At 54.4% G+C, this 53,832-nt stretch overlaps 1 protein-coding gene across 6 annotated transcripts; it reads left to right on the forward strand.

Annotated features, from left to right (window-relative positions):
- PCGF3 (polycomb group ring finger 3) lies at positions 4,162 to 53,523 on the forward strand. 6 transcript variants are annotated; one of them, XM_021100824.1, is made up of 11 exons: positions 4,164 to 4,359; positions 16,450 to 16,597; positions 17,524 to 17,672; positions 19,471 to 19,588; positions 20,435 to 20,531; positions 22,191 to 22,246; positions 31,424 to 31,534; positions 32,355 to 32,443; positions 35,283 to 35,420; positions 44,784 to 44,864; positions 45,233 to 49,111. In XM_021100824.1, the coding sequence occupies exons 4-11, from the start codon at positions 19,480 to 19,482 to the stop codon at positions 45,278 to 45,280; spliced, it is 729 nt and encodes a 242-aa protein (XP_020956483.1). In that variant the 5' UTR covers positions 4,164 to 4,359; positions 16,450 to 16,597; positions 17,524 to 17,672; positions 19,471 to 19,479; the 3' UTR covers positions 45,281 to 49,111. The 6 variants fall into 6 exon arrangements, with proteins under 6 accessions (XP_020956485.1, XP_020956487.1, XP_020956486.1 ...); XM_021100825.1 differs by having other exon boundaries at positions 16,453 to 16,597; positions 17,393 to 17,672; XM_021100823.1 differs by having other exon boundaries at positions 16,453 to 16,597.

Below are 53,832 nucleotides of genomic sequence, written 5' to 3' on the forward strand. Positions count from 1 at the left end.
AGCAGGCTGACTATCCTTTTTTGTCCTGCTTGTCTCAGTGACAGGCCCTGGCCACCATCCTGGAGGTGACCCCTGATGGCACATACAGGTGTCTGAAGCTCTTATACAGCTGCAAGAACCCCTGTGTGGAGATTCAGTGGTTTGTTAATTACTCGCACTTGATGCCACGTGGACTGTTCCAGTTTTTTCTAGTATAAATTCCATTTCCGTTATTAGCCCTGTTCCTGCCTTTGCATTCTTGCCAGTGTATCTTTGGCCTAAATTCTTCCTTGGGGATTGCGGGGTCAGAGGATAAATACCCATGTAATCTCGCTGGATACTCTCAACCTCCCTTCTGTCCCCACCAACAATACATGTGACTAGAGTCTCGACAGGAGGGTAGGTTGTCAAGTGCTGGGGTTTTGTTGCCAGGTTGGTCAGGAGAGGCCTTGGGAGACATCTGAGCACCCGGCAGAGGGTGGGGGGAGCCACATGGGCGGTCAGGAAAGCCTGAGAGTAGCTCAGCCATGGCCCTGAGGCGCGAGGGCCCAGCAAGTCCAGGAGTGTTGAGGGGCCATGTGGCTGGAGGAAGTGACAGGAGAGCAACAGAGGCCAGGCCAGAGGTGGGGCAGGATGCAGGCTCGAGGCAGCCCTGGGGGACTCGGAGCAGCTGCCGGCTGCTAAGCAAAGGCCTGGCGCACTCTGACCCAGGTGTCGAGGGGCTGGCTCCTCGGCTGCTCTGTTCAGGAGAGGCTGTGGCTGGGGCAGCAGCTGCAGAGGCGGAGAGCCTGGGCTGCACCTCGGCGCGTCTGAAGATAGAGCCGACAGCATTTGCCCATAAACTGGGTGTGGGAAAACGGAGAGAGGGGGCATCAGGAAGGAGTGCTGATGTGTGCCCCCAGTAGCGGAGAAGACGGCGCTGCCCCTGGCTGGGATGGGAAGATGAGGAAGCGGTCTGCCCCGGGCCTGGGGGAGCAATGTCTGCAGTTCCCTGAGGGACACCTCGGTGCACACACGCTGGCGGTCACCAGCACCTGGACGGAGCTCAAAACCATGCGGCCAAAGAGCTCGCTGGCCAGGAGTGACCGTAGGGGCAGGAGAGGAGGATGGCTGAGGGGCTGAGAAGGTGCCAGTCAGAGGGCAGAACACGGGAATGGGCTGAGGGGAAAGCGTTCCCAGGAGAGAGCAGTGCAGGGGGTCATGGAGGTGACGGTGGCTGTGGACGCAGCCCACGACATCCGGGGTGACCTGGGCCAGAGTGTTTTACCGGGGGAGGCTGAGCCGTTAAGAGATAGCCCGGGAAGGGGAATTGGGGCGGGGGCGAGTGTAGACAGCTCTTCTGAGGAGTCGGGCTAAAAGGATGAGCAGAGACGCACGTGGCCGAGAGAGCCCGTTTTATTCCATTTGGTTATTCAGGGGGGCAGCCTGGAATGGCCCACCAGAGAGGATGGCCCTGGGGGAGGCAGAGAAGACGGGCACTCTGGGGGGGTGCTTGAGTGGCAGAGAAGGGAGGACAACGCCTCTGGGGAAGGAGGGGGTGTGGGCAGGTGGGTGGGGGGTCTCCTCTCACTGCTTATATCTGGTTTTTGGTTCCCTCTTTCTGTTCTGCCCTATTGAGGTGTAATCACACAATGTAACCTGTATGCTTCAGTGAGTTCTGACCCAGATGTACACCCAGGAGCTTATCACCACCATCCACCCAACACGCATTTCCATCATCGCAGGTGTCCCTGGGCCCCCTGTGACCCCCGACTCTTGTGCTTTTGCTCTGAGTGAAGCCCTGGAGGGTTCTGGGCAGAGCAGGGACATTCCTCCGCTAACGTGTTGTGAGACTTACTATTTCATGGTGAGGATAGATTTGGGGCCCGAGGAAGGAAGCAGGAGGCCAGCCTGGAGGTGATGCACCAACTGGGGGAATCCAGGGCCTTGGACCAGTTTGGGAGTGGGGTGGAGGAGCCGTGGTGGATTCTGAGGAGTCTACTGACAGCAAGTGTGGGCGTGGGAGGGAGGATTGCCGCTCAGCAGGTGGGAAGGAGTCCACTTTCTCTGCAGCGAGGGCCATGGGAAGGTCAGGAGTTGACATTCTGACATTAGAGATGTGGCCACACAGCTGGACACAGGAGCCAGAGAATCAGGGTCAAGGTCCGGGATGCAGTAATCGATGAGGTCCCCCAGGGAGAATGGGTGGGTAGCCCAGATGTCTGGTCTGCACCCTCAGCAAGAGACCCTGGGCCTGGGACGAATTTGGAACTGTTGCCATGCCTCATCTACTTGCTCCTGGCTCTCCCCCATTTGCAGACAGGTGGCCACAGTGTCAGACAGCTGTCAGGTGACTGCCTGGTGTTACCTTACCCTCAGCCCAGGGCTGCTCCTGGTCTGCTGTCCCCTGGGCATCCACTTCCAATCCGGGTCATCTGAATGCCCAGGAAACAGAAGCAGCTAGAAGAGACCATGCATCAGGGTCTGCCCCCCTCCCCCCCCAGTGTGAAGTCCTGCCAGCTGCCCCCCTGGATCTGGGAGCCTGGGCTCACACGGCATGGTCATTGTCCCAGTGTACCCAGTCAAAGCCACTGACGTTGCCAGGGCTCCAGCCCAGATAGAAAACAGCCTTCTTCTCTGGCATGCCTCGTTCCCTTTGTGGCTTCCATCTACTGCCTTGAAAAGTTGTCTGTATTTCTCCTCCTCCTTTGAACAATCTGTTTTCACTCCAACGATGCATCCACACTCCACTGGCCATGGCCCCAGAGGGGCCTCACTGCCCTCATCCTTCCTGCAGCCGAAAGGACATCACTCACCCCTGGGAGGAGGCTCCTCCTCCCCAGGCTGTTTTATCTGGGTCTTTCTCCCCTGCGCCTCCTGAACTCCTGCATTTCTCCACTAGGAGGATCAACTGGGGTGGCCCCCCATCCCTCACTCCCTCCCTTGACCGTCCCATCATCTGTAGACACTGCAAGCTCACGCTGCACACCTACAGCCCCCAGCCTCCCGATGGCCCCAGCTTGGGGCCTAGCAACATCACCCTCCTCAGATGGTCAGCAGCTGCCCATTCCTCCACCTTGCCTGCCCTCCACGGCACCACGTGGTGCAGGCCCCTGGCTCTCCCCAGCACTGCCTTCTGATGCAGCCCTGCCCCCACTGACACAGTTCAGCCTTCCACGGAGACCCTGCCATCTGACTTCATCTCCAGCCTCCCTGTGCCCTCTGGTTTTCAGGCTGGTCTCTGGAAAGTACCCTTCACACACACACCCACCTCAGGGCCTGAGGCTGTCTGGACCCGCTGTGAACCTCTGCCAACTCCTATACTTGCAGGGCTTGCTCCCTGCATCCCTTCCGTGCCCGCTCATTCTACTGTAACCAACTCTGCAGTCAAATGCCCTACCACTGAGCTATACCCTCTATCGTAACCAACTCTGGACACCCACAGCCTCCCCCACCTGGCTTGTTTCCCACAGGACACCTCATTTACTTTCCTCTGTTATTCCCGCGCTGCGCCCCCTACGCAGTGTGGACCCCAGCGGGGCGGGACCGTCACCTTCACTGCTTACAGCTCCAGGGCGGGGCCTGCAGAAAGGTGGACTAGGGATGGGTTGTGGAGTCGGCCATGCTGCTGGCTGACCGGGAGTCCAGGAGGGAGGACGATCTCTGTCCGCGGCGACCCTACTCCTTCCAGGAGCTAGTTCCCAGGAAGAATAGGAATGCAAGAACGAGACCGCCTCCCTCGGAGGAAAGTCCTGGTCCTAGAGCCCTGCTCGAGCCCAGCTGACTGCAGGGTTCTGCGTTCCGTCAGCCCCGCCCCCGCCTAGCGCCGCGGCCACCGACCCCGCCCTCCGACCACGCCCCTCCCCGCCCCCGGACCGGGGATCGCGCCACGCCTCCGCCAGGCCCGGCACAATCTCCGGCCCCGCCTTCCCGACCCCTCACAAGTCTCTAGCGCCCTGCCCCCTGCAGGGTCTCTGAGCAGTGCCCGTCCTCCAATCTCTCTCTGACCACGCCCCCCGCCTGCACCCACATTCTCTGCCACGCCCCAGCCCTAGATCCCGCCCCCGCGCCCTTGCCTCCCCCAAGTCCCTGGGCGGAGCCCAGCCCGGACGCGCCCGCGCCCTTGGACCACGCCCTTTCCCCCGCCTCTGGCCCCGCCCCTCCAGGCCCCGCCCCGGTCCTGGTTGCCGGGTGGGAGCCGGGATGGGCACTGCGCATGCTCCAAGCACGGCGCCCCCGACTCTGCGTTCGGCTCCACTCGGGCATTTCCGCCTCTTTGTTTTAAACTCCGGACGGGTTTTTTTCTCCTGCTCTTGGGGGGGACCCAGAGGGAGCGGCGCCCCCTCCCCCTCCCGGCGCGGCCCCCGCGTGCGCCCCGCTCGCCCGCAGCCGAGACGGCAGGTCAGTGAGTCCGCGCCCCGCCCGGCCTGGTCCGCGGCGCCCGCTCCACAGGCCGCGGCCTCTGCCTGTGTCCGGGCCCGGAAGGCTCCGAACCCCTGCCCGCGCCCCTGTGCCCTCGTCGGCCCGGTCTGCGGAGCCCCGACTCGGCTTGGCAGGCCCAGGCCCGGGCCGGACCCACCGGGGACTGGGACCCCAGGGAGGGCCCGATCCCGGGACGAGTCTTCGGGGAGGGACCAGGGAGGACCGGACCCCAGAACGGGTACCGAGAAGGTCTGGACTTCGGGATCCCCCAGAAAAGGACTAGGAATCTCTGGACCCTGAGACAGATCACCTAGGAGATCCCAACCGTGCTATGGGTCATGGAGTTGGGTCCAACCCCACTCTAGGTCACGGTGGTGGGTTGGAACCCTAGGACCCAGCAGGAATTGGAGAGAGCTGGACCCTGAGGAAGGTCACCGAGCAGGGCCAGACCTCAGGACCCGGCAGGACCCAGGAACTGCTGGGACACTGAAACAAGTCACTGAGGAGGGCCTGGACCTTAGGATGGGTCACTGGGGCAGTCTGGACCCCAGGACGGGTTCGTGGAAAGATCAGGACTTGAGGCTAAACCCACTAGGGAGGACTGGGACACCAACATTGGCCTTGGTACGGCCAGGATTCTGGAAGCACCGCGAGCACCTCTGGGACCCTGGGACAGCCCTCCCTTCCCAGGAGGCCGGGACCCTGGGACCGTGCCATGTGGCGGGCTCCAAGGGTGACCCAGGTAGGTCACGTAGGAAGCTGGATGCTGGGGCAGGACTGAAGAAGGCCGGCTCTGAGGGAGGGCTAGGACCGTGATAAGAGCCAGAACTTGGACAGGTCCCTAGGGAGGTCACGACTCTTGAATGAGTCCCTGAGAGGTACCCAGACCTCAAAGGTGGTCTGTGAGGAGTGAAGGGCCCCCAGGCTGGGTCCCCAGGGGGGTTGGGTCCAGAAGCGGGATCCAGAGGTGCCCTGAAACTGCCCGGCCCCCTCAGCTGGACCTGCCTGCTCCAAAGGCTCTGGAGCATCAGGGTCCTGGTCGCCTGAGCCCCACAGGTGCAGACCAGTCTCCTCCTGAGGCCCCTGAGCACCTGGGCCCCACAGACCTGACCTTTAGCACATGCTGCCTGGGCAGGGCCCCGGGGCTGGTCATGGAGCACGTTGGGGCCCATCCTCCAGTGCCTGGTCCACACTGGCTTTGTGTCTCTGAAACCTTGGAATCAGACTTTCATCAGGATCTTGCCCACATTGTCCTTTAATTTGGAAGTGGGGATGCGACAGTGCTGCTCTTTGACTGGGGAAGGGCTCCAGAGGGTGTTGTGTAGAATAGTGTTGGAGGAGTTTGAGAGGACAGAAGGCCCAGGCGGGCACTGGCTGCCTGGCACGGGGTCGGCATGCGGCACACAGTCACCGAATGAATGAGGGAGTGTGTGAACGAACGCATGAAAAGCAGGAATGCTTTCAGAAAGATGTGCGTGCGACAGGCTTGCGACTCATCCAGAGATTGGACAGTAGAATGAGGCGTAAATCTCAAACTCTCAAGGGAGATGCTTGAACTGGTCAGTTCAGTATTTCATTTTGTGCCGTAGTTTCACTTCTTGGTTACTTAGGAGAAAACCACTTTGGATTTTCAGTGTAACATTTCATGGGACCTAATCTTAAGCAAATGGAGTCCCCAAATAGTCCAGTCTAGAAACTTTTCTTTGCCAAATGTCCAAATGTAACCACAGTCGGGACCCTCATACTTAATGCTTACTTTTTTTTTTTTTAACATACTTTCTTTTTTTCTTTTTCTTTTATTTATTAACACTTTATTCTTTAAACACTTAATTTGCTTTGTGAAGTTTTGGAAAAGACCTGTAAAACTGGGCGTTCAGTTTTGGTTAGGCTCTTTCCTTTCCCATTTTTGGATTTTTGAAAGTGTGATAATGCTGGGCAGTTGCACTATTTCTATTAGTTCCTATCGTACAATGTCTGCGGGTCAGGAATCCAGGCACAGCTGAGCTGGGTGCTCAGGCTCAGCATCTCACGAGGGGTGCTGGCCGGGGCTCTGGCTGCTGGCCGGAGACGTCCATGAGGGCAGCTCAGGGAGCCAGCGGCAGAGTAAGAGAGCAAGCGGGAGGCCACGGTCTTCGTGACCTGATCTGGGCCGTGACTCCCGTCCCTTTTGCCACATTCTGTTTGTTGGGATCTCGGCACCAGGCCCAGCCCACACTTGAGAGGGAGGAAGGCACACTGGGATAAGGCCTGGCACTGGTCAGATTTTAGCTCCTGCAGGGAGAAGCACCCTGTGGGTGGATTAGCACGGTTGTGTGTAGTGGCCAGTCTGAGGTGGCCTCTTTGGTTACATGGCTTCCGATGTCACCACTGTGACTGGAACCACTGTTTCTGAAGCGCACACATGACGGGAGATAAGTTTCAAGTCGGAAGGGTTTTAGGAATTAACCTAGAACACAGTAGCAAACCATAAGCCCTCTCCGCCCACACAACTTAAACCGTAGGTATGTGTGTCAGTGATGTGGAGTTATTTGAAACTTCAGGTGTAGTGATTTTGGATGTTTCCAGAGCTTTGTTTTATTCCTGCCAGGTATTTTGCTCCAGAAAGTATAAACTGGTGTTTTTAAGACCTTTTTTAGATGTGAGATCCCCAAATGTTTTGAGTAGTTGACCCATGTGGGGAAGTGATGCTCTGGGAAACTGTACAGGGGCCTCGGTGCCCAGCCCTCGGTGCCCCTCCCAGTACCCAGACCCACCAGTGCCTGCCTCCCTCTGGGCTGGGCTGAGGCTGTAGCACAGGGCTCTGAAGGCCCACATGGGAGGCCTCCCTGGAGGACTGGTCGCCACGCGGAGGGAGGGTCCCCTCCTGCAGGGCCCTTTGCCAGTGATTGGAATTATTTGTTTGGGTGGTTTGATTCGCATTATAAAGCAAGCCTTGTTTCAGTCTATACTGTTACTCTTTAATCTGCTAGATGGCAGGATTTGTTATTTCATTTGGAGCTTTATTTGGCTAATGTTCAGAATTGAAGTTGAAGTTGAAAATGTAATTTTTTCGCTGTTGGAATGAGTTGGGGTTTGGGGACAGTTTCTTCCTACCCTTCTGATATTTGCTGTTACTGTTGCAGAAATTCTGCACAATTCACTGTGCTTCAGAAAATGGAACTCTCCTTCGGTTCTACAAGTTGGTAGTATTTCGTTGAACTTTAACAAGTGAGGCTTTTAAAAATAACAAGACGACCCTTTCTAATCTGCGTGTTTCCCCCCGCAGCACTGAGTTATGCGAAGCCCCACAGGACAGTAGTGAAACACCTAACAGGAGGAGAGCGTTAGGGGCCGAGCACTGCTACACACTCCTTCAGAATTGTCCGTCGAACTCAGCAGAACCCTTCATTGAAAAGAACTAAAACGTACTTGCAAATGTAGTTCTTAGAGTTGCATTGTGGTGCCATGGGATTGGCGGCCCGCACGGTGGGTTAAGGATCCAGCACTGCTGAGGCTGCAGCTAAGGTCGCTAGGTCGCACCTTCAGCTTGGATCTGATCCCTGTCCTGGGAACTGCATATGCCCAGGGGCGGCCAAAAAGAAAAAAAGAGAGAGAAAATATAGTCCTTAAAAAACCAGTTGTTAGCTTGATTGTTTTCTAATATTTAGGTGGATTCAGAGAGTGGCGGTTAACTGGATTTTTTTTTTTTTTTTTGGAAATGCATCAGTATTTGCGAGACTCTGCTACCTTAGCAGCACGTCCCAGGCGTTTAACAAGACATCAGCAAATAGTGGAAAGCCATCCGCAGACCTCCTTGGGAACTCCCTGCTAACTTGTGGGTGCTGTGGGGGTCTCGCCAGCATCTGTGTTTCCTGACTCTCAGCAGGGCCTGGCCCGTGATAGGTACTGAACAGAGAATAACTAAAAGCTGACCTTCGTAAAGCCCTCGTAAAGCCCTCTAAGGAGGCGAGTGTCCTGAGGGCTTTGATTGGTCACCCGTGTTTGCCTGGCGAGGAAGTGCAGACACAGGGCCCGGTCACGGCGGAGAACAAGCAGAGAACGGTTATTTCAAGTGATTTGTTATTTTTTTAACCAAAGTTTTTATTCGAGAAAAAAAAAAAACCACAATGGAGAAAAACTGAAAGAATTATACAGTGAGCTTACCCTTCCCCTAGATCCAGCAATTGTTTGCATGATGCCATATTTGAGTCTCTTTTTCTAAATAAGTGTTTATTGTCAAATCATCTGAAAGTGGCTGCAGACAGCCTGCTGTGTCCCTTAGGTAACTGAGAGCTTGCGGGTCCTAGTAGTAGGATGGTCCCCACACAGCTGCCGTGTCATTACTACACCTGAGAAGTGGACACTTTCTGCACAGACTAGCTCATTTCTTCCGTTTTCAAATCACCCCAGTTATCTCAAGAACACCTTCCAGGGCGGTTTTCTGAACCAGACGCAGGCGGGTTCCCCCTTTGGTGGCTCCCCTCTTCCCCCCGTAGCGTCAGCTTTTCCTTGCCACCCATCGCACCTGGTTTTCTCGTTCTTCACTCTGTTCCATCCAGCTTTGTCTGTCGTCTCCTCTTTGCTCTTTAGACTAAAGGAGGTGAGGGAGGGGCTGGGTCCGGCTGTGGGTCTGAGAGGTGGCCTCACGCGATCTGTGCTGCTGGTCACCTCCTGTGCTCTGGCCCCAGGCCCCTTGGGAGCAGAGAGTGTCAGGAGAGGCCTGGCATCCCAGCACCGTTTCTGAGCCGTTTCTGAGATTGGGGGTGTTCTGGGGCCATGTCACCACAGTTCACAGTGGCACTGTGGCTTTGCTGCTTAGCAGCCTTTATAAAAGGTTTAGAAAGTGTGTAGAAAGTTTTTGAAATTGTTAGGGAAATACGACTTCTGCTGTCCAACAGCGATTCCTCTGCACAGGGTAACTGCGCTTTGCTCCTGAAGGTGGACCTGCCAGAAGCAGAGGGCTGTCCCCAGCCTTTGACTAGATGCAGCCTGGTGTCTCCACTGTCGGGAGAGGTGTCTTAGCGCAGCTTTTGAAATGCACTGTCACAGGCAGGGCAGTTTAAGCAGCAGGCCTTTCTTTCTCACCGTCCTGGGGGCTGGGGTCCCAGCTCCAGGTTCTGGTGGGCCTGGTCTGTGGCGAGCACCCACTCCCTGGCCTGCAGATGCCCTTCTTGCTGTGTGCTCACGGGCAGAGAGGGAGCATGCTGGCCTCTTCCTGTCGGGGCACTGTTCCCATCATGCACCCCCCGCCACCATGAATCCCAACCTCCCAAAGACCACATATATGGGCATGGGGGTTAGGGTTTTAGCACATGAATTTGGGAGGCACGGTTGGGTCCAGACAAAGGGGATTCTGCTGCTTGTGTATTAACCTGCTTCTTTCTCTAGAATTGGGAGAACAGATGCTCAGGTTTAAGTCAGTGGTCACTGTGTACTTCGCGTACCTGGGAGGCCAGCCCTGTCCTTCGCCAGTGATTTGCTAAACACCACTGTATCGTTTCCTACTGCTGAGAAGCAAATTGTCACAAACTTGGTGGCTTAAAAGGACACTCACTTATCAGTCACAGTTCCATGGGTCTGAAGTCCAGCAGGGTGTGGCTGACTCCTCTGCTCAGGTCCTCAGAGGCTGAAATCAATCTGTGGTCCACACAACAGCTTTTGTCTGGGCTGGGGACTGCCCTCAGCTGTTAGGGGCCCCGCAGGCCTCGCCTGGGGCCATGGGCAGTTGGCAGCGTGTGGCTTTCTGCCAGGCCAGCAAGACTCATCCCTCTGACCTACTCTTCTGCCACCAGCTGGAGAAAGCTCTGCTTTGAAAGCCCATGCAGTTGGTCAGGCCACTGGGTACTCACCCTGATTTAAGATCAGCTGCTTTGAGGCCTTAACTGCATCTTCAGAAGCCCCTTGGCAGCAGCACCTAGGATAGCACAGAGGGAGGCGTGGCACACCAGCCCCTGGAATCTCGGGGCCATCTCGGCATTCTGCCTGCCGTAGTCTCCTGTCAGCCCCCCTGGCCCGTTTCCCCCGAGTCCTGTCCCTGGATCATCTGTTGCATGTGACCATCCAGGTACAGCCCCGGGCACCTGTGAACCTGGGAAGGCCACTCTCCCAGCCCCAGGATGGGCATGACAGCAGATGGAGCTGTTTTAGGCCAAAAATGGGAAGTGGGGGCAGTTCTGAGACCCCATGGAAATCCCAGCTGGGCTCCTTGGTTAGGTTTCAAGCTTAGGGTGACCCCGATGGCTCAGCTTCGCCCTCTGCATGCTTGGTTCCACCTGAGTCAGCCCTTTCATGGAGGGGCCGTGGGTCTGCAGTGGAATCTTGGGGTCCGACAGCCCCTTTGGCTGTGTGTTTCACACTTCTCCAAAGCTTGAGTGCTAGTGGGGCGTGGACGCGGTCATGGAAACAGTTCTGACACCTCTGCCTGACGTGGCTGTCAGGGTGCACGTTCTCAAGGATGGGGTCTGAGGCCCGTGCCCTCCTTGCCCTCTGTCCTCAGCCCCTGCCCCGTCTGGATGCCTCGCTCTCCAGGCCGCTGGCCGGCCCCACAGTGGTCATGCTGCCCTTGTGGGGTCCCTCGCCCCGACTGCAGGATGCCTCCCCTTCCAGATCAAAGTTCACACGTCCCTCTGCCCGGCCTCCCCTGGTCGTGGTCAGCAGCCTGTCCACCGTCCTCCTGGGCGTGAGGCGCTCATCACTTCTGCTGAGCTCGCTGGGTCCGGCACACGTGGTAACATGTGGGTACATAGCCCATGTGCCCTGAGCGCTGTTCCTGAGACTCCTGAAAGGCCCTACTTGGGCAGTAGCTTGGCTGGATGCAGAATTCCGCATTAAAGTTGTCTTCCGGCAGAACCTGGGAAGAACGACAACGTTGCCTGGTGGAGCTCTGTGTGGCACCCCTCTCCCTGGAGCCCTAGGACCCTGCCTCGTGCTCCTGACGTCCTGTGGTCCGGAATGTGGTTGGATGTGGGTTGGGCCCTTGCGGTCGGATCCTTCCTGGGGAATACACGGTCGTGACATACCCCCTAAAACTGCCTATGGAAAGGACTGCGTGAGACACCTGCATTCTCGCCCCCCAGCTTGGGAAGTCAAATGGGGACGTGTGTTTCAAAGCTCCTCTCTTTTCTTTTTCTGTTAGTCGGATGGCGCATCTTCTGTATTTCCTTTGGGAATGTATTTCTTTCTACCCTCTGGGAAGGTTTTCTCAATTTTATCATGTAGTCCTTCTGCTGAGTTGATAGGGCTGCCAATCACGTGGGGAGGTGGGTGATGACAGAGTGAACGCCTCAGTTCAGGGGTGGGGGCTCTCAGGTGTGGGCGATCTCCAAAGGCTGGCCGAGGAGGTGACATTTGAGAAGAGGCTTGAGGCGGGAGAGGGAGGGGCTCGGGCCATCTGAGCAAGAAGGTTCCTCCACACTGATTGAGGACCCAAGGCAGGACTGCACTTGGAATGTTCTAGAACCAGTGGAGGGTCCGCCACGGCATGCCCAGTGGAGGACGGTGGCTCGGGGCCTCCTCCGCCACCAGGATGCGTGCTCTCCTGGAGCCGCTGTTTTGGGTGAGTTGGCGTGGAGGGGGCATGCGGTAGGTGGGGGCACACGTGACGCATCCATTCCTGGTAGCAAGGGAAGCGTCCTGGTTAAACGCTGGATGCTGACACCCACATGGAAATGCCTGGTCATCCCAGCGGAGCACAGGAGGAGACGTCTGAGCTTGGCTTGGGGGTGTTGAGCTGGAGAGTGTGGGGGTGCACATGGAGGCAGGCCTGGTGGGAGGAGCTGGGGCCAATTGTGGGTGTGGCTGGGCATTTGTTGCCGGACAGGTGCCTGGAGACACCTCTGCGACTGAGCCTCAGGTCACTAAGTCACACCCTCGTGTTTGCAGACATCAGATTTTTTTTTTTTTCTTTTTTGGCCACCCAGCAGCACGTGAACCTCCTAGACCAGGGAATCAGATCTGAGCCACGTCTGTGGCAACTCGGGGTCCTTAAACCCTCTGTGCTGGCTGGGGATGTTCCATGTTCCAGAGACACTGCTGATCAGAACGCCTGGGTTTAAGAAATAAACGCTGAGGCCAAACTCCGGCAGGGAGGGCGGGTCAGCGCAGAATCAGCCTGAGTGGTATTGCCTCATTCACCTTGTCAGTGTCAGGCCCCGGAGCCGCCGGTGCCCGGAGGAGGAGCAGGGGCTGGGGCAGGCAGTGGTCAGCAGCAGAGCTGGTGGGGCTGAGACCAGAGTGCCTGGGGGGCAAGCAGGGGGGCGAAGGAGGCCGTAGGCTCGCTGTCCCGGGGAACATAGAGGGGCCGGGGGCCCTAGGCCCAGCCTTGGGGCAGATGGGCTGTGGAGGAGAGGTCTCGGGGACCAGATGGAGTGTCCACGCCGCAGTGGGTGTCGGGGCACAGAGCAGCCTGGCCAGCTCCCCCGGGGGAGGGGGGGAGGTGAGTGGGGACCTGAGAGTCCAAGATCTCACCAGCCGGTCCTGAGAAGAGGCCGTTGGCGGGGAGCAGGGGTCAGCAGTCGGGCGATGTCTGAGCGGAAATGAGTAGGAAGAGGTTCTCCAGGGGCAGAAGTGTCTCTGGCTGAGCCAACAGTGTTTACTCTGAAGTGCTTGGGTTCCGGCTCCAGAGTGGGCGCCCTGCTGGGGGTGACGTCCGTGACGAGGACACGGCCTTGACCCTGCAGGGGACAGGCTGGGCTGACACCGAAGATGGTGGCAGCGTGGGGACAGGATAGCGACTGGGTTTGGGTAGCCTCTTCGGGAGTCACAGGGTCGCTGGTGGCTACTGTAAAGACGGAGCACCAGGCCACCAGGTACACAGCTGTGAGGTGGGCACGGGGAGCGGAGCTGCCATGGACGAGAGCTGATGGGGACAGGCCCTGCCGCGGATGGGCAGAGCTGGAGCGCGGGCAAAGCTCGTAGGAGTCTGGCCCCTTTGTGTGGCTTACTCTGGAGGGAAGAGTCTGGTGAGCTTAAATGTTGAGGAGAAAGTCGGGATGCGGGCGGGGGCCGTTCCGATGGATCCGTGTCCTGGTCCTGGGAACGGCCATGGGCACAGCCGACCTGCGGAGGGTGCGGTTGGGGTGAGGACAGGGAGGCGCCTGGGAGAATGGCCCCCGGGCATGGCTGAGCTCTCTCCAGCTCGCTGCAGGCGCAGGGGCTCAGCCAGGCCAGCAGGGCGGGCACCGGCCTTGGAGACTGGAGGTGCTGGTAGTGCTGTTGTCACCAGGATCTCATGGGGCAGGGGATGGAAGATGGGAGGAAGGTGTGGAAGGTTCTGAAGCAAGAAGGGCTTGCCCTTGAGGATCCGGAGGACAGTGTCCAGAGTGGGGTCTGGATCGGCCTGGAGACCAGAGAAGGGGGTGTGGAGGCTGCTGACCCCCTGGAGGAGGGACAGGGTCCCCTTGGAAAACAGGTGCTGCAGGGGTGCATCAGGAGTGGGAGGCCAGGCCTTGGTCACCATCTGTGGCCACAGTGGGCTTGTCAGGGCAGATCCCCCAGAGGTCCAGCAGGCCTGGGACATCGAGAGGCCAAAGGGCACATGTCTCGCGGCCACTGATCAGTTCAGTGAAGGAAAAGGCATGTGGGGTGAGGCTGGGGGACCTGGCACAGGGTCCACAGTCATCTCCCCATGGAGTCGGGACAGACGCCTGGGCAGGGTTGGGGGCTGTTGCCCAGAGACCTGGGGCCCGTGGGGCTGCTCACAGAGGCACCTGCCACGCTTGCGCTGCAGACATGGTCTCAGCATAGACCATGCTTTGCATTCGTGGGAAGTTTCAGATTGGTGACAGGCACTGTCACCAGCCGGGTTCCCAAGCACCGGTTGGGGGCCAACCTCGTCGACCTCTCCCAGCTCAAGCCTGGTTATAGGCCCGGGGTGGGGCAGGACTCAGTCCTCCAGCCACACCGGCCTTAGTGCAGGGGCTTCGGCCACACTGGCCGCCGCACCCGGCTGCCCAGATGGACGGTGCTGGCTGGAGGACTGTGGGGCCAGAGTGGAGCCCCCACGCCTTTGGTTCAAGAAGGGGGAGCGGATTGTCTAAAATGTTCCATATTGTTTGGTTTTATGTTTTATATCAGAAACCATTCTTTCATTGATGATGACACTAAGATTTTGTTTGTAACTCTCCATAACTCCGTGCTGTAAAAAATTACCCCAGGCCATTGGCAGCCACGCGCAGCCTGTCTGTGTTTAACGTCTTCAGTCAGCTTTGGACCTTGGTGGACAGTGTCAGGACAGCCCAGGGTCTGCCTGAGGCACGGGACCTGTGCTGGGGACAGGGCCCACCACAGGTGGCCTGGGCATGATCGTCCCCGCTCCTGAGGCTGATGACGCGGGCTCTTCACACTAGGCTTGTGCTTCAGTTTCAGTTTCCCTTAGATTTCTGCCACTGAGGAGATCATGACACATCAGACTCGGGGGATTGGGGTGTGTCCCCTGGGGACAGGGAGCGGGGGACAGCCTGGGGGCTCTCCCAGCTGCATCTGTGCCCTCCCTGGGCCTGCGGCAGCTGGACGTCCACACCGGAGACCCCCCGGCGGTGCCCTGTGGCCTCTGAGGCTTAGATCTTGCCTTCACTTCTGGTCTCCCTCCACCTGAATTGGTTATTTGGGGGTAAAGGGCAGGGAGACGCCTGGCTTAAGGTAGGAGTGATGTTTGTTGTAGGTTGGGTTTTGTTCTGTTTGTTTTTTTGTTTGTTTGTTTGTTTTGTAAATACGCTTTTCAGGGGGCATCGTTTACTTAAAGCGAAGCTCCCCAGTCTCGTGGTGCACTTGGTGTCTCTTGGACAGTCTGTCCAGTCACAGGACTGCCGCCAGCACCACCTCTGGGAGGCACTACGGCTGCTTTCCATGCGCGGCGTGGGAAGAATGCTTGGAACGTCAGGTCTGAACCTTTGAGTGGGTCTGTGTGGGTATCTCTTAAATGCAGAACTTCGATCAGGTTGGACACTGCCTTCTGAATTCGTGGAGAGTTTTTTGGAAAACCGTGGATGATGAATCTCGTCAAATGACTTTGGCGTGTCTCTGGCAAGACCTTACAGTCTCTCTCCTTGTAGGTTTTGTCGTAAGTTAGATTTTTTTTTTTTTCTGTCTTTTTGCTATTTCTTTGGGCCGCTCCTGCGGCATATGGAAGTTCCCAGGCTAGGGGTCAAATCAGAGCCATAGCCACTGGCCTACGCCAGAGCCACAGCAACGCAGGATCCAAGCCGCATCTGCAACCTACACCACAGCTCAAGGCAACGCCGGATCCTTAACCCACTGAGCAAGGCCAGGGATTGAATTCGCACCTTCATGGTTCCCAGTCGGATTGGTTAACCACTGCGCCACGACGGGAACGAGGATCATATGAACTTTTATGTGAACACTTATCAGCACGTCGTCCCCAGGGCGAGCGAGTTTAACCACTGTTGTTGAACCTTGGTGGCGCGCCGGGTCCGGTGCTTCCCACTCCTGCTTGGAAGGGAGCCTCCCTGGGCCCCGGCCCCGCCCCGCGGGCTTCCATGAGGAGGGGGGCCAGGTGGACCAGGAGCGCAGTCCCTTGAGGCTCTGGGGGGCCCAGCCTGAGCCCCGGGGCTCAGGGTCCGCAGCGCAGCCACTGCTCCCCCAGGAGCTCTGAGAGCGTCGCCCTGGACGGAGGCCACGTTTCCCAGGGTTCTTGTGCCCCCGGTTCCCTGCTGCCTCTCGCAACCCCCGCCTGTGCTCACGCGCGCTCACCTGGCGGAGGCCCTACTCAAGCCTGCATGGGCCCTCCCTGTCCCCACACAAACCCTGCATGTTGTGTGTCTGTCCTCTGTCGTGGCTCAGGACACAGCTGGGAGCCTGTGGGCACCCTCTTTCACGGGTTCACCGAGTGAGTGGCCCAGGGGACACCTTCACAGGCCTCATAGGAATGAAGTAACGCAGTTTTCTGCTCCCCAGCTCTCCCTGAGGCCCAGCCTCTCACCAGGTCACCCCTGAAGCCCGTTGCCTCCCTGCCTCCCACCAGCCCCTGGTCCTCAGTGCCACCAAGCTGCCATCAAGACCGGGCTGTGTCTCCATGGCTCGTGCTAGTGCTTTGCCATCGCTCAGACCTCCTTTTCTCTTGGTTGTTTTAAGCAGGTAAAGGAGCAGATCCGTTTCGCTGAGCAGCCAAAGCCGCTGGTCCGGTGGGGCTGCTCCGTGGGGGCAGCACGTGTGGGTAACGCCACCGTCCCGTGTGTCTCTGCAGCTTCAGAATGTAGCAGGGTCCCGGCTGCGTGTGCAGGTAAATGCGGTTTGAACTTTGAGCTTTTTCTTTTCAGTGTGTGTGCATTGATTAAATTTACCTTCAGTGACACTTTGTGAGCATGTCGCAGCCATAGAAAAAGTCAGTGCCAGAGTTCCCGTCATGGCTCAGCTGTTAACGAACCTGACTGTCATCCATGAGGATGCAGGTTTGATCCCTGGCCTTGCTCAGTGGGTTAAGGACCCAGCGTTGCCGCAAACTGTGGTGTAGGTCACAGATGCAGCCCGGATCTGGCGTTGCCATGGCTGTGGTGTAGGCCGGCAGCAACAGCTCCGATTTGACCCCTAGCCCAGGAACTTCCATGCGTCATGGGTGCAACCCTAAAAAGACAAAAAAAAAAAAAAAAAAAAAAAGAAAGAAAGAAAGAAAAAAGAAAAAGTCAGTGCCCGTAAAAAAGATTTATTTATTTTTAATTTTTTTTTTGTCTTTTTAGGGCCGCACCTGTAGCACGTGGAGATTCCTAGACAAGGGGTCTAATTGGAGCTGTAGCCGCCGGCCTACACCACAGCCACAGCAACAAGGGATCCAAGCTGCGTTTGCAACCTACACCACAGCTCACAGCAGTGCCGGATCCTTAACCCACTGAGCAAGGCCAGGGATCAAACCCACATCCTCATGGATACTAGTCATGATTCGTTTCCACTGAGCCGCGATGGGAACTCCTGTAACTCCTTTAAAATTTAACCTCTATGGCTCAAGAGCAGATAGGGCACAGTTGTTTTATATACGTGTATATATATATACACACACGCATTCAAGTTTTCTCTTGGTTAGTATTTCCGATCGACTGCTCTGCGGTTCACTGCGTGGGACTCACTAAAAACCCTAGCAAGAGCGTGATTACAGGGCTGTGTGCGTCAGCATGAGTGACGTGAAATTGAATGGCAGACCCCGTTTTGTGCTAGAAAATGGAAAGACAGCGAGAGACAGGAGGAAGGTGCAGACGTGACGAGCCAGAGTGCGGGGGGAGCAGCGGACGAGGACCCGAATCCCTCCCGTAACCCGGAGCATCCGATGCGGAGGCAGCGGAGGGGACAGACGGCATCTTGAGGAGGTGGGGGCGCGTCCGAGGTCGCGAGGCATCCAAGGTCCGGACGTGGTGGTGGGGCTGGCTTTCCTCTCCGGCCTGAGGCTCCTGGTGCTCTGCCGGGTCCTGGGAGGCGTCCACGCTGCTGGCCTGGGCTCTGCAGCCTGTGGAGGGCGCAAGACTGAGTCTCGGGGAGCCACTGCCTGTCCCTCGCCCCGGTGGGCCCCTGGCTGGTGTCCGGTGTCGAGCGCGGGGTGCTGTTCAGGGATGCTGAGTGCGGAGGCCTGGGTCGGGACTGGGCCGTCGTGATGGTGACTGGGGTGTCAGCACCCACTGGGTGCCTGAGCACTGTGTGGCCGCCATGGGGGCCAAGTGCGGAGGCCCCGTGTGCACTGAGCTGGTGCTCCGGGCCAGCCCTCACCGGGCACTGCACCTACACAGCCTGGCCCTCGGCTTGCCCTGTCTGACGACCCTGGGGGTGATGCAGAGTGACCTCCCCACTGGGGGCTCCTCTGGTGTGTCCTGCGCGTCGGGCACGAGCCTTTGGCAGGAATCCTCCGAGGGGCGCTGTTTCCTCCTCAGCTGGATTCTGGTGGGTTTCAGCGTAGATGACAGTTGAGTCTACAGCTGGCCTGTCCCTCCAGGTCCTGCGCTGGCGTGTCTGCCCAGTGTTCCCTTCCTTGTGCCTTTGCTCAAAAGCACTTGAGCCGCATGCTCTGAGGCTGCTCGAGAGGCCGCCTCCGAGATGCCCTGGCTCCTGGGCCTGCCTCCGTCTCCCAGGTCGTGTTTCTGTCCGTGTGCAGAGTTCTGTCTGAGATGCCTGTCTTGAGAGCTCCTCGGACCCTGTCTGGGTGTCCCGTTGGGATGCTTCTCCACCAGGCCTCTGGGGGCTAAAGCCAGACAGATGTCCACAGCCAGGGCTGCAGGCCAGAGTCCACAGTGGGTCTTAGGCTGAAGCCCAGGTGTGGCAGGGCCACCCCTCCTGGAGGCTGGAGGAGGCCCTCCCTGTGCACAGCCCCCAGGCAGCTTCTCCCGTCCGTCCTCCCTGCCTCCTGCTCCCGCCTAGGACTGTGATGACAGGAGGGCCACCTCCCATCTCAAGGGCCTTTTGCCACGTGAGGTGACGTAGGTTTGGGGTAGGACACAGCATACCCTGCAGGCACAGCACTGTACCAGGTCAGTGATGACAGGGTCCCACACGTGGGCCTGTGCTCTGGCAGCAGAGCTGGCTGGAGGGCACCCCACCCAGTGAGGTGCACAGGTGTTTGCACCTGACGATGCTATGTTTTGTCCTGTGCTTCCTGGAGTGGACGATGGACCTCCCTTGCGCCCCTTGGTTGGCTTGACAGAGGAGCCAGAGCTCCAGCGGAGACCACCCCCCACCCCCGTGGCTCTGCGTGACCCTCCTGCCCCTCACCTTTCCCCCTGCAGCTCCACAGACCCCCTCTTGCCTCACACCCGCCTCACTGGCTGACCCTGCTGGGTTCCGAGCAGGAAGAGAGGGTGGGAGTAGGGTGCGGTGCCACAGGTGCCTGTGGAGAAGCAGCAGTCAGCACATGTGCAGAGCTGTCTCGTGCCCCGTGGTGGCCCTGGTGGCAGGAAGGTCCATTCAGAGGGAGCAGGGGAGCTGATGGGTTGTTGCCTGTCTTACGGGTGCAGGCGGGGCCACAGGGCATGGACCTAGCCAGGGTGGAGTGCCTGCCTCTGCGCAGAGCTGCTCCCAGATGGACAGACTGTGGCTTGATTTACATTGAACCTGAGCCCTTGTGAAACTCTCACGTTGGAGCATCTAGGATGTTAGTTAATGTGTGTTTTTCTCTTGCAGAAGCCAAAGATGTTGACCAGAAAGATTAAACTCTGGGACATAAACGCCCACATCACCTGCCGCCTGTGCAGTGGGTATCTCATCGATGCCACCACGGTGACGGAGTGTCTGCACACATGTGCGTGCAGAATATTCTAGAACATAGCCTTAGACCAGGAGGGAAGAGGGGGTGCTGACCAATTGTCTAATGGGAAGAAATGCTTATTTTTACAGTTTCCAAATGAATTCCTTAAACTTGGTTGTCAGAGGAGTCAGGTCATCTGCTCCTCGGGGCTCGTGGCCCGTGGCCTGTGTTGGACGGGGGCGTTGCCCTCCTCGAAGCCCTGCCTCCCTGACGAGGGGAGTCCGTCCTTGCCCACGAGGCTCGGTCGGGGTGTGTGTGGAGGCCTGGGACGCTGAGGGGCACTTCCTTAGATGGGACTGTTGAAGGAAAACCAATCCTTTAACACTAGTGAGTTTTGAGCTTCTATTTTTCACTTCGGAAAACAAAATACTTGCCAGTTTTGATAGCATTTTTATTTTAAAGTTAACTGCATTTGTAGATACTGGCTGGCAATATTTTATGTTTGAGTCACCGAATTGTATCTAATATTTTTATACGAAGAAAATCTGGTGCTCTTTTAGGCTAACTTGCAGAGCTTAACTCTGCTCCCGTGGTGGGAGCATCTAGAAAAGACACTGAAGGGCGTCTGCTGGGCCCTTTGCTCCCCCGGGTCTCTGTCCTCTCATTTCTGAGCCTCAGCTCTTGTCAAGGAGGCAGCTGAAACTTCTCCACTGTTGGTGAACCTGAAAGGCAGACCTGTCACCCAAATGTCTGCTGTGGCCTCGGCGTGAGCCTGGAGCAGGAGGTGCACCGTCTCCTCTGACCCACATGCCCCGTCCCTCTGACCTTGGTCCCCTCTGACCCATGCGCCACCCCCTCTGACCTCCGCCCCCTCTGGGCCCTGCCCCCGTCCCCCCGCAGTCTGCCGGAGCTGCCTGGTGAAGTACCTGGAGGAGAACAACACGTGTCCCACCTGCAGGATTGTCATCCACCAGAGCCACCCTCTGCAGTACATCGGGTAAGCGCCTGTGGGCCGCGCGTCCTCCCACGGCCAGGGCAGAGCCCCGGGCTGTCCCCGCGTCCCGCAGCATTTGCTTGGATCGGATGTTTGGGAAACCTCCGGATGCACTGAGCTGGCTGGGCGGGCGAGTGGCCGCTTGCTGGGGTCTCGTAGACACCGGGTCCCTTGAGTCTCCCTGCTGTTGGCAAGGGAGCCACCACGGAGTCAGCAGGACCCAGCTGGGGTCAGGCCGTGGAGGCAGGAGGCACGAGGCACTGGCCTGTGGCCTGCAGACCATGGACCGTGGGGACCGCGTGACAGGTCTGAAGGGGGCGGGGCGGTGTATGCGTTTCCACCCCCGGAGCTGAGGAGTCGAGGTGTGTCCTGTGCACGGGAGGGAGGCTGCTCCTGGTCAAGGCATCAAAACCACAGGCTAGAGCCCCTGGCCTGTGTCCCCTGAGCCTCGCCCTGACCTGGCCCTCCCCAGGAGGACGCCCGCCCTGGCGGGGAGGTCAGGCGCGTCCCCCGTGGGCTCTCGGGGTGCAGGGCTGCTCCTGGGCTGCTGGCAGTGGGCCCTGGCCGTCAGGGCGCCTCTCTCCTGGTGACCTTGCCCCTCCGTCCTTGTCCTGGGCCTGCACCAGCCCCGGTGGGCATCTGGTTTTACCTGTCCAGACGTTCACGCTGCAATTTGCCTGCCGCACCTGTCCCGTCCCCAGACCATGAGGTTGCCCCAGGGAAGGGCGGTTACAAGGGGCAGGGTGGCCGGGCCTGGCGGAGCACACAGAGACCCATCCCGGCAGTGGTTCAGGACTCCGGAGGTGGGTGACGCCTGAGCTCACAGGGTCTGCAGGCCCCGTTTTTGCAGCCGAGGGCTTTTGTCTCGGGGGCCTAGTGGAGACCTTGGAGCCAGTGAGGAAGTGAGGGAGGGTCCGTAGCCTGTAGTCCGGGGTGTAGGTGTGAGCCCTCTCTTCCAGGGTGGCCACATCAGGGGCCTGAGTGTGGCCGGACACCTGGAGGATGTCCCATCCCGCCCGGTCACACCCTCCCTCCCAGAGGAGCCCTCCCCAGACCCTCCACTCTGCTCCGGGGGCCCTGGGCCAGCCGCTGGGGCCTGGCACCGTCACTCAGGGGACCCAGGTGTCAAGCTGTGTGGCAGTGGTTCTCCCAGCCCCCTGTCCTTGTGGGTCGGATGAGCTTTCCAAAAGCTGGCGGGGTTTGGCAGGAAGGTGTCATGTGTCTGGAGGTCTGCTGTGTTTTGTGCTTCTGTGAACGCATGTGAGAGCCACGCATTCACACAAACATGAGTGTCAGGACGTGAAATGTATTCCTTGGCGTGGATCGTGGTCGGGAAGGTCTGAGAAACCCTCTGGGCTGGCACCCTCACAGGGGACCCTCCAAGCCAGTATCTGCCAGAACTGGAGAAGCCAGCAGGCAAAGGGCGCGGGTCGCTGAATCGGAAATGTTCACAGCTGTCTAGAGCCCGGCTTAAGTGATGGGTTAATTCGGGGCATGTGCAACTCCCGCAAGCACAGACTGTTTCCTAAGAGCGAGCTGGAAGCAGAATTCAGCCTCAGCTCCAAATTTGCGACTGTGGTGGTTGACGTTGTTACATGAAAATTGTGCGAATGACCGCGTTGACATTTCTGGCTGACTCAGCTGTTCTGTTCCTCTTGCCAGTCATGACAGGACCATGCAGGATATTGTTTACAAACTGGTCCCAGGCCTCCAGGAAGGTAAGTGTCAGAACGCCCAGCTGGACCCCTGTGTCCGCAGCCCGGCCCCTGAGTGGCTTTTCCCGCAGGGTCCTGCCCCTGACAGGAGGCTGCCTCTGGCGGCACCTCTGTCCCTGCCTGTCGTCCCAGCTTCAACGTCACTGCGTGCTGGTCTCCGTCCCTCACACGTCTGACACCTCCGCCCCTTCCTTCAAAAGGCGCTGCCCGCCGGTAAAACCGAGGTGCCGTTTTCCTTCAAAGATGGGATACGTTAGGAACTCACTTGGGCAGTGTTTTCTCATTGTCATGTTTCAGAAGAGGGTTGTCATTGCAAATATAGCTTACCCCATTAGGCCAGTGGATTACACCCGACCTTTGATACCCAACTTGGGGTTACACTGTTAAAGTCTTCTTTCACCGTTTTCTCTTTAGAGAATTTTAATTTTAATTTCCGGAGTAAATTAGTTAGAAACAATCATCTTTTGATATTTGAAGGGTTTTTCAGTGCTGAGAAAAGGCAAAGAATGCATGAAAATAAAATACTGATACCTCTGGAGTTCCCGTCGTGGCACAGTGGTTAACAAATCTGACTAGGAACCATGAGGTTGCGGGTTCAATCCTTGGCCTCGCTCAGCGGGTTAAGTATCCAGCGTTGCCGTGAGCTGTGGTGTAGGTTGCAGATGTGGCTCGGATCCCGAGTTGCTGTGGCTCTGGCGTAGGCCGGCGGCTACAGCTCCGATTCGACCCCTAGCCTGGGAACCTCCATATGCTGTGGGAGCGGCCCTAGAAAAGGCAAAAAAGACAAACAATAATAATGATGATAAAATGCTGATACCGTTAAAAATTATTATAGAAAAAGCAGCACAGGTGCAAGAGTTTTTCCTTTATTTCTTTTCGAAATAGTAGCTGGTTCACCAGCCCCTCAGCCACCATCAGATGGATCGGAACAGTGCATGCTCGCGGTTTATGGCAGTTCCTGCCCCTTTTGAAACTCAGAGCCTCTCCCACCTATGGCCAGCAGGCGCCGTCACCTGGGCTCCATGGAGCCGGTGGGCAGGGTCCTGGGCTCACGTCTGCTGCGACCGTGTCTGAGGCCAGCAGTTGGCACATAGGGTACACGGTTTTGAGCAGAGCCTTTGCTTGAAAGGCAGCACCGCAGGAACAGAGACCCTGCCGACGCCGTGAACAGTCTGTCCCTGCGCGCGCGTCCCCTCGCCCTCTGCACAGCCCAGCGCAGTGGCTGGAGGCCCCGCGACGTAGAACTGGAGGGACCCCAGAATCCCCGACTCACACTCCGCGGCCAGGGGCAGCCCAGCTTGGCCCTCACGCCAGCTCTTCTGAGGAGGCAGAGATCAGCTTGGCTGCTCTGGACGGGATCCTCGTGACTGAAGTCTGGGACGGTGGCTGTCTTCTGGATGCGGGCTGTTCGCAGTTTCTCAGCCTTGTGCTAAGAAAGTCGCTTTCTCTGGCGGGCCTCCTCCTGGTCCTCCGGGTGACCACGAGGGCGTCTCTGGGACGGGTGGTGCCGAGACAGAGCTGCGTCTGGAGGAGGCGCCCCTGCTCCCCCGCAGCCCCTGCGCAGCCGCTGCCCACGGCCGGGGCCCCCACCGCTGGCCTTGCCACTGCACATGTTTGGGGAATGAAAAGGAGCAGCTTTCTGGGTCCAGCCGGTTGCTAGTTGACTGTTTTTCTCTTCCCTTGCAGATGAGACCTTTTTGGTGGACAATTAGTTTTAGTTGTTTCTTCTTATTTTTTTTTTCAGTCTTTTTAGGGCCACACCTGTGGCATATGGAGGTTCCCAGGCTAGGGGTCGAATCAGAGCTGCAGCTGCCCACCTACACCACAGCCACAGCAACACCAGATCCAAGCCGCATCTGTGACCTACACCACAGCTCACGGCCATGCCAGATCCTTAACCCACTGAGTGAGGCCAGGGATCGAACCTGTGTCCTCATGGATACTAGTCAGGTTCATTGCTGCTGAGCCACAATGGAAACGCTTCTTTTGTTTTTGTGATTAAAAAACCCCATGTTCCCAGAGCAGCATCTTTATCTGTAACTTCGTCCAATTATCTCCTGTGTGTCACCCCCGGACTGCCCCTCCAGTATCCCCAAGCTGGTTACTGGGACTTCCGTCCATTCAGGGCCTCTCCTGGCGCTCAGCACGTGTCTCACCTTCTGCCTTAATGGTGGGGGGCGGGTGGGCGGGGGCAGTGCATTTTCTCCTGCACACTTGTGTGGATGTGGATGGGCGTGTCCGTTGCTTTCTTCTGGAAGGAGGAACACTCAGCCAAAGTTTTACTTGTATTTGTTTCGCTGCCTCTTCGCGCTGGCTGGAGCAGGAGTTGGCAAGCCCTCGCCACCAACTAGATCTGGCTCCTGCCTGTTGAATGTGGCTCCTGAGCCAAGAGTGTTTTTTACATTTTTAAAATAGTTGGGAAAGAAAATCAAAAGAAGGGTAATATTTTGTGATGTCACCCTGGGCCGTGGGTTCAGCGTTTGCAGCGGACAGGCCGGCCCCGTTGGCATAGACGCCATGTGGGGACTTTATTACCAGTGCCCGTCGTGTTAAAATAAGGAGAGAAGCCTCAGGCTTTTCAGCCATGGGGACGCATGGGGGTTTTGTCCTTGGACTGCCATTGTCAGCCAGGCAAGCATCCTGTTTATCTAGCAGTGACCCCACATCCCTTTACAATAAAGGGTTATGATAGGTGTAGGCATCCACAGAAAGCAACTTATAGAAAAAATTGAAAGTTTAAAATGGAATATGTCATCACAGCAGAATTTCTTCTCAAAAATAAATAATCTATAAGGCTGCAGTCAAAGTACGTTTCTGATTGGCTCATTTGTTAGTCCAACAAGAAAATATTTAGCAATGGTGGTTAATTAGATCTTGTGGGGTGGCAGCCACTGAAGTCCGCCTGGAGACAGCAAGCACATTTGAGGGCAGGAGCGCTGGGGCGCCGCAGCTCGGGGGCCGAGTGTTCGGGGCGCCCCGAAGCCTTTTGCTGGGGGCCTGGAGGCTGAGCCTGCGCTGTGTTTGTTCCGTGCATTTGACGTGTCGCGGGCGGGCCTCTGCAGAGGCTGTGGGGCAGGATGTGGGTGAGAGGGTCTTGGGGAGGCTGAGAAGAGGCCCGTCCTGTGCAGGCGGGGGTGAGCTCTGCTGAGCCGGCGCAGACTGGGGGGCGGGGGGGGGCAGTGCACAGCCCGACTGAGTAACTGGGCCTGTGAAAAGGCGAGGTCTCCCATGGATGCGCATCGTTCCTTGTAAGCAGGAATTTGCAGAAAAAGCTCGGCTCTTTTGTTACGTTCTGAACCAGGGGTGTCCGTGGTGGAATTCATTTGCCCTTTTGGATGTAATTCATCTTCAAGAACATTGTCAGGACTAAAAGCTGAATATCCCAACCAGCCTCCGCAGTAGTCCGATGACTTGGCAGTGGAACCTTGTTGGTGTGACTGAATTTTTTTTTTGGTCGCACCCATGGCATGTGGAAGTTCCAGGCCAGGGATCGAACCCATGTCACAGCAGTGACAACACTAGATCTTTAACCCACTGAGCCACCAGGGAGCCCCTGATAGAACTTTTTCTGAATGAGAAAAGCACTTCGAAGACTGTCACGCACTGTGGCTTGGACATTAGGCTTTGCTGAAGACCCAGTAGTGTCTCTTGGGGAGCCCAGCCTGGGAGCATCAGGCAAAGCGGTGCTTTAATGCAGAACGTGCCGCAGGGGGCCTCGCTTCCACAGCTGGTGTTGCTTGACACGCGCGTCCCATTCAGCTGCTGTGAGGACGGTCCATGCCGGCGGAAATTAAAGGGGAGCCAAGGCCTCCGGCCCTCAGACTCACAGCAGATCTGTTTTCTGAGCTCCAGCAGCAGGCCCAGCTGTTTGGAGCCCCCGAGCAGGTGAAAGGCAGCTTCCATTTCAGGCCTTCACCTGTGCAGTCAGGGCATCCGTCTGACCTCCAGTGGGAAGTGACCGATCTTCAGCATAAAGGAGGGGCCGAGCGAATCCCATAGAATTCCCGCGGTGCCTTCCAATTCCCGCTCCTCGTGGACTGGGGTCAGTATTTCCGTGTGAAAAGACGTCTTTGGGGGGAGACGCGCGAGATCTCGATTTGGAGGATGAGCGTCACTCCCTTCAGTCCCCACTAAACAAATATTCTCCCCAAAAGGAGTCCATTCTTCTCATTAGCAGCCTGTGTTGGAAACCTTACGCTCTGCAGTTCCTTCGTGGCTCAGTGGTAGCAAACCTGACCTAGTATCCATGAGGATGCGGGTTTGATCCCTGGCCTCACTCAGTGGGTTGGGGATCCAGCGCTGCCGTGAGAGCTGTGGTGTAGGTTGCAGACTCAGCTTGGATCTGCATTGCTGTGGCTGTGGTGTAGGCTGACTGCTGCAGCTCTGTTCAACCCCTGGCCTGGGACAAGAAAGAAACTTTATGCTCAGTTAATACTGCTGCGTTTTTTATTTCCTGGCTCCAGGTTTCTGGTGCCTCATATAATGGGCTTAGGAGTGTCTGCTTGTCCTAACAGCAGACTGAACAATCAGCAGTTCTTAGACTAAGAGGGGAAGATGCAAAGCAGACCTCTGCCGCCAAGTTCAGGGTGCTGAGGGCAGACGCAGGAGCACTGCTGCCCGGAGCAGACGCCGGGCTGGGGAACCTGAGCTGGCTCCTGGTGAGCAAGGCAGAGGGCTGCCCCCAGGTCTTCCTGATACTGTGAGGTTTACTTTACGTCCAGGAACTTGACCAGGTTCCAGATGCAGGGGGTGGTGAAGAAGTGCCCCGAGCCCTGTCCTGCTGAAGAAGGCCTGACCTTGGTCCCGGTTAGCCCTGGCCTTGCCTGCTGGGTTATTCCCAGTGCGAGACTGACCTGGGGGTGGGGAAGTCCTGTCCTACCTGAGGGGGAGGAAATCCTGAGATGCACTTGGAATTCACAGTCCGGAGGTGCACGCTCACCAGGGACAACCCAGATCATAGGCTGTAGGACGTCCCCTCCCGGCACCTCACCACCACCGCAGTAGGGCCTGTTTACACCAGTACCTCTTGACCATAAGTGTCATGTCCAGTTGACAAGAAAAAAAACGACAAGGCAAAAAAAAAAAAAAAAAAAAACACAATCTGAAGAGACAGAACAGGCATCAGAACCAGCCACGGCAGGGACGCTGGAATTAGCGGGCCAGGAGTTTAAAACAACTGCGGTTCATGTTCTCGGGGCCCCGTGGATAAAGCGGACGGCCTGTAGGACGTACGGGAGATGCGAGCAGAGGTGGGAATCCTAGAAAGAAGCAGAAAGAAGCGCTAGGGATCAAAGCCCTGCGGCGGAAATGAAGGTTGCCTCTGATGGGCTGGCTGGCTGGACGCGGCAAGGAGGGAGTCGCTGAGCCCAAGGTCCCTTGGGAACCAGAAAGGGAAGAAGACGAAGGCCGAAGGACAGAACAGAGAGAACACCCAAGGGCTGTGGGCAGGCTTCAAACAGAACCGTACACGTGACAGGGGTTCCGGAAGGAGACGAGACAGGACCACACAGAAGAAAAACGAAAATGTTGCCACACAGCTTCCCCAAGTTAAGGTCCGACACCAAACCGCAGATCCAGAAGCCCAGAGACCATCAGCCGGGGGACAAATGCCAGAAAAGCTATGCCCGGGTGTATCAGCTTCAACTCACAGTCAAAGATCAAGAAAAAAGCCTGAAAGAAGCCGGTGGGGTGGGAGGTGGGGGCACTTTACCTGCAGAGCATCGGAGACAGCCCTGCCCCCGACCTCTCCGCAGAACCCGTGCCAGCCGGGCGCAAAGTGAGACGTTCACGGTGTGGAGAGAAAAGCCAGCTGCTCAGGGTTCTGCACCCCGGGAGGTTCTCCTCTAAGAGTGAAGGAGAAACAGGAATTGAGGGAACTTGTTGCCAGCAGATCCGCCTTCTCGCAATGTTGTTCAAGGAAATGCTTTACAAAGAAGGAAAGGGGTTCAGGTCAGCAACTCAGATCTACATGAAGAAGGAAGAGCCTCAGAGAGGAATAAATAAAGGGAAAACAAGAGGGTAGTTTTTGTTATTCTTAGCTGATCTTACAGGTAACAGTTTGTTCCAAGCAGTGATAGCAACAGTGTATCCATTGTACATCTCTTGTGTGTATCTGTTCCAGTTTCCTCAGAAAATATTTTCTCTGCTGTTATGTATCCATAGAACCTCTCCGCTTTGGCATTTAGCTCACAGAGCCCCAAATATTTACTCACTTTTTCCTTGTTGGAAATGGCTGTCAGCCCCTGGCCAGAACTCTGGGTTGGGAGCCCTCCCTGTTTCTCTCCCGGAGGCAGTTGCCTCCAACCCCAAGCTGGAGGTCCCTGAGGCCCCTGCAGTGCCCTTGGTCAGGCACGGGTGCTGCCTCTCGGGGCAGATGCTGGATTCCCTGCTTCCGCAGCTGTGGTGATGATCAGGTGATTTGGGGTGCAGTGAGCTGCGAGGGTGGATCTGGTGCCCAGGGCAGCATTATTTTTTATAAGCCTTTCCTCCCTCCCCTGAACTCTTAGCATCCTAGTCATACTAGTATCGTAACTTTAGTTTTTATAAAAAGTGAGATCGTAGTCCGTCCATGTCACAAAGCCTGTCTTTATCATTTGTCCACGAATATGGTCAGTATCTTGAATGCAAGGTATTCCACTGAATAAATGGCCCACTCATATCCCAGCACAGCAGGTACGTTAGACATATCTTGCATGTCAGCCGTCAGTGGTGTCTCCAGTGTGGTTTTGAGAAGGGTTCTGAGGCTCTGTGGCCTCATCTGGAGGCGTCTGCTAGGACAGAGTGGCTGGTGGGGAGTCGGCTCTGGTTGGCCTGGCCCAGGTTGTCAAATGCTTGGCACTTAGGTTGTTTCTGATACTTCAGTGCTACAGATAAGACTTTAACTCCTAATGCACCTGCCTGGTTATTTCCTTAGGATAGATTACTAGCAGTAGAAATTTTTGGCCAGCAGTTTTTGTTTTTGTTCTTTGTCTTTTTGCCTTTTCTTGAGCCGCTCCCACGGCATATGGAGGTTCCCAGGCTAAGGGTCTAATCGGAGCTGTAGCCACCAGCCTACGTCAGAGCCACAGCAACGCAGGATCCGAGCCACGTCTGCGACCTACACCCCAGCTCATGGCAACGCTGGATCCTTAACCCACTGAGCAAGGCCAGGGATCGAACCCGCAACCTTATGGTTCCTAGTCGGATTCGTTAACCACTGCGCCATGACAGGAACTCCAAGCAGTTAAATTTTTAAATATTTTGTATGAATATTGCCCAGGTACCTTCTTGAAAAGTTACCCCAGGTGACATTTCTGTACATGTATATGCCTGACACTGAGTGTTATATTTTCAGTCCTTTTTCATTCTGGTAGGTGAAAATGAAAGAAGCGGGAATTAAAACTTGATACAGTTGGACCTTGGAGATACTGCGGTTTGGTTCTCGACTGTCACAGTAAAGGGCGTGTGGCAGTAAGGGAGTCACAGAAATGCCGGATTTCCTTGCGCGGGGAAGGTTCTGTTTACACTCTGCTGTGGTCTGTCAGGCGTGCAGTAGCATTATGCTCAGAAGAAGTGTAGGAGTTCCTTTATGGTGCAGTAGGTTAAGGAGCTGGCATTGTCACATAGTGGCTCGGGTTGCTGCTGTGGCATGGGTTCAGTCCCTGGCCTAGGAACTTCCACGTGCTGCAAGTCTATACACAAACGGGAAGAGAATAAAAAAAACAGTGTACATCCTTTAGTTAAAAATATAAAACTAAAAAACAGTTGGAATAGTTACATCAAAGAGCACTGGTCACAGGTACTGTAACAAATTAAATAAAAAAGTTTGAAATAGTGTGAGAATTACCAAAACTTGACACAGAGGTGCAAAGTGAGCAGATGCTATTGGAGAAAAAGGTGCCCACAGGCTCGCCCGATGTGGGGCAGCCCCAGACCTTCAGTGTGTGGGAAGCGAGGCCTCAGGAAGCCCTGGATGGCGAGGCGGCCTGAGGGCACAGCCGCACCCTTTACCCTGAAGGTCCCTACTTCTCTGAGGACAGATGGGAGCAGCTCACTTTCAGGGCCTTTCAGGCCCTCATTCCCGTGCCAACATTGATGTGGTTGTTTGTTTCTTTTCAAGCTAATCCTGAACTTTCTAGACTCATTGTTTCGCCACATCTGCTTCCAGTGTCCCTTGCTCGGGCCTGGCCTGTGCTCATCACCTCCCTTCTGGGAGGCTCCCTCTTGGCATCCGAGCCCGCTGCCTCACACGTTCATGTTTTCCTGCACAATCACATGCTTTGGAGTGTCTGTGTAGGTCCAGGATGTGGCCACAGCATGTGGCGGTCCTCACGGGGCTGGAGGGAGACAAACAGGTAAAAAGCACAACCCGACTTTGCCGAGTCCACCACACAGAAATGTTTTCCAAGCATTAGGTGGGATTAAACTCCCTTTGCTGCCATGTGACCCTGAGCAGTGACTGTGCTTCCTCACCTGGCTGCCTGCTGTCCTGGGGACATGGGAGGGTCCGGCCTGGCCCCACGGGCCTCACCTCTGGGGCAGGGATCCTGCTGGGCGGGGGACTGCGTGGTGGCCAGTGACCCTATTCAGCAGGGACCCTTCCCCTGCGATGGTTGGCTGGGTGGCTCCGACCCCCGGCATTGGGGTAAGCTGCGACAGCCAGCCACAGAGCCAGGGGGCACCCTCCCCGCCGCCGGGCACACCTGGGCGGCCTCGGCAGCAGGTGTGGGATGAGGTGAACTTGTGGTCAAGTGAGAGCCCTTCCCCAGGACAGCTCTGTCCTGGGAGGGTCCAGTGTGGCTGTGCGTGGATGTTGGGAGAACGTGCGGTCACTAAGCTCCTGCTGCGTGGTGGGAGGTGCCAGAAGGCCTGTGTCCGTCACGCTCGCTGTCGCACTCGCTGTCCCAGCGGTCAGCAGACGGAGGTTGAGGTGCTGCGGGTGAGCGCCTGACTGTTCGCCGAGCCCCTGGTGACGGCTCAGCTCCAGGCCCTTGGCAGGGGTGTCTGCCACGCACAGCTGGCTGCGGCTCGGACACTGCAGGGCGCACGGCCCAGATGTGCTGTCTGCTCGTTAGGAGCAGCCTTCAAGGCGTTGAAATCCAAACTGCGCTTTTCTTCACACAGTTTTTGTTAAAGGAATTTTAACCTAAGATGTTGCCTACTTCAGATTAAGGATTATATTTATACATTAATTTTTCATAGCGGAGATGAGGAAACAGAGGGAATTCTACCACAAGTTGGGCCTGGAAGTGCCTGGAGACGTCAAGGGAGAGACCTGTTCTGCAAAACAGCACTTGGATTCCCATCGGAACGGTGAGCGGGCGGGTTCTGTCCATCAGTCTCCGCCAAGGCGCCCAGCCCCGTGCCCTCGTCTGGCGCTGTGTGGGCAGGTGTCAGCGTCCCTTCCGGTGCCGACCGGGCAGGGCAGGGGGAGCTGAGACGTGGGGCCGAGGACTCGGGGCTTACGTGGCGGTCGAGTGAGGAAGCCTAAGGGCTTCCCTGAAGGGGCCTGCGGGTGGGGTGCAGAGGGACGTGGGCCCCCCAGGATGCATCTCTTGTCTGTTGTCCTGCAGAGGGGGCAGAACACCATTTTGGCCTTGGGGTGAAATTAGTGGTGCTTTAGGATCTGTACACGTCCTGACAGCGTGTTCAGCTCTTCGGTGCCGTGGTATTTTCTAGTGGACCCTACAATTTCTAGGCACTTTCCGTCTACCCTGTACGTTTCTGACAATCCGAGAAGGAAAGAGAGGCCTGGGCTATTGGCCTGGGCAAGTGGGGGCTACAGACTCTGCGAGCTTGGGGCCCCCGGGAGGCAGGGCCGCGAGGCGGGCAGGGGTCCTGGGATGTGGCCCAGCCCTTTTTCCTGAGTCAGGGTCTTGATCCTGCAAGTGGTGTGGAACAGTGCGAGCTCTGGGGGCCCCTCGCTTCTGGATGCGGTTGGGTGTCCGGCGTGGTGGGGGCTCCACCGTGGCCCTGCCTGGCCTCGCCGGCGGTAAAGCACCTTGTAGACCAGAGGTGCAGACTTGCCTCACAGGGGCTTTTCATAGCATTTTCAGGATACTGTCAAGTCAAAAAAAATAGTAGTTTAACACTTTGGATTTCATGATACAGTCTTTTCTGCTTTTGCCAAAAGGAGAAACCAAAGCGGAAGACAGTTCGAACAAAGAAGCAGCCGAGGAGAAGCAGGAGGAGGACGGCGACTATCACCGCAGTGACGAGCAGGTAGGCCCTTTTCTCGCGTTGTCCGTTAAAATGTCAGCAACTTTCTTCGCTTTTCCTCCCAGCTCCTTCCTCTACTTTTCTGGTTTTCTTTCTTTGTGTGATTCCCAATGTACCTAACTCACTGTAGGCCATTCTCGGTATAAAAAGGTCGAGGTTCATCCTCCACCAGCCATGGGTGTCCCCAGCCCACTCCCCAGGCCACACAAATATTGTACAAAAGGAGTTGGAATCCCGCAGGTACCAAAATAGAGGGAAACCCTGAGGGAGCTGTTCATATGCCATTTGCTCATTTTCAGGTTAAAAAAGGAAAGCTAACCACAGAGCTGCTGTCGGAGAATTTGATAAAATCCTAAATTCACATCTGCAGAACTTTTTATTGGAGTAAGATGATTGTCGAAAGCTCAGCCGTCATCGTACTTCATGATGACACGGAGCTGCCTCGGCGGCAGAAACAAGAACGTGTGCGTTCGCAGCTGCTCCCCAGCAGGCTCTGGGGACCCCAGCCCGTACAGTCAGGAAACAGGAAGATGAGACAGGAACGCCCTGGTTCTCAGATTATACGGCTTCTAAGGGGACTTTTCAGGAGCCGCTGGGAAATGCCAGTTAAGGCGGTGGAATCAGTGCCTCTCAGGAGGTGGGGGCCTCATCACATAACTAGTAAAAACTTTAAACAGCTTAACAAGAAATGCATGGGGCTGAAATAAAGACACCAGAACCTGAGTTCCTGTTATGGCTTGGTGGTTAACGAACCTGACTAGGATCCATGAGGACGCGGGTTCAATCGCTGGCCTCGCTCAGTGGGTTAAGGATCCGGCGTTGCCGTGAGCTGTGGTGTAGGTTGCAGACGTGGCTCTGGCGTAGGCCGGCAGCTGCAGCTCAAACCTGACCCCTAGCCTGGGAACCTCCACGTGCCTCCGATACAGCCCTCAAAAGCAAAAATAAATAAAGAAAAAGCAAAATGTGGAGTTCCCGCCTGGGCAGTCAGCCTGACAGCCGGCCGCCAGTGCTTTCCGCTTCTCTTCGGGTTTCGTTGGCAAGTGGCTGTACTTCATTCCCCTCCGAGTGATACCAGCTCTTCCTTGTGAGAGCTCGGCTTTGTGCAGATCCACGTCTGGGGCTGCTCTGGGCTCCCCACCACGTTCTGAGGGGTCGCATGTCTGTCTCGGTGCCGGTTTCCTCTTATTTCCTTTGCTTGGGGTCTTTGGCTTTCTGAATTTGAGCATTTGTCTCTGATCATTTGGAGGAGAGGATCCTTAGTCATTATTTCTTAAATTTTGCCTTTCCTTTATTTTCTCTTCTTTCCTCCTGGTCCATGTTTGTTGTGCTCTTTGGACTGTCGTCTTATTTTAATTGATATCTTCGTCTCTATACTTCTTTCGGGTAATTTGCTCAAATCGGTCCTTCAGAAAACCCATCTGCATTCAGCTGAGATTAGTCTGTGGTTCAGCCAGCCACTGAATTATTAACTTAAGTGAATATGATTTTTTTTTCAAAGTTATATTTGGTTATCTCTCACACCTGCCTCTTCTTTATTCGTAGGGTGTTATATTTTTAATTCTTTCTTTCATACCTCTAATAACTTTAAAAATGCATGGTTTCAGTTAATTCCTCTGTTAATTTTTTTTTGTCTGAATTTGAGGGTCTGCTTGCGCCATTTTTTGTGGCTGGTGCCATTGAGCGCAGTGCCTGCGCACAGGGTCATTCTCAGCGGTCCAGTGAGCCTGGGGCTGTCAACCCAGGACCTGCCAGGTACCCGGTGACCTGGAATCACTTCGCCTGAGTTCGTTATCTTGAAGTTCCTTGTCACGCTGAGTCCTCTAATCCCATTGCACTCTTGATCCTCTAGGAAGGAGGTAACTGTGCACCTCACTTTGCACCTTTGCTCAGAGTGCCCTGTGGACTTGCGTCCACCTCCTCTAGAAGCCTCCTCAGTGTGTCGACACGGGGCGGTGTGTGTGTTCCCCAGGCAGAAGCTTTCAGGACAGGATTCTGGTCTTTGTTGGTTTAACTTGAGGCCAGCACATGCTGCCACAATAAATAATTCATGGATTCACTTTAAAGTACTATGCGAAGAGACAGAATAATGATCAGAGTTCCCTTTGTGGCTCAGTGGTTAACAAACCCGAGTAGGAACCATGAGGATGTGGGTTCGATCGCTGGCCTCGCTCAGTGGGTTAAGGATCCAGTGTTGCCGTGAGCTGTGGTATAGGCCGCAGACACGGCTCAGATCCCACATTGCTGTGGCTGTGGTGTAGGCCGGCCGCTACAGTTCTGCTTCAACCCCTAGCCTGGGAACCTCCATATGCCGCAGGTACGGCCCTAAAAAGACCAAAAAAAAAAAAAAAAATTTAGATTATATGGCAAACAATAAGCAGATTTAAGATTATATGTGTAAAATGATTAAAGTAAAATTCTTTTTCTACAGTATTGAGGTTAAAACATTTACAATTTCAAAAAAGTCAATATTCAGGGTTCCCTGGCGGCTCAAGTGGTTGAGGATCTAGCGTCAGTGCTATAGCTCAGATCGCTACAATGGCGCGGGTTCAGTCCCTGGCCCCAGAATTTCCACATGCTGCAGGCATGGCCAAAAAAAAAAGTCAACATTCTCGGATTTGATGGACTCAATAGATACCTAGAAAGCCCCCGGTGAGTAGCCCAGTAGGATCCCTCTTTTTTTCTTGGCCACGGTAGCTTCATGTAGGATCTCAGTTCCCAAACCCACGATCAGACCCCCACCACGGCAGGGAAGGCGCCTAATCCTAACGCCTAGACCACCGGAGAACTCGCAGCAGGACCCCTCTCGGTGAGTCTGCCCCGCTGTGTGTCCTTTGTCTCACAGGTGAGCATCTGTCTGGAGTGCAACAGCAGCAAACTGCGGGGCTTGAAACGGAAATGGATCCGCTGTTCAGCCCAGGCCACAGTCCTGCATCTGAAGAAGTTCATCGCCAAAAAACTTAACCTTTCGTCTTTCAACGAGGTAATGGTTGAACCATAAGTAGAGGTTGCAGCTAGTCATTCCTTATTTGTAAAAGCAGTACTGGCAAAGCTCTTTGGGTTTTTTGGTTTGTTTGTTTTTCACAGTTTTGTTTGGAAATTTTCAATCCTAAAAAAATCCAGTTTGTTTTGCCTCCCCCCGAGGAGTGTGGGAGCATATACCCGAGAGCTTGTGGGGCCCAGAGCCCTCGAGCACGGAAAGCCAGTGCCAAGAGAAGAGGGGCTGCTGAGGGGAGGCGGTGAGATCTGCCAAAGATTTTCACCACAAAGAGAAGTTTGGTTCTGGAATTTCGGACGGATGGCGGATGGGGCTGAATGGAATGGGCGGGTAGGTAGAGAAGCTAATCCTAAGCTTGCTGAATGCTGAGGACGGAGTAAAACCCGTGCTCCCGGGGTGTGGAGCGGGGTGCAGGGAGGGTCCCTGGGAAGCCCCCGAGGGCGTCCACTCACCCCGAGCAGCAAGACGCCAGGTGTCAGGAGGAGTCGGCTGTGCCAGCAGGTGGAGAGAGAAGGGCCCGCCTCTCTCCCTCCACTGCCCTGTGGGGCCTGAAGCAGGCCCTTGTGATTTAAACAGTCCTCAGGCTGTGAGGAAAGTGGTTTGTTGGGTCAGGAGGGAAGCAGGCGAGCTGGTTGGGGGAGTCTGTGCAGAGGCCCGGGAGGCCCAGACCAGGGTGGTGCGGTGAGGTGGAGAGGGGGCGCTTCTGAGATGTATTCTCGAGGAGAGTGGGTTGGCTCGTGGAAATGTAAAAAGAACTTTTTTCAAATATAGATCAGTGGAACAGGATAGAGAGCCCATAATTAAACCCATGCACCTACAGTCACCTGGTCGATGACGAAGGAGGCAAGAATAGACAGTGAAGGAGTTCCTGTCGTGGCTCAGTGGTTAATGAACCCAGATAGTATCTATGAGGACACAGGTTCGATCCCTGGCCTCCCTCGGTGGGTAAAGGATCTGGCATTTCAGTGAGCTGTGGTGTAGGTCACAGACACGGCTTGGATCTGGTGTTGCTGTGGCTCTGGCGTAGGCCGATAGCTGTAGCTCTGATTAGACCCCTAGCCTGGGAACTTCCATATGCCGTTGGTGCGGCCCTAAAAAAAGACCAAAAAAAAAAAAAGAATATACAGTGGAGAAAAGCCAGTCCTTTCAATAAGTGGTACTGGGAAAACTGGACAGCTACATGTAAGAGAATGAAATTAGAACAATTCCTAACACCATACACAAATATGAACTCAGTGGATTAAAGCCCTAAACATAAGACCAGATACTGGAGTTCCCATCGTGGCACAGTGGTTAACAAATCAGACTAGGAACCACGAGGTTGTGGGTTTGAGCCCCAGCCTCTCTCAATAGTGTTGCTGTGGCTCTGGTGCAGGCTGGCGGCTACAGCTTTGATTAGACCCCTAGCCTGGGAGCCTCCATATGCTGCCGATGCAGCCCTCAAAAAAAAAAGACCGGGTACTGTAAAACTGTTAGCGGAAAACATAGGCCAGACACTCTCTGACGTAAACAACAGCAATATCTTCTCGGATCCACCTCCTGGAGTAATGACGATAAAAATAAAAATATAGGATCTAATTTAACTTAAAAGTTTCTACACAGCAAGGGAAATCCTAAACAAAATGAAAAGACAACAGATGGGAGAAAATATTTGCAAATGAAGCGACTGACAGGGGATTCATCTCCAGAATTTATAAACACCTCCTGCAGCTCGATACCAAAAAAACAAACAACCCCATCAAAAAATGGGCAGAAGATCTAAACAGACAGTTCTCCAAAGAAGACATACAGATGGCCAGGAACCACGTGAAAAGATGTTCAGCATCACTCATGATGACAGAAATGCAAATCAAAACCGCTGTGAGGCACCACCTTACACCAGCCAGAATGGCCATCATCACAAAGTCTGCAAACAATAAGTGCTAGAGAGGCTGTGGAGAAAAAGGAACCCTCTGACACTGTTGGTGGGATTGTACATTAGTGCAACCACTGTGGAAAACAGTATGGAGATTCCTCAGAAAACTGAAAATAGAACTACCATTTGCTCCAGCAGTTTCACTCCTGGGCATCTATCCAGAGAAAACCATGACTCAAAAATATACATGTGCTCCAGTGTTCACTGCAGCACTATTTACACAGCCAAGACATGGAAACAACCTAAATGTCCATCGACAGAGGCGTGGATCAAGAAGCTGTGGTACCTGCACACAATGGACTATGACTCAGCCATTGAAAGGAAGGAAATAACGGCATGTGCAGCAACATGGCTGGACCTAGAAATTATCATGCTAAGTGAAGTCAGGCAGTGAGACACCAACATCAAAGGCTCTCACTGACAGGTGGAATCTGAAAAAAGGATACAATGGACTTCTGTGCAGAACAGGTCCTGACTCACAGACTTGGAAAAACTTATGGTTTCCAAAGGAGACAGGTTGGGTGGGCTGGGGGTTTGGGATGGAAATGCTATAAAATTGGGTTGTGATAATCATTGTACAGCTATAAATGTAATACAATTCATTGAGTTTAAAAAGAAAAAAATTTTTCAGATATAATTAAGGACTTTGAGATGAAATAATCCTGGATTATCTGGGCTAACCCTAAATCTGATGGCCTGTGCCTGTGTGAGAGTGAGGCAGCGGGAAATCTGGGACATAAGCAAGGAGAAGATGGTGTGAGGGCAGCGATGACACTGGGGTGATACAGCCACACACTCAGGGATGCCAAAGCCCCTGGAGCTGGAAGAGGCAGGAAGGACCCTCCCCGAGAGCCGGACGGAGCACAGCCCTGCCAGCACCTCGATTCTGAACTTCCAGCCTCCATGTCTGTGATGAAGTAAATACCTGCTGTTTTAAGCCACCAAGTTTGGGGTTCTTTGTCATACCTGCCACAGGAAACCAAAACAGATCTTGGTAGCGGGAGGTGGAGTAGTGCTATAGTAAATACCTGAAGCTGTAGAAGTGCCTTTGGATTAGATAAGAGGTAGAGGCTGGAAGAATTCTGAGAAACTGAAGAGACTGTTACCAGGAATGTGATCGTAAAGAATGATTCTGGTGATAGCCCAGAAGGAAGCAAGCAGCACGGTTGAGGACGCACCCGTCACCCTTGAAGGTACACGTCACACAGACAGCATCGCTGGAAGGAAGAGCCCTGAAGACGACGCTGACCAAGCTCAGAAGGCAGGGAGCGCAGCGGGGAGAGAAGTGACCTCGTTTCACAGGGCAGCAAACGTGGCCGAGTGGTGTCCTGCCGTGTGTGGGAAGCAGAACGTGGATGTTTGGCAGAGGACATTTCCAAGCAGGGTAGAGGGTGGGATCTAGTTTCTCCTTGCTGCTGGTAATAAAACATTAGAGGCGAGAGATGAATTCTGGCAGGAACTGCTAAACAAAAAAGGGCTAGTACTTGATGGTTTGGAAAATTCACAATCTGTTCAGATTGCAAAAGGATGGTATATTAGGCGTTTGAGGAGGCCAAGGGTGTGCCAGGACACTCTTTCGCTAAAGAGATTCGTTGTTTGACTCATGGCGGCTCAGCTGTTTCGTGGGAGGAACAGAGAGGAGTCATCCAGGAGAGGTTTGTGGAGCAGCTTCAGGCCAATGGCCTTGATCTGTGACGTACACAGGAGACTCACAATGTTTTGAAAAATGTTGTATCATCAGAAGCACCACCAACTTGGACTGAAAGGGACAGAGATAGGAAGGAATGAGAGAAGGCTGTCGGGCTTCCAAAATTCAGTGTGCAGGAAATAGGCTGGAACTCCCGCCATGGTGCAGTGGGATCGGTGGCGTCTTGGGAGGGCTGACACTCGGGCTGGATCCCCGGCCCGGCACGGTGGGTTAAGGATCCGGCATTGCCGCAGCTGTAGCTTAGGTTGCAGCCGCAGCTCGAATCCCATCCCTGGCCTGGGAACTCCATGTGCTGTGGGGCAGCCAAAAATGAGAGAAAGAGAAAAAAAAACATAGGCTGATGTAGCTGCTCAACTGCCCATGTGAGCTATCCCTAAAGAAAGAGGAAGAATGACTCTAAGGCCAAGCCCTGGGCCCAGAAGGCAGACCCTCCACCCACAGTGATACTTCTCAGTCTCGACCCTCCTGGAATTTGCCTGCTGGATTTCAGACTTTGTTGAGACCAATGACCCCTTTCTGCCTTTCACTGTATCTCCCTTTTGGACCAGGAATATCTGTTCGGTCCCGCCGCGTATTTTGGAAACAAACAGCATGTTTTCTAGTTCCACAGACCTGGGCCTAGAAAGGAATTTTGCCGCAGGATGAATCTTACCGAGTCTCACTCGTGCCTGATTCATGATTTTAGAAGATAAGATGTGGGGTCACTCCCACATGGCTCAGCAGCTTAAGTGTCCATCGGGTAATGCTCTGGTGTAGCTTCGTCCCCTGGCCCGGGAACTTCCACATGCCACGTGCTGATGCAATTTGGGGATTTGGAGTTGATGCTTGAATGGATCAAGTCTCTTGCAGATGTCAGGATGGGAGGATGTATTCTGCATGTGGGATGGATGTGGATTTTGTGGAATCAGAGGGCAGACTAGCAGGTTGAGTTGACCCTGCCAAAAGGTATTTCCATTTCCCAAGCCCCAGAACATGTGAAAATGACTCTGTTTGACAAGAAAGTCTTTTCAGACATGTAAAGAATCTCAAACAACCAGTGGGATCAAAGAAGAAAACAAGGATAGACAAGAAGATACATAGAGACAAAGGAAAATGAAAACACAACATACCAAACTAGTGTGAGGCAATGAAAGCGGTGCTGAAGGGTGGTCCACAGCCGTTAGCAGGCTAGAAACAAGGAGTGGTTCCCACTGTGACTCAGCAGGTTAAAAACTAGTATCCGTGAGGACACAGCTTTGATCCCTGACCTTGCGCACTGGGTTAAGAATCCTTGCGCACTGTGCCCCAAGCCACAGTATAAGTCGCAGATACAGCTTGGATGCAGCATGACTGTGGCTGTGGCTGTGGCGTGGGCCGGCAGCTGCAGCTCCAATTCGACCCCTAGCCTGGGAACTTCCATGTGCCGAAAGTGCAGCTGTTAAGTAAATAAATAAATAGGGAAGATCTCAGAGTTTCCACAGTGGATTAAGGATCCCGTATTGTCTCTGCAGCAGCTGAGGTTTGATCCCCGGCTCTGCACAATGGTTTAAGGAGGTGGCATTGCTGCAGCAATGGCTCAGCTTCAGTCCAGGGCCCAGGAACTTCCATATGCTTCAAGTGCAGCCAAAAAAAGAAAAAAAAAAAAAAAATCTCCCAATAAAAAAGTAGCCCTGGACCTGATAGCTTCATAGGGGAACTTTAGCAGACATTGAAAGAAGAGTCAGCACCCATCTTCAAACTTTTTTGAAGAGAAGGGAGCACTTACTTCCCAGTTCATTCTGTGAGGCCAGCGTAACTGATACCAAAACAAAGTTAAACAGACGCTGCGAAGAAAAGAAAACTACCCACCAGTGTCCTTCACGACCAGTGACACAAAAACCCTCAACAAAATACTAGCAAGCAGAAATCAGCCTTTTTTGTTTGTTTGTTTGTTTTGTTTTTGTCTTTTGTCTTTTTAGGGCCACATGGAGGCATATGGAGATTCCCAGGCTAGGGGTCGAATCTGAGCTGTAGCTGCCAGCCTACACCAGAGCCGCGGCAACTCGGGATCCGAGCCGTGTCTGCAACCTACACCACAGCTCACGGCAACGCTGGATCCTTAACCCAGTGAGCAAGGCCAGGGATCGAACCCACGACCTCATGGTTCCTAGTCGGATTCATTTCTGATGCGCCACGACGGGAGCTCCCAAATTCAGCATGTTAAAACGATTGACACTCTGTGACCGAGTGGGATTTATTTCTGGAATGTAAAGATGGTTCAGCATATGAAGACCGATCACTGTAATATGCCACATCAGTAGAATGAAGGAAAAACCACACAGTCATCTCAATTGATGCAGAAAAAGCATTTGACAAAATCCAATATCCTTTCATAATACACACACTCAACAACCTAGGAACACTAGCCACGTATGAAAGTAAAATAAATTAAAATCCATATTTGAAAACTCATTATGAACGTCATGGTCGTGAGGAAGTGAGAGCTTTTTCTCTAAGACGAGGAACAAGGCAAGAATGCCCACTTTTAAGCTTTCTATTCAACATAATACTGGGAGTGTTAGCCAGAAAAATTAGACAAGAAAAAAATGGAGTTCCCGTCGTGGTGCAGTGGTTAATGAATCCGACGAGGAACCATGAGGTTGCGGGTTCAGTCGTGGCCTTGCCCAGCGAGTTGAGGATCCGGCGTTGCCGTGAGCTGTGGTGTAGGTCGCAGACGCGGCTCAGATCCTGCATTGCTGTGGCTGTGGTGTAGGCCAGCGGCTACAGCTCCGATTAGACCCCTAACCTGGGAACCTCCATATGCCTCGGGAAGCAGCTCTAGAAAAGGCAAAAAGACAAAAAAAAAAAAAGAAAGAAAGAAAAGAAAACACATCCAAATTGGAAAAAATAATTTAAAACATTATCTCAGTTTACAGACGAATGATTTTATATGTAGAAAACCCTAAAAATTCCACCAAAAAAACCCCATCAGAAGTAATAAATTAATTCAGCAAGGTAGCAGAATACAAAGTCAACAGAAAAATCAGATGCATTTTTGTACAAGCAATGAACAATCTGAAAAGGAAATTACAAAATAATTTCATTTGTAATAGCATGAAAAAGAATAAAATGTTTAGTAATTAACTTAACCAAGGAGGTAGAAGACTTTTTACAATGAAAACTACAAAAATTGGTGAAAGTGGCGTCCCTGTCATGGCTGAGTGGTAATGAACCCGACTAGTATCCACAAGGACGCAGGTTCCATGCCTGGCCTCGCTGGGTTAAGGATGCAGCGTTGCCGTGAGCTGTGGTATAGGTCGCAGACGTGGCTCAGATCTGGTGTTGCTGTGGCTGTGGTGCAGGCTGGCAGCTGTAGCTCCACTTTGACTCCTAGCCTGGGAACCTCCATATGCTGTGGATGCGGCCCTAAAAAAGGCAAAAAAAAAATTTTTTTTTAATTTAAAAAGAGCAAAATATGGTGCTGAAAAAACTGGATATATACATGCAAAAGAATGAGGTTTGACCCTTACCTAACACAATATACAAAAATTAACTCAGTGTATCAGAGCATAAATAAAACCTAAAACAATAAAAGTCTGGGAAAAAAAAAAAAAAACACAGGATAAAAACTAAACAGTGTTGGACTTGGCAATGATTGCTTGGAAAGAACACCCAAGGCACAGCTAACAAAAGAAAACATCAATAATTTGGACTACCTGAAATTTTTTTTTAAATTGTACAGAATGGGAAGTTCCCGTTGTGGCTCAGTGGTTTACGAATCCGACTAGGAACCATGAAGTTGCGGGTTCGATCCCTGGCCTTGCTCAGTGGGTTAACGATCCGGCATTGCCGTGAGCCGTGGTGTGGGTCGCAGACGCAGCTCGGATCCTGCGTTGCTGTGGCTCTGGCGTAGGCCGGTGGCTACAGCTCCGATTCGGCCCCTAGCCTGGGAACCTCCATATGCCGCGGGAGCGGCCCAAGAAATGGCAAAAAGACAAAAAAATAAAAATTTTTTAAAAATTGTGCAGACTGGGAGAACGTATTTGCAGGTCATATATGTGGTGAGGAACTATTATCGGAAATATGTATACAGTTTCACACACACACACACACCAAACCTAAACAGTGCAATTCAAAAGTTGGCAAAGGACTTAACTAGATGTTTCTTTTATAAGACTTCCAGATGGCCAGTAAGCACATTACAATATACTCACCATCATTAATCATGGGGTGCAAATCAGAGCAGTGAAGAAGCCCCCCTGATCCCCAACAGGACAGCTGCTGAGGAAGGCAAATGCGTGCTGGCGTGGATGCGGAGGAACTGGAGCCTTGTGCTCTGCTGCTGGGGTGTGAGATGGTGCCGCTGCCGCGGAGGACAGTCTGGAGGTTCCTCACAGAACTAAGCAGAACTGCCGTGAGACCCAGCAGTTCCACTTCTGGGGGAGAACTGTAAGCAGGGTTGTGAAGAAATGTCTGAACCCCGATGTGCATGGCAGCACGACAGACAGTAGGCAGAAGGTAGAAGCAACCGGGTGTCTGTCAGCGGGTGACGGACAAGCCAAATATGGTCCATCCGTACAGTGGCCTGTCAGCCCTTAACAGAAAGGAGGTTCTGACCTGATACCAAGTGGCACAGCCGTAAAGACATCGTGCCCGGTGACATCAGCCAGTCACAAAAGGACAAATACTGTGTGATTTGACTCATTAGCGGTTCCTAGAGTCCTCAGAGTCATAAAGACAGATGGTAGAAGGGGCTTTTACAGAACTCAGCGTACTCTTACTGTACCTACGACTCAGCAGTCACACCCCACGGTACTTCCCCAAAGGAGCAGAAAGCCTCTGTCCACACACAATCCTGCACACACGTGTTTATAGCAGCTTCGTTTATAGTTGGCCAAAACTTGGAAGCAGCCAAGATATCCTTCGGAAGATGACAGGTACATAAACGGTGGTCTGTCCAGACAGTGGCGTATTACTCAGCACTGAAAAGAAATGAGCTTCCATACCATGAAAAGACACAGCAACCTTAAGTGCATGTTACTAAGTGAAAGGGGCCAACCTGAGAAGGCGCCATACTGTGTGGATCCAGTTCTGTGACGTTCTGGAAAAGGTAAAACTACAGAGACAGAGTATCTGTGGTGGCTGGGGGTCGGGAGGGAACGGGCAGGGCAGGGGTCAGGGCAGCGGAACCAGTCCGTGCTGATCCCACAGGGTGAAGACACGGCGTCATGCCCTCCTCCGAACCCACAAAGGGTACAGCAGCAAGGATGGACCCTCATGTAAATTTGGGGTGATTATGATGTGTCGGTGGAAGTTGATCACTTGAAACAAACGACAGATGTGAACATTCGGGGGTGTTGGTAGGGGGGGAGCCTGTGGGGTGGGGGCAGGAGGTATTTGGGAACGCCTTGTACCCTTAAATTTAGCTGCGAACCTAAATGCTCTAAAAAGTCTTTTAAACCACAAAGGAGAAAACTATCTGTGGTTCCACGGAGGTCCGAGGAGCACACTTGTCCAGGAACGGTGACTGGGGCCGGGGCTCTTGGGTGAGAGCACAGGGGCTCTGTCGTGTGGATGGAAGCCCCTGGGCCTCCAGGCCCTCTGGGGTGGGGTGGGGCCGTCGAGGGCTCCCCCCCCCCCCCCCCCCGCTGCCTCAGAAAGGAGGGCAGGCCATCCTTCACCTGCTGGCGTGACAGGTGTAGACCGGAGGTGCTGTCCGCGCACCCGGCCCTTGGCCAAGCTGACCAAAGTCTTGTTCTTCTGCCAGCTGGACATTTTATGCAACGAGGAGATCCTGGGCAAGGACCACACACTCAAATTCGTAGTCGTCACGAGGTGGAGGTTTAAGGTGGGTCCTTGTCATGACATGTTTCGCTTGGGCTTCACAGCCAGTCTCAGGTTGTGAATGTGGTGGTTCTGAAATCATCAGCCCCAGGGGGGTGTGGCCGGGGAAGGCTCCGACACGCCACACCCCTCCTGGTTGAGGTCACCAGTGTCCTTGGATGGGAGTGGCCGCTGCAAGCAGAGGGCACCCCTCGAGCCCTGGTGCCTCACTCTGGAGCAGAATCAGATGGGTGAGACCTCGTCTTCAGGGGCCGCCCGGGAGGGACAGATGGCCAGGGTCCCAGAGGCAAGCGGGGCAGGTGCACAGGCTCCCCCCGGGCGGCTGGCGGTGGGTTCCCTGTCCCCCCTCCTCTCACGGCCCCTGTCTTACAGAAGGCGCCGCTCCTGCTGCACTACAGGCCCAAGATGGACTTGCTGTGAGCGGCGGGCACAGCAGAGACTCAGCCCCCCTGCCCCGGGGCACTGCTCCGAGTGCGTGGCCTGGCGGGACCACAGTGGCGCCAAGGATGTCATCCCAGGCGTCGTGTGGACCAGATTCCTGAATAGAGAATATTTATAACTTTTGTATGAGAGAGAATTCACACTCAACAGGACACTCCCGGCACGAGATGCTGACACACCTCGCGGCCGGGGCCCTCTGCTCCAGCTCGCAGACCCGCGTGAGAACATCGCGAAGGTTCCATCCCAACGTGTTACCTTTGCTTGCTTTCCAGGTCTTGAAAGTCTCTTCCGTTCAGTTTATGAATTAGGTTTCATGATGAGCCCCCAAAATACTTGTACGTTTATTGAATCCTTCCTAAGTTATTGAAAAAAATGTCTTTTCATGGTGAATGACGATATTTATGTTGCCTTTAGCTTCCTGAAGACTTTAGAAGATGTATAAAAATTTAATTTAAAAGCATACCAAACGAAGGGTTTCCGTTCATAGCCTGAGAAACCGTGGTATTCCATTCTCCACGTTAGGAAATGTGAGGCCGGCCGCTGCCCTGGGCCACGGGGCCTGGCAGCCTGGGAGGGGGCTGCAGCCCCGGCCCCCCGCCCGCACACTCAGCAGAGCGGACCAGCCGCCGCTGGTTGGCAGAACGACTCTTGTTGTTAAAAATCGCTTTTATTAAATACGTTGCGAGTTGTTCGGTGCGTTAATTTCCTGCTATTGTTTCCCGTTTTCATTTTGCCGAAGAGATTGTCGGGAGCGTTTGCGTGGGGCGCGCTCGCTGCCAGAGCCCCGGCTCTGCAGGCCTTCGGAGGTGGCAGGAGCCAGCAGCGCCCCCGCCGGCGGTTCTCGCGCGCGTGGCCGGTGTTCGAGGGGAGGGCGCCGAGGACAGGGAGGCCGGGTCCGGGGAGGCGGCTCGGTGCCGCCAGAGAGCTTTTCCGGCCGCCTAGGGCCCGAGGAGTCAGGCACCGGCAGCACGGCCTCTGTTGGCGGCCCGGCCCTGCGGCCTCGCGGGTGTTCGTGGTTTTGTGGGAGTGGAGAGGGAGCCCTTTGCCGGGACATCCGCTTCTGCTCCTTGGAGATGGGCCCTTGGGAGGTCTTAGCACACACCTGACAGGCGCCCGGCGGCCAGCGGGCTCCGTCCGCGTCTGGGGCTGCTGCTCTGTCGCCTGCCGGCCCCGGGTCCTGGGCACCTTGCTCAGTAGGCGGTCCGGCCGGGCGCCCTGCGAGCTGGGCTCTCCGGGAAGAGCGTCCCTCGGGACTGGACCTCCTCTTGAACCGGCTTTGCAAGTGAGGGTCTGGCTCCTCGACACTCAAGTTGTTTTCTTCTGCTTCCTGTTTCTTGCACATCCGTGTCCGGAGCAGCTCCTTAGGGACGAGACCCACGTTCCCCGAAGGGGCTCAGGCCAAGTGGCCGTGAGGCCTTTCAGAAACACAGGCGGCTTCTCCCGGGGGGGCTTGGCCAGAATCCCCCGCCCTTCCCGCCCTTCCTCCCGGGACCGTGGGAGCTGCTCAGTGGCCTGCGCTGGCCGGCCCCCCGGCCGGTCGTTGGAGCTGCCCGGGGAGGGCCTCCTGGGTAGATGTCTGTGAGCGAACGTTTCCTGTCTACCTCAGATTCTCGTGTCCGCCCGTCCCTAGCCCCGTGCGACCCCGGCGCCGTCCAATGTGACGTCAGGGTTTAGGTCTTTCCCCGTCTGGCGAGAGGAAGCAGAGCCGGAACAGACGAGCGTCCACGTTCACGTCGGATGAACTCGCAGGTCAGCTGTCGGATGAACACGGCTGTGATAATCGCATAGTTTATATTTGTACCTTTGTAGCTCCTTCGAAATCACTTGAACTTGCTCTGGTGCTAAGTCCGCGTCGAGCCCCGCGGGGAGGCGGCGGTGGGCGAGCCGGGTCGCCGGCCGCCCTGGCCGCGCGCGCCGACGCGCTCTGTAACCCTGTCGTAACCTGATGAAACCTCAGCAGCAGAAGTACCTATTTTTCTAAGATTTTCTCGCGCAGACCGTCCTCTACGGGAGACTCCTGGTGCCGCCGCCGCCGCCGCCGCCGCGGGTCTGGCCGCAGCCCCGCGGGGACGGAGCTCGGGCCTCGCCGCCGCCGCCGCCGCCACGGGGGCCGCGCGCTTCTCTCCGGCGGCCGTTGGCGTCAAAGGCAGAATTTTATCTTCTCCAGCATGACCGCCAGGATCAGTTAGTGGCTGGATCCTATGAAGCGTTTTCGAACAAGGGACGTAGTTTCACAGCTACCGATGCTGGTGCCACGAACGCTGCCAGTCACCCCGCGGCACCGGCAGCGGCAGAGGGCTTGTCACCAGCACCAGGCCTCACTGGGTACAGTTTTCATGAAAAGAGAAAATTCGCATAGAATATATAATACTGAAGTTGAGATTTGGGGGGTAAAAAAAAAGAAAAGGTTAACTTTATAAGATTATTTATTCTATTTTAAGCCTTCTATCATAGTTTCCCATCCAGTTACTTGGTTCCAGTGGTCCAGCTTTCTTTACAGGCATATAAAATGAAATTGTGAGATGTTCGGCAAGCTTCTTTTTGCTTTGAGTAGCTTTTAATGTGTGTCTTTTGTCTGATGTGGATGGAGAGCAGCTGATGCTCTTGTGCAATAGGTGCCAGCCCGCCTCCGGCAGGCGCGGCAGTGGATTGGGAGGTAGCATCTGCTCTGCCGAGGGGAGGGAGCATAGGTGGACTCGGAACCTGTATGTTCAGCTGTTGGTTTTTCCTTCCCCGTGGCTGTCGTATGTGGACGCCGTCCCTGGGATCGTGCCTCTGCCCGCAAGGGCGCGTCACCGTGTTTGAGAGCGAGGGACCAGCCAGCAGCCACAAGCGGACGGGGGGGCCGTGCCTGGCCTGGCGCCCGCAGACCCACGTGCTGGCGGCCCAGGACGCACGCCCTGGACCCGCCACAGATGTGACAGTGCTGCTTCCCCGGCCCTGAGCCCCGAAGGGCGTGCAACCTAGACGCCTCGGCGTGGCACTGGGGTCTGTAGAAATTCCTTCGTGTTTCCCTCAGAGCCCCCAGGATGGATTTTCCAGCGATTGTGACGTCGTTATTGGGTTAAGAGGCTCTAGGAACGAGCCAGCGGATACTCCTGCTTTGTACGTGAACATTTCATGTGGTCTCAAAACATTGGAAATACGTTTAGTGCAGATAAATCACAGAACGTGCCGTTTCTCTACTTCCTCAGGAAACCATGTACACTCCACCACATCGCGCGTGACCTTAGCGTGACAGACCGGCGTGTTTCTCTGCCCTGGTGTTTAATGGACTGAATTCGTTGGGACGGGCTGGTTAGGGGCCATTCAGGCTGTCACCGGGGCCGTCACCGGGGCCCTTTCCCTGCCTGGGTTCGCTCTGCTCTGCTCCTCAAGGCCGCGGGGCCTCTGCGTCCAAGGGCTCCCGAAGGGGCTGCGGGCTGAGGGTCCCGAACACGGCAGCGTTGGCCGAAGTGTCTACGCCAACGGCTTCCTTGGGCGTAAGAAAACCGTTTTTCCCAAATGACATAGCGTTCCAGGGCGAAAGCTCGCCACCAAGCCTGGGCGTCCCACGTGGCGACCTGCGCGCTTCGGAGGGTTATGGAGGCGACGCTGCAGACACATGTTCTTGACTGTTTAGTTTGAAAGTTTACATTTTTTTATGCTTTGTGTTGGTGTGTAATTTTTTGTACTATTGGTGGCTAGTTTTTGTCTAAAATCTTTTTTGAAATACTGCTTAAATGTTTTGATTTTATGATAGTGAAGCTTGTATTCAGTGTTTTGCCAATTGATATTATATGCTTGTAATAAAAGCAAAAGGAAAACCGACCTCGCTCTCTCAGATTGGACGTTTTGTTACCTAAGATGTTTGTCAGAGCATCAGATGGACGCTCCGTTGGAGTCATACAGCGGACCGAGAAATGCCACGGGCGCCTCAAGCCCCCACACCCAGACCCTTCCCCTTCTCACCGGGCCCCAAACCCTGGGGGGTAATGACCTTGCTCCACGTGGCATTTGTGAGCGTGACTTTGGATGCAGAACTTCACTAAATTGTTCTGCTATTTGGCACCAGAGGTTTGGTGGGGACTCGGGAATCCACACTCGTCTGTTTGCCTAGAGCGAGAGGTTGCTGTAGTTTGGAGCTGCGTGTGCCAGGGGAACCGTGTTAAAGCAAACCTCCAACCCCGCGGGCAGCTGACCGCCAGTTGGAGCTGCAGCTCCCTCTCCTGGCGTCTCTGTCGGGCTTCTCCAGGAGACCTGCGCGCGCGCACACGGATGGGAGGGTTTCTCCCGAGCAGGCTGCCCTCCCCTTAGGTTCTGTCCAGGCCTCTGTGGGCTCCGGGACGCCCCCCCAGCCCTGAGGCTCATCTTAGCTGGAAATGCCCTCACAGACACAGCAGAATAATTTCATCCTGGGCACCAGAGCCCAGTCAGGTTGACACATGAAATCAGCCATCACAGGCAATTTGCGGGGGGAAAACGATGCCCAAAACTTCTAATTTTTCTTTTATAAAGTTATTTATTTATTTATTTTGCTTTTTAGGGCCACACCTGTGGCACATGGAGGTTCCCAGGCTAGGGGTTGAATTGGAGCTGCAGCTGCCGGCCTGCGTCACAGCTACAGCAACGCCAGATCCGAGCCGCATCTGTGACCTGCACCACAGCTCACGGCAACGTCGGATCCCCAACCCACTGAGTGAGGCCAGGGGTCAAACTCGCATCCCCATGGGTACTCGTCAGATTCGTTTCCGCTGTGCCACAACAGGAACTTCCCCGAAACTTTTAATTCGTAAAGGTTAAGTAATTTATGGCAGTCTTAGGAAACTAGAATTGAAAACAAGGAGAATGTGTCGACCAAAATTATGCTCATGTGGATTTCAGGTCAGTAAACTTTAAAGATAAGGTTCATCTTAAAAAAACTAATTTTGTGGGGAGTTTCTCTTGCGGCTCAGAGGAAACGGATCCGAGTAGTATCCATGAGGTTGCAGGTTTGATCCTGGGCCTCACTCAGTGGGTTAAGGATCCGGTGTTGCCATGAGCTGTGGTGTAGGTCGCAGATGTGGCTCGGGTCCCGAACTGCTGTGTCTGTGGTGTAGGCCGGCAGCTGTAGCTCTGACTGGACCCCTAGCCTGGAAACCTCCATATGCCGCCGGTGCGGCCATAAAAAAAAAGGAGCTAATTTTACATATTTTACTTATCTTTGGTAAGTCATTTACTCCATTTACTGAATGTCAAGATGTTGGCTGAAGCTGCATGTCAGATCCTGTTCATCCAGGCAGGAAGCAGGCTTTGCAGTCAGGTCGTCAGATCAGGTCCTGTTGGCTGGGCTGCATGTGAACAGGTGCCGGGAAGGGAGACTTGGGGAAGGAGTGAGACGGTGCTTAGCCAGGCTGAGTCCCTGCCCCCCAGCACCCCAGCCCCTGAGCCTGGGAGGAAGGGCAGTGAGGACCGCCGCACCCGTCTTAGCTCTCGCGGGAGAGTCGCTACTCCAGTGCGACTCTGTGTGCCTGAAACGTGCAAGTCCCGTTTAAACCTAAGCTTCTCTACGGATGGGTCATGCGTCCCCTGAAGTGAGAGAGGCTCATGGCACGCTTGGCCAGGGACAAACATCTCCCTTTGACTCATGGTTCTTAAGGATAAGACCCCCAGCAGGGCCTGGGGCGGCTAATGCCCGACTCTTAGGGGCGGGCCTCCTGCTGGGATGAGAACAGTGTCGTCTCCCAGTTACACTGAAATCCCGCTGTGCTGGTGTAAATAAAGGCTCCCGTAGGATGCACAGGCCACCCCTCGGTCCAGGGAGGCACACCTGGTGCTCTGGGTATGTTTCAGATGACGTGGCAGGGGAGACGTGTCCCGTTGTCTAAACCACCAACAGGCTGATTGTCTCTGTATTTTATTTGGACCTGAAAATGTAAATCATCTAACCATTGCCTTTTTATTTTTATTTTATTATTATTATTATTTTTTGCTATTTCTTGGGCCGCTCCCGCGGCATATGGAGGTTCCCAGGCTAGGGGTCTAATCGGAGCTGTAGCCACCAGCCTACGCCAGAGCCACAGCAACGCGGGATCCGAGCTGTGTCTGCAATCTACACCACAGCTCACGGCAACGCCGGATCGTTAACCCACTGAGCAAGGGCAGGGACCGAACCCGCAACCTCATGGTTCCTAGTCGGATTCGTTAACCACTGCGCCACGACGGGAACTCCACCACTGCCTTTTTAAATGTGTATTCGGTGCTAGAATAACAGAGTTACTTCTTTAGGAACATTTTTATTCAAAAGCCTTTTGAAAGATAAAAGGCTCTGGCCTTTATAACAAATAGATCAAGTATTAAGATTCACCAACTAAGAATAGACTCCTGTTGTTGAGAAATGGCTTCTTCTGCTGAGATCTTACACAAAACCAGCATTAATTCCAACTCAGTTCCTGGAAAGTGTTTCTGGTGATTCTACAGTGTACAGTCTGACCTCTGTAGGACCCGGGGCGCTGGAGGGTGGGGTGTGGTCCTGGGACCCGGGGCGCTGGAGAGATATGGAGAAAAGTCCCCGGACCTCAGGGCTCCCAGGACCCACACTCACCCTCGCGGTGCTCCGGCGATCACGTTTACGTCCTCCTGCCCCCCGGCTGTCTCTGACCCCACACCTCAGAGCCAGAGCAGCTGGAGCAGCCCCTGCAGATGAGAGGAGGGAGCTGTCCAGTGCCTGCCCCACCTCCCAGGATGCTGCCCCCAGAAGCTGCAACAGCTGATGGCGACGAGGCCGGCCTGGTCCACCGGCTCACTCACCCGAGACCAGCCCCTCGAGGGTTCATTTGGGGGCCTGCTTAATGACACGCCTGAGGGTAGCGCCACTGCCAGAAGCCTAGGGCGTGTGTTGTGTGGTGTCTTGTTGCAGCGTGGGCTTTTCACCCGCAGTAGGGCATGTTTGTGCCATCAGACCCCCTTTCAGGGTCTTGCAAAGGTGTTTCCACATTTTTTTCATAGAGTTCTCACCTACTTCTAGTTTGGTTTACGTATGTATTTTCTCAGGGAGATAGGGCACCTCGTTATGTGGAACAGAGAAAACGCTGGTATTTGTGCCAAGTCTGCCAACTCAGAGAGTCGTTGGGTGGGTGTCGCCCACACAGGCGACCTTGTCACAGCAAACACACCCCCTGTGCTCCTCCGCAGGCTGCTCTCCCACCACAGCCTCCGAAGAAATGTTAGCTAATAGCGTCAGTGACCGTGCCGTGTGTTCTGACCTTAGTGGAAATATTCTTACCGTCTTCTTTTAAGCACAATTGGGGTAGGTTTTGATAAATAACTTTTAATGGTAGAGAAATGTCCTCCTGTAACAACTTACTAGACATTTTAGTCTGGAATATGTAATTTTCCTTTTTGGTTTTTTGTTGTTTGGCTGTTCACCTGCCGTGTGGAAGTTCCTGTTCTGGGGATCCGGCCCTCGCCACAGCATTGACAATGCCAGCCCCTTAACCTGCCGAGCCACCCGGGAACTCCTTATTTTTTGAATTAAAAGTTTTAACAATTTTATTTTGTTTTTGAATTTTTAGCACATATAGAGATTCGTGCAACCACCACTACAGTCAGGACACAGAATGGCTCCATCACCCCAAAAACTTCCTTATGCTCACCGTTTTGTGCCACCACCGAATAATGGCAGCCAGTGACCTCCAGCATTGTAATTTTGCTGTTTCAAAAATGTCAGGTCAGTAGACCGCATTGCTTGAGTCAGCCTTCGAGGGCACGTTTCAGGTTCCCCGTCATGAGGATGGACACAGCCTGCTTCCCGGTTCCCCTGATGAAAGGCTTTTGCACTTTTCAGTGTTTGATGATCGTGAGCTTCACGTGCAGGTTTGCAAGTGGACCTAGACTGGTGCTGGGTCATACGGTGAGTGTGTGGTCCAGAAACTGCAGAACAGCCCTTCCCAGACTGGCTGCCCAGTTGGCATTGCCAACAGCAAGTGTTGCGTTAGGCACTGCCCATCCTGTGCTGTCGCTGTGACTTTGACTTCAGACCTTGATGTAGGTGTAGTATTACCTCACTGCGGCTTGAATTTGCATTTCCCTGATCGCTTTTGATGTTGAACTTCTTTTCTTGTGCTTATTTGTCATTATCTCATCTTTGGTGCCGTGTCTATTCGTGTCTTTTGCCTTCTTTTTAAGTGAGTTATTTTCTTATTGAGTTTTGAGAGTTTTTATATATTCTGTATTCAGGTCCTAAGTTGGATATGTGGTTTGCAGATACTTCTCCCATATTTATCTTATGTTTTCATTCTCTCTGCACTGTCTTTGGCAGAGCAAATGTTTTTAATTTTGATAAAGTTCAGTTTATCAATTTTTCCGTTTACAAATTTTTTTATTACGCCTTTGTGTCGTGTCTAAGAATGCTCTGCCAGATGTCGGGTCTTGGAGATGTTCTCCTGTTTTCTTACAGCATTTCATAGGTTTATGTTTTACCCTGATAGGTGATCCATTTGGGGGTTTTTTGGTTTGTTCTTTAATTAGGTTTTCATTTTTTATGTTGGGGTTGACCGACAGTGTGATTCATT

This window comes from Sus scrofa, chromosome 8 (genome assembly GCF_000003025.6).
Source record: "Sus scrofa isolate TJ Tabasco breed Duroc chromosome 8, Sscrofa11.1, whole genome shotgun sequence".
In the NCBI taxonomy this organism is placed as follows: domain Eukaryota; kingdom Metazoa; phylum Chordata; class Mammalia; order Artiodactyla; family Suidae; genus Sus; species Sus scrofa.

Excerpts from the sequence above, each read along its gene's own strand:
- PCGF3 (XM_021100824.1), top strand. The coding sequence starts at position 19,480 with ATGTTGACCAGAAAGATTAAACTCTGGGACATAAACGCCCACATCACC. Across the intron at positions 20,532-22,190 it reads CACCCTCTGCAGTACATCGG|TCATGACAGGACCATGCAGG; the intron begins GTAAGCGCCTGT and ends TCCTCTTGCCAG. Across the intron at positions 35,421-44,783 it reads ACCTTTCGTCTTTCAACGAG|CTGGACATTTTATGCAACGA; the intron begins GTAATGGTTGAA and ends TTCTTCTGCCAG.